The following is a 71,777-nucleotide window of genomic DNA, read 5'->3' as shown; positions in this document are numbered from 1 at the left end:
TCATCCTTTGTTTTCTTCATGGACCAAATTTGAGGTACCACACAGGAAGTGTCCAGAGCCCTGGGATTGGAGATCCTGGTAGTGCCTTGTGAGAGGGTCTCACACTCCAAAAATCAAGGCTCTGGGGCTGTTGGTCTCAGAGCTAGGGGGCACCAAAAGTGCAAAAAATGGACTTTTGAAGGGCCATATCTCGGGATCAGGAGTTTTTGGATGGTTCCAATGGACCCCTGCAAGTTTGCAAGTCCCCTCCAAGACCCGACCACCAGCCGGGGCCCGGGGCCTCTAGGGCCCAGATCCTAACCCTAATGTCAGGTTCAGAATCAGGTTTACAGGGGTGTCTGGGAACCCGGGCTTTGGGCCTCTGGTGGGGCCCTTAGTCTCAGAGCTAGGGGGCGCCAAAAGTGCAAAAAACAGACTTTTGAAGGGCCGCATCTCTGGATTGGAAAGGAGTTTTTCCAATGGGTCCTGTGGGCCCCACCAAGGCTCGGAGGCCTTTCTGAGAACCACCTGTGAGCAGTGGCCCCAGGGCCTCTGGGGCCCAGATCCTAACCATTAGATCAGGGTCAGCATTGGCTTCTCAGCATTGCTGCTCACTGGAATTTTTTAAAGAGTCCAGAGCCAGGCAATGTAAATAGATGGAAATGTGTCCTGCTTCCAGATTTCAATCTAGGAATGAAGGCCTTCCATCGATGAAAATCTGGAACACTTCCGGCCTCCCTGCCTGCTGGGGGCACTGATGAGTTTTGCCCTCCTTCCATATTTCAATATATAAATGAAGGCGCTTAATAGATGAGAATCTGGAAGCTAGCCCAAACCTTAGCTAGCTGGCTAACCAAACTGGTCATGGCCAATAAGCCCCTTGCCGTGGCTTGCTCTTGGCTCCTGAACATTAGGGGGTGTTGGTTATTTCCTGTACCCAGATCCGCACCTCCAACACCCCACCAGCAGGGGGCGCCTTGGGTTTCTTGTACTGAGGTCTGCAGCACCAGCCTCCCACCAGCAGGTGTGCACCTTTACTTCAATTCCAGCAAGGCAGACCAAGCAGTTCCTTTTCCTCTTTGCCACACGAGCACATGGTCAGAAGGCAGCAGGTGACCACAAGCAAGGTGAGAGCTACTTTCATCAAAGTTAGACGGGTCAACCAGGAAAGCGGTCAGACAGTCAAGGCCAGCGAACAGTGAGGCAAGTTTTTTTTAAGAATTTTGATGTGATGGTTTGATGCTTTTTGTAAGAATTGCTGGCGGGTTAGCCTGTGAGCTAATGAGCTAAGTAATGATGTAGATTAGAATATGTCCTGCTTCCAGATTTCAATCTATAAATGAAGGTGCTTGATAGATGAGAATCTGGAAGTGCAGTGCACCTCACACCCTGCAGGGGGCAGCGTCGAGTTTAGCCTTTGGGCCTCCGCACCTGCAGGGGGCATAAGTGAGTTTGTCTGCTTCCAGATTTCAATCTATTAGAATGGAGCAATATAAATAGATGGAAATCTGTCCTGCTTCCAGATTTCAATCTATAAATGAAGGCTGTTGTGTTAAAGATGCCCTTCTGCTCCCCCAGCACTATGAGTACTGAGACCTCACCCACCTCTTCCTACCACCCCTCCTCAAACTCCTCCTCCTGCTCATCCCTGTCAACCACCACAACCAGCCTGGACAGCTTAACAGAAGAGGATAAACGCAGAGAAGAGGACACACTCCTGCTGGAGACCGGCAGCGTCACCACAGAGCCTCCGCCGTCCTACTCGTCTCAACAATCTGACATCTCAGAGGGTGACTTTCAAGACTGTGAGGAAAAGCCCAGCCCGCCCCCCCTTCGGCGGGAGACAAGCTCTCCCAACTTTAAAGCGATGGGGGACCATACAGCTGCCTTGCAAGGTAACCGAGACGAGTTCATCCTCAACCCCAGTGATCCCGCCTGATGAGGAATGCTCATCCCCAGCGGACATGGAAGGAGGCAGCGAAGGCCTTGCTTGCCCCCAACGAGAGATGACCCCCTTGCCCTGGAAGAAAAAATTGGTGAAGGAGCCTGGCCTGCATGACAATGACCCGGAAGAGGATGATGAGCGCACTTTCAGCATCGATGGGAGCCACCTTGTTAAATTGTCAGCTCCGTGCTAAAAAGTGCTCATTTGTGTTGTCCTTATTCTTTTATATATGTAAGAAAGTTTTGGATATTTAGCTGTGCCTGTGTGACCAGCAACACATGTGTGAAAAAAGTTTTAAATAAAAAAACATTTGCTAGCAGCGATGTTTGACTTTGGCGACACTGAGCAAGTGCAAGCGTCCCAGCCTGCAGGGAGCACAGGTGAGTTTGTCTGTTTCCAGATTTCAATCTATAAGAATGGCCCATATTAATAGACGACAATCTGTCCTCATTCCACATTTCAATCTATAAATGAAGGCCTTCCGTAGATGAGAATCTGGAACACTTCCGGCATCCCTGCCTGCAGGGGGAGCTAGTGAGTTTTCCCCTCATTCCATATCTCATTCTATAAGAATGGCCCATATTAATAGATGAGAATCTGTCCTGCTTCCAGATTCCAATCTACAATTGAAAGATGGGAAAATGGAAGCTAGCCCTAACCTTAGCTAAATAGCTAACCGGTCGGGGTCGGGCCAATAAGCCCCTCCCTGTGACTCTTGGCTCCTGGACATCAAGGGGTGCCGGTTATTTCCTGTACCCAGATCTGCACCTCCAACTTCCCACCAGCAGGGGGTGCCATGGGTTTCCTGTACAGAGGTGCGCACCACCAGCCTCCCACCAGCAGGGGGGGTGGACCTTTACCTTAAATTCCAGTGAGGAAGACGAAGCACTTCATTTCCTGTTCGCCATGTGAGCACATGTTTAGATGGAGGCAGGTGGCCAGGAGAGAGGAGAGTGCCATAGAGCTGAAAAAGTTACAGACAACGTTGAGAAAGGGAAGCAGCTGTATTTGATTCGATAGAGGTAAGTTTTTAAAATATTTCGAGGTGATAGTTTGATCCTTTTTGCAAGAGTTGATGGTGGGCTAAAATGTAAGCTAAAATGCTAAAGCTATCAGGCTGATCAATATGATAGATGAGAATCTGTCCTACTTTCAGATATCCATCTATAAATGAAAGCAGTTTGTAGATGAGAATCTGGAAGCATTGCATCCTCCGGCTCTGCAGGGGGCAGCAGCGTCGAGTTTTGTTTGCAGGCCTGCCAGCCTGCAGGGGACAGCAGTGAGTTTGTCTGCTTCCAGATTTCAATCTATAAATGAAGGCTGTTGTGTTAAAGATGCCCTTCTGCTCCCCCAGCACTATGAGTACTGAGACCTCACCCACCTCTTCCTACCACCCCTCCTCAAACTCCTCCTCCAGCTCATCCCTGTCAACCACCACAACCAGCCTGGACAGCTTAACAGAAGAGGATAAACGCAGAGAAGAGGACACACTCCTGCTGGAGACCGGCAGCGTCACCACAGAGCCTCCGCCGTCCTACTCGTCTCAACAATCTGACATCTCAGAGGGTGACTTTCAAGACTGTGAGGAAAAGCCCAGCCCGCCCCCCCTTCGGCGGGAGACAAGCTCTCCCAACTTTAAAGCGATGGGGGACCATACAGCTGCCTTGCAAGGTAACCGAGACGAGTTCATCCTCAACCCCAGTGATCCCGCCTGATGAGGAATGCTCATCCCCAGCGGACATGGAAGGAGGCAGCGAAGGCCTTGCTTGCCCCCAACGAGAGATGACCCCCTTGCCCTGGAAGAAAAAATTGGTGAAGGAGCCTGGCCTGCATGACAATGACCCGGAAGAGGATGATGAGCGCACTTTCAGCATCGATGGGAGCCACCTTGTTAAATTGTCAGCTCCGTGCTAAAAAGTGCTCATTTGTGTTGTCCTTATTCTTTTATATATGTAAGAAAGTTTTCCATATATTTCATTACATTCTTTGTTTGCCAGCAGCTAGCTGGCTGGCTAGTGAGCTAGCTTAATGTTGAAATGGATGGAAATCTGCCCTGCTTCCAGATTTCGCTATTTTTGAATGGCCACGTTAATAGATGAGAATCTGTCCTGCTTCCATATTTAGCTATTTTTGAATGGCAATGCAAATAGATGTAAATCTGTCCTCCTTCCAGAATTCGCTATATTTGAATGGCCATGTTCATAGATGAAACTCTGTCCTGCTTCAAGATTTCCATATATTTCATTACATACTTTTTTTTGCTAGTAGCTAGCTGGCTGGCTAGTGAGCTAGCTTAGTATTGAAATAGATGGAAATCTGTCCTACTTCCAGGGTTAGAATTGGGGGAGGGGGTCAGGGGTGAGGAATGGTTAGGGTTAGGTAAGGATGCCTTACAACCTGACTTAATTCCAGGTCGGATCTTTGAGTCAGTCACACAACAGAATCACATATGATGCAGTTTTGCTGAAATCCACCATCTGTTAACATCTGAAGAGTTATTTGTGTTAAACTGCAGTTTATATAATTAGTCATGAGCAGCAGAGATGATCATTACATCTGCTTAAGATTTTACAATCTAAAAGCTTTAAATGGTATTTTTCTCATCCTCATACTAAGCTTGTTTTTTTAACTTGGATGTACCTGGGTTTCACCTCCCCCGTCACAGACAAAGGCCTCCTAATGGGCCTATGATGGGGGAGGCGTAACCAAGGTGCATCACAATGCCAGAATTCTGTATAAAATGACCTGCTTCTTCATGCCTTGATCATTGTTTGCTGAGACACAGAGAGGACGCTGCTGGAAGTCACTGCTGGACCCCGAACTTCTCTCAACTTTTTCATTGGAAAAGCTTTCAAGACTTCTTGCAATGGCTGAGGAAAACAAGTAAGTCAGACCTCTGCTGCTATTTGCCATATTTTATTGTTAAAGATGTTTTCAGTCCTACCTCTGGAAAACAGTAGTTTTCTGTACCTGAACAATGCACTTTATCTTTGTGTTACAGGCAAGATCGTACATATGATCGCCGTGTGGTCTACTGCCTCAGGTGCTCAAAACCCACTGAGATCATTGCAACCCACCTCTCCAGGGTTTGCATGAAAAACAGCACCCCAGAGGAACGCCAACAGGAGCTAGTCAAGGCAAAAGAGTCCACCAAAATCTGGACGCGTGATGGTAGGCTGTGGGACTACGCAGACATCTGCCGCCTGTTTCCCCACGGTCTCTGTAGGCGGTCATTGGTCAAGGAGCTGAAAAGAAGAGGCTTTTTCGTGCTCAACTGCCCCCTGGACTTTGACCTGGAAGAGGAGGACACAAGAGAAGCTGTTGCTGCCCGTCCTCCTGCCTCTGCTGAGGAGCCTCCTGCCTCTGCAGAGGAGCCTACTACCTCTGCTGCTCCACTTCCCACAGTTAAAGAGAGGGATTCTGGAAGCAGCCAGGCAGATGAAGAGGAGGACAGCCCCTCCAGTGACCCCACATGGCAACAGTGAGTCTTTTAACTTCCACACAGAAATGACTGAATCAGTGGTCTCCTTTTGTGAACTTGTATGAACTAAAGTTCTCTCTGCTTTCTCAGGTCAACTCCTCATTTCTCCACAACCGTAAGGATGAGGATGCAGGAGGAAAACCTGTACTCCAAGTTTCCACCTGAGACCACGGAGCTGGAGAAATTTAAAGCCCATTTGGAATCTGTGCTACAGATTCCAGACTGCAAACAGGAAGTAGGTGTTTGTTTTGGTTTTTCCTTTCTTGCAGCCCAGACTGGTTTCTGCTGCTCTCTCTGCATGTTCATTTCAATATGAATGGAGGCCTCACTGAGTCACTGAATGCAGCCTGATGATGTTTTTATCTGACTGTGGTTCACAGGTTGACAATGTGTCCAGGATGCTGCGCTTCATGCAGCCCACAGGGAACCAGGTGAAGCTGGATTTTCTAAAGAGCACAGCACTTCTGGCCGAGTATTTTAATGCTCTGAAGAGGGTGGGTCAGTCTGCAGCCACCCAGATAAATTACGTTAAGAGCATGATCAAGTTCGTCAAATACCTGCGGCTGGAATATGGAGCATCCGACCCTGCGATGGTGCACATGTGCACCCATTACCTCGATTTCTTGGCTGTCCTTAGAAAACCATTTTCTAAGACACACAGCAAGGACCTTTGCAGTAAAAGGTGAGCATTTATCATTCCTAGTCCTTCCTTCTCCGTCTGCTGTTTTTAAAAGTTGGATAACAACTCAGCTTCTCCTTCTCACTGCTGTTCTGGTGCATCTTGTCTTTCAGGCACGACTACTTTGTTGGGCCAAAGACGTCAGCCTACGACTGCCAAAAAGTCCTCCGAGAAGCCAAGAAGGATGCACTGGGAGTTTATGGATGCCTCCTGAACGGTGACCCAGTCACAGATGAGGAGAAGACCCGTTACCGCTACTACTGTGAGGCCATCCTTCTCCTCGGTCATTTCCAGATGCCAGGAGCGGTGGAGGGACTGACAGTAAGTACTTTTCCAGGCCAGATTTTTCTCAGCATGCAGTGGACACCTTAAAACATTCCGACCATTAATGTGTTCATGGTTGTTTCTCAGGTCACAGAATGGCTCCAGAAGCTGGAGTGCAATGGGCGGGTCGTTGTGGCTGTGAAGTCCCACAAGACAGCCAACAGGCAGGTGGCTCCATTTACCTTGACCCAGGAGGAAGCTGCTGTAAGTGACATCACTGTCCACAAATATGGACCAGAATTCATGTCCATTTCCTCCCTTTTCATTCATTTCTTCTACTCTTTGTCTCTGCAGATCATCGAGCAGTACTACCTCTCGGTCCGTTCGGATGCTCTCAGGAACTTGACCGACGACGATGGTGAGGGGCACAACCGACTTTTTTTCTGGCTAGCAATGGCAGACCAGTTAAAAGTGCCACCAATGACCTCCGGCGCCTGCACGAACAGTGAGTTGACACATCTAAATGCACTTCTTCCTGGCATGAGATGCATAAAGTTGGAGCAATTTGAGTAGATGAACTGAAGATATTTCAATTTCTCTTTCATTACAGCTACAAGCTGCCAAACGTCACCAGCCAGGAGATCCGCCATGCCATCGAAACAGAGGCAAACACTGTGCTGACGGACGAGCAGAAGACGGGCTTGGCGTATTATCTGGCTCACACAGATAAGGTGGCTAAAGACCACTATAGGATGCGGGAGCCAGAGAGTATCTCTAACATCGCCAACTTGGTCAATCTCTTTACACACAGGTAAATAAGGTGAAACATCTAGTATCTCCCAGCTGCTTAATGTTCAGTTTTTCACTCAAGTCTCTTCGTTCTACAGTTCTGATGACTCGGGAGATGACCAGCTTCGTCTTGCCACCAAAAGAGGAAGAGAAAGGGAGGAACTGTCATTTGACAAGTTCCAGGAACAGTTCCCGGTGACGATGGATGGGAACCCACCAAACAAAGTGAGGAGGACTGCAGCTGGCTTCGCTCCTGACAGATTTCTATATGACAAGTGGAGAGCTGTTCAGTTCAAGATGAGGGAGAAACATCTTCTCAGTAAGTGTCGAGACACCTCTTGTCAGATATCGGTGATGAGTAACTACACTTTTTGAACAAGAATTAATCCCAATCAATCTGGTCTATGTTACAGCTAAATGGTCCCGGCGCCCTCTGACCATCCAGAGCATCACAGCCACAATAGACAAAGAGAAGTGGCATTCAAATTGCGCTTCTGCCCAGGCCATCTTCGACAAATGGAGCCCCCCAAAGCAAGAAGATGTGGAGAACAGCTGCTGCTCTCTGCCTCGGCCACTACCTGGTCAGTCATGTTGGAGTACACTCCTGACCGGTGGCCGTAGAGGCAGGTCCAGTATGAACACAGGTACCCATAGAACAGGTACCTGTCTTCATTGGTTAGCCCTGTCTCCATCTGTTCTGAGGAGGAGACAGGAGGGGGAGGGGTGGGAGAAGAAAAGTCAGCGTGGAGGTGCAGTGAGAGACGCGCCCCATCAACTGTGTGCGTTTGGACGAGAAACTCATTAAGGATGGGGATCCTGGCCCGAGCGACCTCAATGCAGGTCCGCAGGTCGTCCCGGCTCGGCAGCTTGGCAACTTTTTTTCTTTTAACCAACAGCTGGTGCACCACCACCTGCACCTTAAAGTTTTTAAGGCACGACTTCAGCTCCCACTGCAGGTCTGAAAGCTGAGTCTTGGTCAGCTGGCTGGTTCGGGGAGGGCTCTCCATCAAGTACCCAGCAAAACTGTGCACATTTTTCATATAAAATGCAGCAGTGGTGACTTCCATCTTGCTGCGGAGCAGTGATTTGGCCCAACTAGTAGACGAAAGGAAGGGAAAAAAAAAAAAAAATCAGAAAACTCAGTTGTCATGGAAAAATACATTAAAAAAAAAAAAAAAAAAAAAAAAAAAAAAATGACTGGCAGCCACAGAATGTGGCCATACAAGTGAAAACTCACCCTCTGACGCGACCAATGTCATCCAGGAACAGCCAGTCCCTGGCGTGCCCATGGATCATGTAGAGCAGGAACGTCCGGATCATGCTCACCTTGGACATGGCGTTCCCGATCATTTTGGTGGTGGGGTTTATGCCCGTGAGGAAATCTTGATAGTGATGGAGGTACTCCTCTGCAAGACAAGAACAAAGTGAAATCATGTCTTTCCTGGTACTCTTCTGCAATCCAAGTATTGATGGAAAAGCATCCTTACCCATGCAGGGCGTGAAAGAAATTCTCCTCATCCGGTTCCCCCTCCCGGTGCCCTCGCTCCAGGGGGAAAATTTGGAGGGGGAGATGGGACTTCTCCCCGCCTTCGACCTCCTCTTAGCCAGCTGCGTCTTCGGACGCGCCGACTCAGGCCCTGGTGTGGCTGAGGTGCTGGTGGAGGGCCCCGGGGTCTCATCCTCACTGATCTGGAAGGAACACAAGTCAGTAGATACGCATTGTCCCATCCAGAATATGCCCTCCCATCTGTACGCCTTCACAATCTGCAAAACAGCATCACAGCCACAATAGACAAAGAGAAGTGGCATTCAAATTGCCCTTCTGCCCAGGCCATCTTGGGCAAATGGACTCCCCCAGAGCAAGAAGATGTGGAGAACAGTGCGCCGCTGATGAAGCTAGTAGCAAATCAGAAGTGGAAGCATCTGGCCATTGTGGAACCATCTCCAAAGGCTGGCGAGGGAAAAGGTAACATTTCATTCCGGCCATATTAAAATTTTCCCTGCAGTTTTTATGCTTCAGTCAATCTTGGAATCCAACCATATGTGGTCATGATATTTAATTTTAAAAAAAAAAAAGAAAAATAACAGATTTTCTCAATTCTGACCTACAGGAGTGGTGACCACCAAGTCATTTCCCAAAAATGCAGTCATCTGTGATTACCATGGTGAGCTCATTTCTGGTGCGGAGGGGAGGAAGAGGATGAGTGACAGGAACAATGTCATGGGCTACTCGTTTTTCTTTAAGGCTGGCGGTATTGATATGTGTATTGATGCCCACAATGCCCCTTGCTCATGTCACCCTAATGCAGAGACTTTTGGCAGGCTCATAAACCATTCCCGAAAAAAAATGCAAATGTTAGGCCTGTTCACTGCCTTATGCAGTTCTCAGAAGGACCACAAAATGTCATTTTGTTTAAGGCTACGAGAGACCTATGTGTAAACGAAGAGCTGCTGTTTGATTATGGAGTGAGAAAAAAATCATTTTCTGGAGAAGGAGCTGACCTCACATGGTTGGACAGCTAGATATTCTTTTGAAGAAAAAGCTGTGAATGTACATACTGTATATACAGTAAATACACAATAAAAGTAACATTTGATCGCAAATCTTTTTTGGTCATTGTATATTTCTACTTGAATTAGATGCTATAGGACACCTTTAAAACTTTAAAAGGATAAGGAATGATGAATAAATGGCCTGGTGTTGCAAAGTTAGAGCTTTGGTTGAATTTGAAAGTGGTCTTGTTACCATGTGGATTTGGGGGAAACTGGGGTGCAGTTAAAAAATAAATAACTCTGCAAAACATGGTCACATTTTCTTCACTCTTTCTTTGTTTTAAAGCTCTGGTCATGCCCTTTCAGAAAATGTCTCATTTATTAAAATCAGACTTACCTGGCCAGAGCGACCCCTGGGAATGTCATGTAAACCTACCTGTGTGCAGTTTCCAAAATTGTCCACATTAAAAAATGAATAACTCTGCAATACAAGGTCATGTTTTGTTTATACTTTTTTCTTTTAACGCTCTGGTGATGTCCTTTCAGAAAGTGTCCACTTCTAATCCCTTTTAATGGTGGAAATCCATTAGACTATGAATAGAAAGAGATTGCCATTGGACAAAGTGTCCATTGGAAATCCCTTATAATGGAAAGGGATTGAAAGTGGACAAAGTGTCCACTTATAATCCCTTTTAATGGTGGAAATCCATCCCAGAATGAATAGAAAGGGATTGCCATTGTACAAAGTATACACTTGCGATCCCTTCTGATGGTGGAAATCCATCCGAAAATGAATAGAAAGGGATTGGAATTGTACAGTGTCCACTTGCAATCCCTCATTATTGGAGCCCAGGGATGCCAAATGGACAGAGGCTTTTTCTCAGTCACGGTAGGTCCCATGGTGCTGGGTTTCACAAGGCAACCTGATGGAGCTCTACTGAGTCCACCCTGTGAGTTTCAGCACCCTAGGACACCGTATGACTGAGAAACAGCCACTGTCCACAAGGCTGCCCTGGCCTCTAATGTATAGGGATTGGAAGAGGACCCATCTGGTCCCTGGTTGTCTTCGAAGGCCCAAAATCGACACTGGGACTCTCTTGTGTGCCTGTGTCCTGCTGTATGAGTTTCATAGAGTTTGGACAACTTTAGAAATTTGACCCTTGTGAGGACCTCAGCACTTGGTGAAAATTGGGTCAATTTTTCAGAGTTTTCTGATTTCAATGTAACCACACTATCTGCACTCTAAATGGAGTGAATTGTCCAAATTTCAGCTCTCCAGAACCAAAGGAGACAGAATGGGACATCGGTAAGGGTAACTGTCCAAATCTGTCCACTTCCAATCCCTTAGTATTGGGGCCCAGTGTTGCAGAATGGACAGAGGCTTTTTCTTAGCCACACAGTGCCCTAGGAAGCTGGGATTCACAGGGCAAGCTCAGTCAGCTTAAATGAGCCTATCCTGTGAGTTTCAGCCTCCTAGGACAATATACGACAGAGAAACAGCCACTGTCCACATGGCCACCCTGGCCCCCAATGATGAGGGATTGGATATGGACACTTTGTCCACCTGTAATCCCTTCTGATAGTGGAAATCATGCTTAAACTTAATGGAGAGGGATTGCCATTGTACAAAGTGTCCACTTCCAATCCCTTTTAATTGGCAGAATTGTAGTCCTACACACTTTTCTGCAGCTTCCCACCTGCCGCCGCCGACCCCAAACCCCATTCCGACCTTATACAACTTCCCAGCAGTAAGAATTAAACAACACAAAAACACTTCTGGGGTTAATCGTGAAAACCTCATAAAAATAAAAACAATGGATCTAATAAAATCTGAAAATAAGACAATAAAGTGTGGCCTACTGAATATTAGATCCCTCCCAAATAAGTCTTTATTAGTCAATGACTTGATAGGTGATCACCACATTGATTTATTCTGTCTTACGGAAACCTGGTTACAGCAAGAGGATTATGTTAGTATTAATGAAGCTACGCCAGCTAACTATTTAAACTTTCACATTCCTAGAACTACAGGCAGAGGAGGAGGTGTTGCAGCTATTTTTCAGTCAGAATTTTTAATTAATCCTAAGCACAAAACTAACTATAAATCCTTTGAATTCCTGACATTAAATTTATCTCATCCAAAATGGAATTGAGAGAAACCGCTCCTTTTAGCATTAGTGTATCGCCCACCTGGACCTTACTCTGAGTTTCTGACCCAATTCTCTGATCTCTTGTCTGAGTTAGTGCTGACTACTGATAAGGTCATTGTACTAGGTGATTTTAATATTCATGTTGACGTTGAAAATGATAGTTTAAACATTTCCTTTAGCTCTATTCTAAACTCAATTGGGTTTTCACAAAATGTCAATGGAGCCACTCACTCTCATGGTCATACTCTTGATCTGGTTCTAACATCTGGTATTGAGACTGATAAGCTCAAAGTTTTGCCTCAAAACCCTGTCTTGTCCGATCACTTCTTATTAACCTTTGAATTCACTTTATTTGATTACTCACTGACCAAAAATAAATTCTACTATAGTAGATGTTTATCAGACAATAATATTACAAAATTTAAACAATCAATTGAATCAATTTTTCCCCTCTACCATGTGTTAGCATGACTGAGAGTCCCCCTTTAAGCTTTACTCCTGCTCAGATTGATCAACATGCTGATACTATAACAGCTTCAATGCGTACAACCTTGGATAATGTTGCTCCCCTAAAGAAGAAGAAATTAGGTAAGATTATGAAGGCTCCCTGGTTTAATTCCCAGCTTCGAGCTCTAAAACAGGCATCAAGGCGTTTGGAAAACAGATGGCGTTCATCAGGACTAGAGGAGTCTCACTTAACCTGGAAAGAAAGTTTAATCGTATACAAAAAAGCCTTACGTACGGCAAGAACAGCTTATTATTCATCATTGATAGAGGAAAACAAAAACAACCCTCGGTTTCTTTTCAGCACTGTAGCTAGGCTTACTAGGAGTCAGAGCGCTGTTGAGCCATGTATTCCTTTCTCACTTAGCTGTGATGATTTCATGTATTTTTTCAGGAATAAAATTGACACTATTAGAGATCAAATTCACAATACTCTTCCTTCTACCTATAATGTTGAGCCTGTTGTGGTCTCCGAAGCATCCTTAGAACCAGGATCTGACTTGTGTCTAAATAGTTTCTGTCCTGTCCAACCCTCTGAATTAACTAAAATAATAGCTTCATCTAAACCATCCACCTGTATCTTAGACCCTCTCCCAACGAGCCTCTTTAAGGACATTTTCCCTTTAATTAATACATCACTACTAAATCTTATCAATATGTCTTTAGTGACAGGATATGTACCACAATCATTTAAAACTGCTGGAATCAAGCCTTTACTTAAAAAGCAATCTCTGGATCCAGAGGTGATAGCAAATTATAGACCTATATCTAACCTCCCGTTTATGTCCAAAATTCTGGAGAAAATAGTTTCAGCTCAGCTACATGCCCACCTGAGCAGAAATAATTTATGCGAGGAGTTTCAGTCAGGATTTAGAGCTCATCATAGCACTGCGACAGCATTGGTGAAAGTTACTAATGACCTTCTTATGGCCTCAGACAAAGGACTTCTGTCCGTACTTATCTTGCTTGATCTTAGTGCTGCATTTGATACAGTCGATCATAACATTCTGTTACAAAGACTAGAACAGGTGATTGGAATTACAGGTACAGCGTTAAGCTGGTTTAAATCATATTTATCTGATAGACTTCAGTTTGTTCATGTAAATGACAAGTCCTCCTCCCAAACTACAGTAAGTCATGGAGTTCCTCAAGGTTCTGTACTTGGACCAATACTCTTCACGCTATATATGCTCCCTTTAGGCAAAATTATTAGACAGCATGGAATAAACTTTCATTGTTATGCAGATGATACTCAAATATACTTATCCTTTAAACCAGATGAAACAAATCAGCCCAATAGGCTACAAAATTGTCTCATAGACATAAAGACTTGGATGTCTAGAAATTTTCTCCTCTTAAACTCAGATAAGACTGAAGTAATTCTCGTTGGATCTGAAAAACTCAGAGCTAAATTTTCCGGTTTTGTAATGAACCTGGATGGCATTACTTTAGCTTCCAGTGCTACAGTGAGAAACCTTGGAGTAATATTTGACCCTGACCTGTCCTTTGGCCCACATATTAAGCAGGTTACTAAAACAGCCTTCTTTCATTTACGTAATATAGCCAAAATTAGGGACATTCTGTCTCGGAGTGATGCAGAAAAACTGCTTCACGCTTTTGTTACTTCGAGACTAGATTACTGTAACTCTCTATTACTGGGCTGTCCTAAATATGCCCTGAAAAGCCTTCAGCTGATCCAGAATTCTGCAGCCAGAGTCCTGACCAGAACCAGCATGAGAGATCATATTTCTCCAGTTTTAGCCTCTCTTCATTGGCTGCCTGTTGAATCTAGAATAGAATTTAAAATCCTTCTCCTTACATATAAAGCCCTCCACAACCAGGCACCACTATATATCAAAGACCTCATTGTTCCTTATATACCAAGTAGAGTACTTCGTTCGCAGACTGCAGGCTTACTTGTGGTTCCTAGAGTCTCAAAGAGCCGAGCAGGAGGCAGAGCCTTTGGTTGTCAGGCCCCTCTCTTATGGAATAAGCTCCCAGTTAGTGTTAGGGAAGCAGACACCCTCCCCACCTTTAAGACTAGGCTGAAGACTTATCTTTTTGATAAGTCCTATAGCTAGGGATGGTTAGCATCCCTTAGTTATGCTGCTATAGGTTTAGACTGCTGAGGTACATTTCCTGATACACTGAGCTTCTTTCTTTTTCTCTTTATCTCTTTCTTTTACCCCCCCCCCCCCCCATAACAGTGTAGCATCATTAACATGTATGTCTCCTGTCTCAGCAGGTCTCCCTGGCCGGGAGTAGCAGTTCCTGTTGTCTGTTGTCTTTCTGTCCTCTTCCCCCCACACAGCAGAGGCAGATGGCTGCCTGTCCTTGAGCCGGGTTCTGCCGGAGGTTTCCTTCCTGTTAAAAGGGAGTTTTTTCCTTCCCACTGTTGCCAGTGTGCTTGCTCAGGATGGGAGATTGAGTTGGACTCAACTCAATCTGTTGGTTTCCTTATATAGGCTGTTATGAATTGGCCTTCATTATGTTTTCCCCTCTGTCTGTAAAGCGTCTTGAGATGGCATTGCCGTGATTTGACGCTATATAAATAAAGTTGAATTGAATTGAATTGTAATGGAAAGCGATTGGATATGGACACTTTGTCCACCTGTAATCCCTTCTGATAGTGGAAATCATGCTTAAACTTAATGGAGAGGGATTGCCATTGTACAAAGTGTCCGTTGGCAATTTCCTTCAGTCTTTGACCTGTGCTGATTAGTTCAGCTGGGTTCATTAAGTCAATATGTGTCACCTGTGTGTCGTTGGATGCTGTGCATTTATACCCCTCACTTTTAATTCTGCATTACCTCTTCATAGTCTTGTGCAGGAGCCGTCTAGGGCTTATACTAAAAGAAAAATAAACAAACAAACAATTAATTAATTAATAAAATAAAATAAACCAAATAAGTAAATAGCTAAATACAATTTAACAATAAAAACAACAGGATTCCTGGTACCTCATGTTTGGATGGTGTACTGAGACCACTTTCCAGCGTCATGGCTGGGTTAAGAGGAGAAAGTGGAGGAGGATCTATAGAAATGACGGACGCCACTGGTCAGTGTTTTCCCTTCCAGAACTTTAATTGCTTCCAGATGACATGCTGAAATGATGTCATATTTCTGCTGTGTTCATGCTGTGCTCATGCAGTGTTCACATGAACCCCTCGAATATGATTGGCTGACTGTCTTATCTGTTGCTGTATCAATTAGGCGGGCAGACTCTGGAAGCGCGCGAAGAGGAGACGAGCATTCTGCAGGAGACCACGGAGCGAGCAGTCATGGTAAGTGTTGTCTCTTTGATTTTCAGACCTTTTTTTTTTTTTTTTTTTTAAAGTTTATCATGTGTAAAAGTTTTTTTTTTTTTCTTTTGTAATGGGAGAGAACGCACAGGGGCTTTAAAGATTAAATGTCTCTAAATGCGCTTTGTACACGCAACTTCATTTCACCTTAACTCTGCGATTCCTTGGCCTAAAAGAATAATTCCAACAGTTTCTGAAAGTGCAAGGCTTCTTTTTTTCCAAAAGAATGGGGAGCATTAAGGTTTGACCAGGACAGACCGTGGAAATTCAGTAAATTGGGCTAGTTTTTTTTCCCGCCGCTCGAGCGCACGAGGCGCTCAGCACTGGACAGCTCCTCACGTGCAACTCCGCGATTCCTTCACCTAAAAGAATAATTCCAGCAGTTTCTGAAAGAGCAAGGCTTACGTTTTCCAACAAAATGGGGAATGTAAAGGTTGCTCAATGTGTGCTTTTTCCCATTCAGTCAAGCACGTGTCCTTTGTGCCACCGGGCGTACAGCAACCTGCCAAAGCACCTAAAACAAACGCATTTGGTGACCAATGTTACCAAAAGGAAGATCTTTTGCAGCCTGGCAACAGGACGAATAAATATTCGCCAGTCGAGATGCCCGGTTCCTGGGTGTGGCTACAAACAGGCTCGCCTGGACCGGCACCTGTCTGCAAATCACCCAGAGCTCAACGTGTCCAAGCGGACTGAGATGTTGAACAAGGCCCGCTACTCCAAAGCTGTCTGGCAGCCCTGAGGGCCAGCAACCCCACCCCGTCGGTCACATGCACCCTCGACCTGGATGAGGAGGAGCAGGCCGAGGACATGTCCTTCCTCCCTCCTCCACCATCGCCGCCTCTGTCCTGCGCCAATGTTGAGTGCCTCAACCACCGCAGGCAGAGCAGGCAGGAGATAGAGCGGCTGAGGAGGGAGAGGGATAATCTGATTGACCAGATCAAGGCGCTGCGAGCCTCCCTTAACCAAGCCTGCAGGAAGCCGCCGGCCGCAGCAGCTGTGGTGCAGGCCCAGGTAAGCTGGTGTTTTGCAGATTGTGAAGGCGTACAGATGGGAGGGCATATTCTGGATGGGACAATGCGTATCTACTGACTTGTGTTCCTTCCAGATCAGTGAGGATGAGACCCCGGGGCCCTCCACCAGCACCTCAGCCACACCAGGGCCTGAGTCAGCGCGTCCGAAGACGCAGCTGGCTAAGAGGAGGTCGAAGGCGGGGAGAAGTCCCATCTCCCCCTCCAAATTTTCCCCCTGGAGCGAGGGCACCGGGAGGGGGAACCGGATGAGGAGAATTTCTTTCACGCCCTGCATGGGTAAGGATGCTTTTCCATCAATACTTGGATTGCAGAAGAGTACCAGGAAAGACATGATTTCACTTTGTTCTTGTCTTGCAGAGGAGTACCTCCATCACTATCAAGATTTCCTCACGGGCATAAACCCCACCACCAAAATGATCGGGAACGCCATGTCCAAGGTGAGCATGATCCGGACGTTCCTGCTCTACATGATCCATGGGCACGCCAGGGACTGGCTGTTCTTGGATGACATTGGTCGCGTCAGAGGGTGAGTTTTCACTTGTATGGCCACATTCTGTGGCTGCCAGTCATTTTTTTTTTTTTTTTTTCCCCCTTCCTTTCATCTACTAGTTGGGCCAAATCGCTGCTCCGCAGCAAGATGGAAGTCACCACTGCTGCATTTTATATGAAAAATGTGCACAGTTTTGCTGGGTACTTGATGGAGAGCCCTCCCCGAACCAGCCAGCTGACCAAGACTCAGCTTTCAGACCTGCAGTGGGAGCTGAAGTCGTGCCTTAAAAACTTTAAGGTGCAGGTGGTGGTGCACCAGCTGTTGGTTAAAAGAAAAAAAGTTGCCAAGCTGCCGAGCCGGGACGACCTGCGGACCTGCATTGAGGTCGCTCGGGCCAGGATCCCCATCCTTAATGAGTTTCTCGTCCAAACGCGCACACAGTTGATGGGGCGCGTCTCTCACTGCACCTCCACGCTGACTTTTCTTCTCCCACCCCTCCCCCTCCTGTCTCCTCCTCAGAACAGATGGAGACAGGGCTAACCAATGAAGACAGGTACCTGTTCTATGGGTACCTGTGTTCATACTGGACCTGCCTCTACGGCCACCGGTCAGGAGTGTACTCCAACATGACTGACCAGGTAGTGGCCGAGGCAGAGAGCAGCAGCTGTTCTCCACATCTTCTTGCTTTGGGGGGCTCCATTTGTCGAAGATGGCCTGGGCAGAAGCGCAATTTGAATGCCACTTCTCTTTGTCTATTGTGGCTGTGATGCTCTGGATGGTCAGAGGGCGCCGGGACCATTTAGCTGTAACATAGACCAGATTGATTGGGATTAATTCTTGTTCAAAAAGTGTAGTTACTCATCACCGATATCTGACAAGAGGTGTCTCGACACTTACTGAGAAGATGTTTCTCCCTCATCTTGAACTGAACAGCTCTCCACTTGTCATATAGAAATCTGTCAGGAGCGAAGCCAGCTGCAGTCCTCCTCACTTTGTTTGGTGGGTTCCCATCCATCGTCACCGGGAACTGTTCCTGGAACTTGTCAAATGACAGTTCCTCCCTTTCTCTTCCTCTTTTGGTGGCAAGACGAAGCTGGTCATCTCCCGAGTCATCAGAACTGTAGAACGAAGAGACTTGAGTGAAAAACTGAACATTAAGCAGCTGGGAGATACTAGATGTTTCACCTTATTTACCTGTGTGTAAAGAGATTGACCAAGTTGGCGATGTTAGAGATACTCTCTGGCTCCCGCATCCTATAGTGGTCTTTAGCCACCTTATCTGTGTGAGCCAGATAATATGCCAAGCCCGTCTTCTGCTCGTCCGTCAGCACAGCGTTTGCCTCTGTTTCAATGGCACGGCGGATCTCCTGGCTGGTGACGTTTGGCAGCTTGTAGCTGTAATGAAAGAGAAATTGAAATATCTTCAGTTCATCTACTCAAATTGCTCCAACTTTATGCATCTCATGCCAGGAAGAAGTGCATTTAGATGTGTCAACTCACTGTTCGTGCAGGCGCCGGAGGTCATTGGTGGCACTTTTAACTGGTCTGCCATTGCTAGCCAGAAAAAAAGTCGGTTGTGCCCCTCACCATCGTCGTCGGTCAAGTTCCTGAGAGCATCCGAACGGACCGAGAGGTAGTACTGCTCGATGATCTGCAGAGACAAAGAGTAGAAGAAATGAATGAAAAGGGAGGAAATGGACATGAATTCTGGTCCATATTTGTGGACAGTGATGTCACTTACAGCAGCTTCCTCCTGGGTCAAGGTAAATGGAGCCACCTGCCTGTTGGCTGTCTTGTGGGACTTCACAGCCACAACGACCCGCCCATTGCACTCCAGCTTCTGGAGCCATTCTGTGACCTGAGAAACAACCATGAACACATTAATGGTCGGAATGTTTTAAGGTGTCCACTGCATGCTGAGAAAAACCTGGCCTGGAAAAGTACTTACTGTCAGTCCCTCCACCGCTCCTGGCCTCTGGAAATGACCGAGGAGAAGGATGGCCTCACAGTAGTAGCGGTAACGGGTCTTCTCCTCATCTGTGACTGGGTCACCGTTCAGGAGGCATCCATAAACTCCCAGTGCGTCCTTCTTGGCCTCTCGGAGGACTTTTTGGCAGTCGTAGGCTGACGTCTTTGGCCCAACAAAGTAGTCGTGCCTGAAAGACAAGATGCACCAGAACAGCAGTGAGAAGGAGAAGCTGAGTTGTTATCCAACTTTTAAAAACAGCAGACGGAGAAGGAAGGACTAGGAATGATAAATGCTCACCTTTTACTGCAAAGGTCCTTGCTGTGTGTCTTAGAAAATGGTTTTCTAAGGACAGCCAAGAAATCGAGGTAATGGGTGCACATGTGCACCATCGCAGGGTCGGATGCTCCATATTCCAGCCGCAGGTATTTGACGAACTTGATCATGCTCTTAACGTAATTTATCTGGGTGGCTGCAGACTGACCCACCCTCTTCAGAGCATTAAAATACTCGGCCAGAAGTGCTGTGCTCTTTAGAAAATCCAGCTTCACCTGGTTCCCTGTGGGCTGCATGAAGCGCAGCATCCTGGACACATTGTCAACCTGTGAACCACAGTCAGATAAAAACATCATCAGGCTGCATTCAGTGACTCAGTGAGGCCTCCATTCATATTGAAATGAACATGCAGAGAGAGCAGCAGAAACCAGTCTGGGCTGCAAGAAAGGAAAAACCAAAACAAACACCTACTTCCTGTTTGCAGTCTGGAATCTGTAGCACAGATTCCAAATGGGCTTTAAATTTCTCCAGCTCCGTGGTCTCAGGTGGAAACTTGGAGTACAGGTTTTCCTCCTGCATCCTCATCCTTACGGTTGTGGAGAAATGAGGAGTTGACCTGAGAAAGCAGAGAGAACTTTAGTTCATACAAGTTCACAAAAGGAGACCACTGATTCAGTCATTTCTGTGTGGAAGTTAAAAGACTCACTGTTGCCATGTGGGGTCACTGGAGGGGCTGTCCTCCTCTTCATCTGCCTGGCTGCTTCCAGAATCCCTCTCTTTAACTGTGGGAAGTGGAGCAGCAGAGGTAGTAGGCTCCTCTGCAGAGGCAGGAGGCTCCTCTGCAGAGGCAGGAGGACGGGCAGCAACAGCTTCTCTTGTGTCCTCCTCTTCCAGGTCAAAGTCCAGGGGGCAGTTGAGCACGAAAAAGCCTCTTCTTTTCAGCTCCTTGACCAATGACCGCCTACAGAGACCGTGGGGAAACAGGCGGCAGATGTCTGCGTAGTCCCACAGCCTACCATCACGCGTCCAGATTTTGGTGGACTCTTTTGCCTTGACTAGCTCCTGTTGGCGTTCCTCTGGGGTGCTGTTTTTCATGCAAACCCTGGAGAGGTGGGTTGCAATGATCTCAGTGGGTTTTGAGCACCTGAGGCAGTAGACCACACGGCGGTCATATGTACGATCTTGCCTGTAACACAAAGATAAAGCGCATTGTTCAGGTACAGAAAACTACTGTTTTCCAGAGGTAGGACTGAAAACATCTTTAACAATAAAATATGGCAAATAGCAGCAGAGGTCTGACTTACTTGTTTTCCTCAGCCATTGCAAGAAGTTGATAGAAGTTCAGGGTCCAGCAGTGTCTTCCAGCAGCGTCCTCTCTGTGTCTCAGCAAACAATGATCAAGGCATGAAGAAGCAGGTCATTTTATACAGAATTCTGGCATTGTGATGCACCTTGGTTACGCCTCCCCCATCATAGGCCCATTAGGAGGCCTTTGTCTGTGACGGGGGAGGTGAAACCCAGGTACATCCAAGTTAAAAAACAAGTTTATCAGGATTAGAAAAATACCTTTCTGACCAGAACTAACCATGCCTAAAATATTTCAGCATTAAATTCTGATCAGGTTGGATCTTTGCGTCAATCAGACAAAAGTATCACATGTGATGCACTTTCCCCCAAATCCACATAATAAGACCACTTTGAAATTGACCCAAACCTCTGACTTTGCAACACAAGGTCACATTTTCGTCACTCTTTCTTTGTTTTAAAGCTCTGGTCATGCCCTTTCAGAAAAGACTTATGTTTAAATTAGCTGGAAAGTTATTGCAATAATGTTTATTTGCATGCATCACATACCAGCCCATTGTCTGACTTTTAGGAAAATGGAGTAGAAGATGCACTAATGATTTCTGATATAAATTACTTATATATCTGCCTGTGTGTATTTAATGCTTGTAGTTATTTCCTCCATTTGTAGTTTTGAATTCTTTTCTTATCTCAGGCAACATATTTGTATCACATACATTTAAGTTCTGTTTTGGTCTCCCACTCAATTTAACTTCTATATAGATTATACTGAGTAAAGCAAACAGTGCAATATGTGCAACATAACAAAGTACTTTATGTTGATGTGTAACTAACATGACAGGCATGATATTTTTTTAATTAGTGTTTGGAATATGCATTTTAATACATATTGATTAGAACAGTTGTCACAACCCACCTCTCTTAAAAAGACTGAAATATTGATCTGATTCAGTGTGATTGGTTTGCAATCTTCCAACTGGTTTACATGAAGGTTTTTATTCTTTTTTGTCTTGTCCAGCATTTAAGCAGGCAAAATGGATTTTCTGGATGCTGTATTCTGCTGGGCAAATTTACTTTGCCAAGGGAAGCATCATAGATACAATGCTCCCCTTGATATTCTGGATTTTAAGTTTATTTTTCTATTTATTTTGCATATTTGTTTGTATTACAAAGTTTGTACTGCTGGACCGGACTGGAGAGGACAGAAGAGGGACAGAAAGAGAATAAAAAAGAAGAGAAAACAGAAAACACCTCGTACAGAGAAAAAGAGAAAGGAGAAAAAAAAAAAAAAGATTGAGAAAGAGAACAACCTACATACATTTGCGTGTATATAAGCACACATACACACCCACTTATATATACACACATCCATACACCTATACACACTGGAGTCATGTTCCCCCTGCGGGAGGACGAAGCCATCAACTATCAGGAAAACCCAGAACTCACAAGCTAGATCAGACACACAGGAAGAAAACCAGCCGTTGTTAGTAAATAAACCTGCAGGCGACTCAGTGACTGTGTCACATGCAGAACATACAGAGTGGAACGTGTTCAGAGAAGAGAGATCATGCCAATGTGGCCCCTAACCCACACAATGTGGCCCCGCCCACACAATGTGACCCCAAGAGGAAGGCCCGGAGAACCCCGAGGCTCGAGCAGCTGGCGGCCGTTCCCAAGCACAGATCCCAACCACCCCGCTCCGGAGCCAGCCATGCATCCACCCAGGAGGTGGCAGAGGGGGGGCCCCAGCAGAGCCCCCCATGGTCATGAGGAACAGGCCCCAGCAGGCCTGGACTGGCAAAGCCCGGCTCCGCTGGGAACCGGCCACCAAGGGCAGACCGAGTGCGGGCCCCAGGGCCCCAGGGCCCCAGGAGCCCGAAGGCAACCCCCCCCCCGCAGGCAGAAGGTACAGCCCACGCCAATAGAGAGCCAGGACACCCAGACCGCCACTGAATGGCAGCCAGGCCGTGCCCCCCAGGCACCAAGGCCCTTTCACCCCTCCCACACACACACACACACACTCACAAACGTGCACACACACTCCCTTCCCACACACACACTATCTATCCTGTCGCTAACAGACACTCCATCTCACACTCCCCTGCTCTTCTGCCCCCCCTCTATACACCCACACACACCCCATCACATACTCCACTCTACACACATACACATTCCCTAACCCCCCTTCCATTCGGCCTCATATTCCTTATACACACTACATCACACATGCATCCATCTCATTGTGTGCCCCCTAACACGCCCCTTCCCATACCCCATCCATCCTCATCTGCATCCCATTGCCCACCCACTTACCTGAATTATTTCTCCATTATTTCTCCCCTTACCCTACCACCCCACCCCCAAACACACACACACACACACATACCTCTCACCTTCCATTTACAACTTCACCCGTTCACTCACAGTCACTCTCCTCTCTCCCTCCCAACATGCCCCGAGTGCGACGCCCCATGGGGACAGAGGGCAGGCAGACCTCCACAAAGGCCCCCATGACCACAGCCCACCACCCCCAGTGCCCCCCAAATCCCTTACAGATGCAACCGACCAGCACCCCCTCAGGGCCAGCAGCGCCCTCTCCCAGCCAAGCCAGCCGGGAGCCCAGGTCTATCAGACAGCACCCCCTTCCCCCACCTGAACCCCTCCGGCAAGGCCCTGGAAATGGGGGCATGATACACTGCATGATACACCGCCGTACACTGCATGTCCGCCCCCCAAAACTTGACCATGAGTTGTCAGTGTTTTGTGTTGTGGTGACTAAATGTGATTAAAACTGAGAGGTGAGCAGATACTGGGTGCAGTGATCAAGACCACCTTGATGGCCTTTCTCACCACCCAGCACAACGTGCCCTCCTCCCAGCGACCTCACCCCGCCGCCGCGAGGCAACTCCAACCGCTGACCCACCCAAGCCCCCCCAGGACAGGAGACATAGCCACCCCGGCAGCAAGGCAGCCAAGATCCCCACCCAGGAGGCTACCACAGACCCACAGACATCAGAGATCCCCCCCCCCCCCCCCCCCCCCCCATCTCCCAACCTCGGAGTGCAACGAGGTCACACCCCCCCGCCCCCCCACACACTAAGTGATGAAGCTGATTACAGGGGACCAGAGAAAACAAAATTCATCCAACTGATGTTTAGAGGAGGCAGACATCGTCTCATTACTGATGTGGTCTGAAAGGAGGTTTCTAAACTGAATAATGCTTAAATCCTTTTTTTCTTCCAATTCATGAGAATAGTTTTCTTTGCGATACACAAGGCAGTCAGGACGATACCTGCAGTGATAATTTCCATGTTAATATCACCAAAGTGAGCAAGCATGCAGAGAGAGGCAGAAGCTGGGGTCATACATCTGAGCCATGTTGATAAATCTCTGCACACCTCAAGCCAGAAGTTCTGCACTGGTGAACAGGACCATACAGCATGTAGTCATCTGGTCTGTTATCTGCAGAAGTCCTGGTGAACAGGACCATACAGCATGTAGTCATCTGGTCTGTTATCTGCAGAAGTCCTGGTGAACAGGACCATACAGCATGTGGTCATCTGGTCTGTTATCTGCAGAAGTCCTGGTGAACAGGACCATACAGCATGTGGTCATCTGGTCTGTTATCTGGAGAAGTCCTGGTGAACAGGATCATACAGCATGTAGTCATCTGGTCTGTTATCTGCAGAAGTCCTGGTGAACAGGACCATACAGCATGTGGTCATCTGGTCTGTTATCTGCAGAAGTCCTGGTGAACAGGACCATACAGCATGTGGTCATCTGGTCTGTTATCTGGAGAAGTCCTGGTGAACAGGATCATACAGCATGTAGTCATCTGGTCTGTTATCTGCAGAAGTCCTGGTGAACAGGACCATACAGCATGTAGTCATCTGGTCTGTTATCTGCAGAAGTCCTGGTGAACAGGACCATACAGCATGTAGTCATCTGGTCTGTTATCTGCAGAAGTCCTGGTGAACAGGATCATACAGCATGTGGTCATCTGGTCTGTTATCTGCAGAAGTCCTGGTGAACAGGACCATACAGCATGTGGTCATCTGGTCTGTTATCTGCAGAAGTCCTGGTGAACAGGACCATACAGCATGTGGTCATCTGGTCTGTTATCTGCAGAAGTCCTGGTGAACAGGACCATACAGCATGTAGTCATCTGGTCTGTTATCTGCAGAAGTCCTGGTGAACAGGACCATACAGCATGTAGTCATCTGGTCTGTTATCTGCAGAAGTCCTGGTGAACAGGACCATACAGCATGTAGTCATCTGGTCTGTTATCTGCAGAAGTCCTGGTGAACAGGACCATACAGCATGTAGTCATCTGGTCTGTTATCTGCAGAAGTCCTGGTGAACAGGACCATACAGCATGTAGTCATCTGGTCTGTTATCTGCAGAAGTCCTGGTGAACAGGACCATACAGCATGTAGTCATCTGGTCTGTTATCTGCAGAAGTCCTGGTGAACAGGACCATACAGCATGTAGTCATCTGGTCTGTTATCTGCAGAAGTCCTGGTGAACAGGACCATACAGCATGTAGTCATCTGGTCTGTTATCTGTGCACTGTGAACACAGGTTAGATGATGCAAGACCCATCTGGAACATTCTCTCTCCTCTGTAATGTGTTCTGTGAAGAATTTTATATTGTATAAGTTGTAAGTTTGGATGTTTAATCATTGTAAAGGTGTTTAAACATATCTGTGACCAGAAGGTCTGACTAAGGTTAATGGATAAATTCCCATTTTAAGGTTGGCAGAGAGAGTGTCTCATCCACTTCGCACACCAATGTGTACATTTTTTATATTAGTTTGATTTGTAGATTTCCACAGAATGCTTCTTCAAGATCTAACCATGGCTCATCTAATGGGAGAGACTTGTACCACTGTGAGATGTACTGTAACCTGTTGACTAAGTAGTAGTAATGGAAACTGGGCCGGTCCAAACCCCCAGATCTTCTCATTTTGTTTAGCGTTTTTAAGCTAATACGTGGTGGTTTGTTCTTCCAGAGAAATTTAGAAATGTGAGAGTCCAGTGACTTAAACCACTTAGGGGATAGTTTAAAGGTTATCATAGAGAAGAGGTAATTGATTTTTGGTAATACCGTCATTTTAATCGTGGCAACTCTGCCCATGAGAGAAACGGGTAGAGAGCTCCAGCGTGTGAGATCATCCTCTATGGTTTTTAAAAGCTGAACATAGTTCAGTTTTGTTAACTGAAGGTTTTTATTCTGATAAGGTTTTTAGTTGAACACTTGTGTCCATGTCTGCATGGCTTGTGTTAAGTGGATGGACTTATGCTATAGCTATATGATATGCTTGTGTTACCTGCTAAAGGTTTTAAATTGGTCTCATACAAAGCTTTTTGTTGACAATAATTGACTCTATATGCTTCACATATTTGTGCTCCATTAGCATAAATACTTCCAGCAACACACACTTTGTACCTAAGTCTAATAGTGGTAGTGCATTCTTTTAATGTTTTCTCCGGGTAGTTTGTGAACAGCTTGTCAAATTCTCAACATGGAGTAAAATAAGATGGTGGTATTTGTAGAGGATGGTCCCAAAAACTCTTTATTTCTTACAATTGATTTAATTTTGTGATAGAGGTTATTATTATTATTATTATTATTTTTATTTTATTTTATTTTTTTGAGTGTGTAAAACACCTTGAGATACAAAAGTGTTTTAAAATCAGACAAACCTTCCTTTCCATATTTCTTTAACTAACATTTTTAAATACTTTTTTTTTTATCTCTCCCATTCAGGTACAATTGAAATACTAGTGCTGCGTCATGGCAGCGACCTGTCCTCTCTGACATCAGTTTGGTGTGCCACCAGACCTTCAGATCCTCCCTCAGCCAGCCCAGGAATTGATTATATCCCCAGCTCTAAGAAAGTGGAGTTCAAACCTGGAAAAACTGAGGAGGTACTTTTTCCACTTTAGTTTATTTATTTAAACTAAACAAAGTCATAATTATTTAAAAAGCAGATTTGAAAGTGCTTGTTCACCAAAGAATTGCACCTTTAGAAGCAATGACAGCATCATAATGAAAAAAAAAACTATTATGTTTCATTGGTAGATAAAGTGATGATGGTGAGTGTTTTCTGCACAACTGTGGATTAAAGCCTGTCACATCCTCCACGAGAAGCCAGAACTTTCTTCTTGTTCTCGAGGCTCTGAGAAGAAAATGACGTCATTTTGTTCTCGCGGACGTGTTTGAGGACAGTTCTTGACACACCAGGCTGGCAGAACTTTTTTCTTGCGGGGCTGCGAGAAGTATCGTGTGATTGGTCGGACATGTGAGGTGGGCGTGGTTAACACAGAGAAAGCAGGAAGCGGAATTGCTGCTTCTGTGTGTTTGCTGTTGCCGGCAAAACGGATTGTTTTGATAAAACAGCTGATCGAGGTGGTGAGAAAGTACGAACATTTTTACATGTGGCAATAAAACACTCGGACCCAGCCGCGTGCACGACCCGCCCAGCCGCGGACGAAGCTGCTCGTTAAATATGAAACTAGAAACTCGGAGAGCGGAAACCTCCACCAAGCACAATGTTAAAGAATCCTTTTAAACATTCCTGGATCCAAACGGTGATCCGGATCACCACCAGAATTTAATCACTTCTTCATTTTTACATTTGCAACAACTCTTGAAATATTTATAAAAGCCCTCCGTAACCTTTTAAGTTATCTTAAGCAAAAAGACGCCTCGGCGGAGGTAACAACCGGGTTCATTGCACATAAAGCAGACATCTGCCCCCCGCAGTGATCCCTCCCCGCTGCAGACCTGCTTCTCCTGGAGGATGGATGGACCTGATGAACAAGACGTTTTTTCTTGTTCTTGCAGCCTCAAGAACAAGAACTCAGTTCTTGCGTCTCGTGGAGGATGGAACAGGCTTTAGGCGCTATATTTCCTAAGAAAGTAAAGACAATTGAGTATATTGGGAGGGAAATAACAGTGGCTCAAGTTTAAAGCCTGGGGCACTCCACAAGAAAGAGCAGCTGAATTAGAAATGATATTACCCTAGCTGATAGGAAAGCTCTTGATAGAAAGAAGACCTAAACCACTTCATTGTCATAATTTATGCTAACATAGTTCTTCAAGCAATCTGAATCTTGTTGTCCTGCTGTGAGATTTAAAAATACAAAAAAAACCCCAAACAAACAAAGAAAAAAAAAACCAAAACGCATAACATTGCTGAAAATTGTAAACTTGAACAATTCTTCACGATTAAAATCTTGACAAACCTTGTTAATGCTCAAACCTCCATATTTCAGACTTGTAGTTTGACCATTTTGGACGACATCCAGAATCCATCCATCGAGGGATCAGAGTCTTTTGTGGTGTTCCTTAGTTCTCCTCAGGGTGCCGTCCTTCAGGAACCTCATGAAGCCAATGTAGTCATAACTGACACCTTCCAGGACAGTGCGTACACAAAAAAAATATTAGGACATATTATTTTACTTTAAATAAACAGAAGTAAACATTCTAAAACCAGCCTCTGATGTCATTTTCCCTCTTTTAGTTCCCAGCATGCAGTTTGAGAAGAGTACTTATGCTGTGAAGGAGAAAGACAGTGTACTCCACATCCCCGTTATCCGGACTGGTGACTTGTCCTTCAAGTCATCTGTGCGGTGTTTCACGCGAACCATGTCCGCTATGGTCATGGATGACTTTGAGGAGAGAAGAAACACAGATGAGTCACGCATCACTTTCCTGAAAGGAGAGAAGGTAAAATGTTCATCTAAAGTGTGCTTAAAATTTTGAATCCACACCTCTGAGTGTTTTTGTGTATGTGTTGACTGATTGTGTAAGTTCAATCAAAGTATGGAGGGAGTTTATGTAGCACATTGCACGTTTATGTACATCGATTACTTATAGTTTGTTTACCCTTTTTCCATGCTCTTCCTCCTAAATTACTATTTTCTCCATACTTAAAATATTTATGGCATTCACTATGGACGGCAAAGCAAGAATTTCATTGTACAGGACAGCCTGTTTCCTTACTGTGCATATGACAATGAATGCTTTGACTCTTGAACTGTTATGAGTTGAAAGTTTCTGGTTGACGATGACCTGGAGTAACACGTGACTCAACGCTGGGAGCAGGAGACTCAGTCTGTGGATTCAGTGTAGATGTGTCATTCATCCAAACTGACTGAAGGCTCTTTAAATGGTTCCGGGGGGAAAAAAAAGAAAAAAAAAGAAGGATGAGTCAAGATGGCATAAAGGATGAGAGATTAAGAAAATGATGGAAGGATGGAGGAGAAAATGAGGACAATGAATGATGACAGAGAAGGAGGGAAAAGGGTTAAGACGGGATGATGGACTGGCTTAAGGAAGGAAGGGAGGAGGAGTAAGGACAGATGGATAAAGTAGGAAAGTTTTAATGAAGGGGCGCTAAGGGATTAGGGAGATGAACCAAGGGATGAGGTAGGGTGGTGAGGGATAAATGGACAAACAATGGATGAGGAAGAATAAAAGAATAAGTGAGAGTGAATAAGGAGGAAGAGCAAACAGGCAAATGCAATCATCAGATCAGAGGTGTAAAGGGCTGTGGGTGTGGATTTGTGATGGAAGTCTTGCTTTGAACCAGCTTACCAGGTTAACTGACATTGTTTTCCAGGTGAAGAACTGCACTGTCCACATCATCGACGATTCTGTTTTTGAACCTGAGGAGGAATTTCAGGTGCATCTTGGGGTGCCCCTCGGGGACCACTGGAGTGGTGCCATGGTGGGCACAAGAGACATTGTTACCATCACCATCACCAATGATGAAGATGGTGTGTTGGCGCTCATTACCCTTATGATTCAGGACAGGGATAGTTGTTTATGGGCCATGGAGTTTCAGAGTCACTGCTTGTTTTAAATCGCATGTCTTCATTGGCATTTATTTGAGATGTTTGGTAAATCTGGTTTTAACCCCAGATGACATTAACTAGGCTGACTTGCTTTATATCCTCTTTCTCCAGCTCCCACCATCGAGTTTGAGCAGGTTTCCTACCAGGTCAGAGAACCTCCTGGTCCAGACAGCGTGGAGGTGCTCAACATCAAGGTCATCCGCCAGGGTGATCTGGATCGAACATCCAAGATCCGTTGCAGCACCCGGGATGGATCAGCCCAGTCCGGAGTTGATTACAACCCCAAGAGTCGAGTGCTCAAGTTCACACCAGGTCGGTACACTGCAAAAACTCAGCCTTAAAAAAAATTAGAAAAAAAATATACAAAAATGAGGTAAATGTTGCTTAAAATAAGATAAATGATGATGAAATGAAGATAAATGATCTGCCAACAGAACAAGACAATTTTGCTTGTCAAGACTTCCCAAAACAAGTAAAAATACTCTTAAAATAAGAGGAATTCTCTGGCATAAAAACTAAGAATTATCTTACCTTTAAAAAAAATAAGCATATCTGTCCTCAATTTAGGATTTTTAATCTGACTGAGATTTCAGTTTTTGCAGTGTAGTTAAACTTCTCCATGGAGCATTGTAGATCTGGGGCAACTTCACCGAGAGTAAATATTTCTTCTTTTTTTCTTTATTTCAAAGGAATGGATCACATCTTGTTCAAAGTGGAGATTTTGTCCAATGAGGACAGGGAGTGGCATGAATCCTTTTCATTGGTTCTTGGCCCCGATGACCCTGTGGAGGCGGTGCTAGGCGACATTACCATGGCAACAGTAACTATTCTGGACCAAGAGGCTGCAGGCAGTCTCATCCTCCCTGCTCCACCTATTGTAAGAAAATTTAACCTAAATTAATCTTAGAAACAAGATTCTTTTCTCCTGCATTTTTCACTGCAGACTCCCTTATCCTATAAAACTCCAGTAGATCTCTGGCACCCCCTAACACTTTTGTTAAGATGGTCAATTTCTCAGGAATAGTACTGTGTAGGGTAAATTGTGATACAGATCTTATCCTTTTTGTGATCTATGGAAGTTTTCCAGATTTTATATCTCATCCAGGAGGGTTGCAATTCAGCCACATGTAGTGTTTATTCAGAGACTATGAGGTAGATCCACAATGATCCATGATAACACCATTATTTAGCACATCTTCATCACCATCACTACGGGTGGCTGTAGCTCAGGAAGAAGAGCAGTTGGCTTGCAAGTGGAATGTTGGGAGTTCAATTCCAGGCTTCTCCTGGCTATGTGCCGAAGTGTCCTTGGGCAAGACACTGAAACCTAATTTGCCATCCGATGTGCCTGTCGAGTATGTATGTAAGTTGCTTTGGATAAAAGCATCTGCTAAATGACTATAGAATAGAATATGGACTACAGAGACCTCTATGTCCGCTTGAAATTCTAGAGAAGCCATAAGTCAGATATTCATATAGCTGAAATGGATGGTAATGTCCGTTCAGGAGCAGCCAAATATACACTGCTCAAAAAATAAAGGGAACACTTAAACAACACAATGTAACTGCAAGTCAACCAGACTTCTGTGAAATCAAATTGTCCACCTAGAAAGCAACACTGGTTGACAATCAATTTGTTGATTTGGTGGAAATTATAGGCAACTGGCAAGACAATAAAGGAGTGGTTCTGCAGGTGGAGACCACAGACCACTTCTCAGTTCCGATGCTTTCTGGCTGATGTTTTGGTCTGAATGCTGGTGGTGCTTTCACTCTAGTGGTAGCATGAGACGGAGTCTACAACCCACACAAGTGGCTCAGGTAGTGCAGCTCATCCAGGATGGCACATCAATGCCAGCTGTGGCAAGAAGGTTTGCTGTGTCTGTCAGCGTCGTGTCCAGAGCATGGAGGCGCTACCAGGAGACAGGCCAGTACATCAGGAGACGTGGAGGAGGCCGTGGGAGGACAACAACCCAGCAGCAGGACCGCTACCTCCTTCTTTGTGCAAGGAGGAACAGGAGGAGCACTGCCAGAGCCCTGCAGAATGAGCTCCAGCAGGACACAAATGTGCATGTGTCTGCTCCAACAAATCAAATCAAACTTTAGGTTCATAGCACTTTTTGTGCTTAAAAACAATACAAAGTACTTTACATTATAAAACAATTTACATCAAAATAGATAAAACACCAACACACATACACATCCCCTTTCACCCACCCACAACCACCCCCACCTATGCCCTATCAGCCCTATAACAGTTAAAAGAAGATGAATGTCCAGGTGCATTTGTACCAGATGTGCACCAGATAAGGAAACGATATTCTCAGGGATTCTATACACAAAGGGCTGCCCCCAACCAAGAGCACCCAGGCCATCACCATGGGGGCCACCCGGGTCCGGGCAGACAGGACCCACGCCACAACTGTAAGGGACAGCCCCCACTGCAACACCCATGCAGTCAGAGCAGGGGCAGCCCTTGATGAAGAGGACCCTAATGAGGAGAGAGCTAGAGTGATAACGAAACAAAAAATAATAAAATAATAAAATCTATACTAATATGTAAATCAATATATAAAATAAATAAATCAAATTAACTAAAAAGATGTAAATCAATGGCTGCATGGTGGCACAGTGGTTAGCACAGTGGCCTTTCTGTGTGGAGTTTGCATGTTCTCCTCGTGTATGCGTGGGTTCTCTCCGGGTACTCTGGCTTCCTCCAACCATCCAAAGACATGCATGATAGGTTAATTGGTTACTCTAAATTGCCCCTGGGAGTGAGTGTGAGCATGAGTGGTTGTTCGTCTCTCTGTGTGGCCCTGCAATGGACTGGCGAGCTGTCCAGGGTGTACCCTGCCTGTCACCCAAAGCCAGCTGGGATAGACTCCGGCTTCCCCGCGACCCTGAATTGGATTAAGCGGTTTAGAAAATGAATGAATGGGGGGGATAAAAGAGAGCGATAAAGAGAAAAGGAAAGAAGCTCAGTGTATCAGGAAATGTCCCTCAGCAGTCTAAACCTATAGCAGCATAACTAAGGGATGCTAACCATCCCTAGCTATAGGACTTATCAAAAAGATAAGTCTTCTGCCTAGTCTTAAAGGTGGGGAGGGTATCTGCTTCCCTAACACTAACTGGGAGCTTATTCCATAAGAGAGGGGCCTGATAACCAAAGGCTCTGCCTCCTGCTCGGCTCTTTGAGGACATATTTAGGACAGCCCAGTAGTAGAGAGTTACAGTAATCTAGTCTCGAAGTAACAAAAGTGTGAAGCAGTTTTTCTGTCTCACTCTGAGACAGAATGTCCCTAATTTTGGCTATATTACGTAAATGAAAGAAGGCTGTTTTAGTAACCTGCTTAATATGTGGGCCAAAGGACAGGTCAGGGTCAAATATTACTCCAAGGCTTCTCACTGTAGCACTGGAAGCTAAAGTAATGCCATCCAGGTTCATTACAAAACCGGAAAATTTAGCTCTGAGTTTTTCAGATCCAAAGAGAATTACTTCAGTCTTATCTGAGTTTAAGAGGAGAAAATTTCTAGACATCCAAGTCTTTATGTCTATGAGACAATTTTGTAGCCTATCAGGCTGATTTGTTTCATCTGGTTTAAAGGATAAGTATATTTGAGTATCATCTGCATAACAATGAAAGTTTATTCCATGCTGTCTAATAATTTTGCCTAAAGGGAGCATATATAGCGTGAAGAGTATTGGTCCAAGTACAGAACCTTGAGGAACTCCATGACTTACTGTAGTTTGGGAGGAGGACTTGTCATTTGCATGAACAAACTGAAGTCGATCAGATAAATATGATTTAAACCAGCTTAACGCTGTACCTGTAATTCCAACCACCTGTTCTAGTCTCTGTAACAGAATGTTATGAGACTAGAACCTTTATTTTTATGAGCAGTGTATATTGATCCACTTATATTACTTTTTTTTTTGCCTCATAATTTGACAACTGAAGTTGTCCAGTAAAAAAAAAAAAAAAAAAAAAAAAAAATCAGGCAGATCTAAATTAACAAAAAATGGCTTAGAGTTAAATTTGTATATTCTTACTATTACTTCCCATCTTTTCAGGTGGTCTCTCTGGTGGATTATGATCATGTCCAGGAGGTGACCAAAGAGGGCAGTAAGAAAACCCCATCTCCGGGTTACCCTTTGGTATGCGTCACTCCCTGTGACCCTCATTACCCCAAGTACTCTGTGATGAAGGAGCGATGTGAGGAGGCGGGAATCAACCAGACCCAAATCCACTTCTCATGGGAGGTGGCAGCCCCGACGGACCCCAGCGGTGCCAGGTCTCCATTTGAGACAGTGACTGACACCACCCCATATACCAGTGTCACTCGTATGGTGAGTTCTCCAAAGGAAATTTAAGTCTAATTGTCATACATAGCAGTCAAATGTCAGTAAGATTAAATATGGTGGCTGATTTTCTGTCAAATTTCTTCATTCTTTAAGTTGTGGATTTTGCTGCTTATCGTCTTAAAAATGACAAATTATCAGTTTACAAACACAGACCCCACCATCCTTTTATCAATGTAAAAGCCGTTGACCAGGAGCAACAAAAATCAACACATAAGTTATTGAAGAAAGGAATTTGTCATTTTTTTTCTTCCTCAGGTTCTGGATAGTATTTATTTCAGCCGACGCTTCCATGTCCGCTGCGTTGCTCAAGCCCGTGATAAAGCAGGCCATCTTGGAACTCCACTTAGGAGTAACATTATCACCATTGGCACCGATGGCTCCATCTGCCATACACCTGTTACTACGGGAACCGCCAGAGGCTTTCAGGCCCAGTCTTTCATCGCCACTCTAAAATACCTGGACGTCAAGCACAAAGAGCACCCCAACCGGTCAGTGGTTCCAGATGAATGGTAGCAAGATATCAACAAAACTTTTGAGGATTTTTTAAACCAAATATCCTCTCTTGCTTTGCCTGCCCCACTAGGATCCACATATCAGTGCAGATCCCCCATCAGGATGGTATGCTCCCCCTGGTGTCCACCATGCCGCTGCACAACCTGCACTTCTTGCTGTCAGAGTCCATCTACAGGCAACAGCATGTTTGCTCCAACTTGGTCACCCTCAAAGAACTGAAAGGAGTCTCTGGTGGGACATCACCACATATCAACTAGGGCTGTAACAAAATACTAATACAACAATTCACTAAGTAGCCATCAATACATTATTGATTGGTAAGATACCTTATCATCACAACCAAATAAAACTGAATTTCTCAGCTTGCAGCTCCATGGCAACCACCTGGAAATGAGTTAGATCATATCTACTTTCCTCTAAGAGATAGATCATAATTCCCCTTCCTCAGGTAGTATCACACATCTCAGCAAAACAAGGCAAATTAGCATGTAGAATCATCTAATATCAATCAGTGGCCACGGAACCTAATCATATTATGACAGAATCTGGAATAAAAGCATACACTGAATCTTTGTCCATTGAATTAACTTATGATTAAAAAAATGTTTTACACACTTAACATCAACAGTTATGGGAAAATTAGGGTGCATTCCCATCAGGAAAGTTTGCGAGACTCGGTCCGATTGGGGACTGGATCCAGTTGTAGGGGGGTGTATGCATGCGGGCCAAGATCGTGTTCACGTTGCCCTTTGGTCAAACCAGCCAAACCATTAGAATAATATATCGCCATTACCACCAGAGATGGTGCTGCACTAGTACTTAGCAAAAGAGAGGACAAGACTCACTTGAAAAAGAAAACTCCACCTCCACCTGCAAGTTAAACATGGAGACAAAACTATGGCTGTTTTGGGTTTTAATTGTGTCTTATCCAAGAACACTGCAGAAATACACTGCAACTAGGAAAACACTCAAAGAGCACAAACCTCCACCAAGGACTTTAAAAAGTTCCTGGATCCAAACGGTGATCCGGATCACCACCAAAATAAAATCACTTCTTTCTTTCTTTTCACATTCCCAAAAACTGAAAATTTCATAAAAATCCATCCATAACTTTTTGAGTTATCTTAAACACTAACACACAAACAGATAAACGCCGAGTAAAACATAACCTCCTTGGCAGAGGTAAAAATAGACACAGTGTGAACAACAGAAGAGGCAGAGGACCCTTAACGCCGTCACTATGAATTTACCCACAATGCAATGCTACACCAAATGCAGTGACTGTTTTATAGTCCACTTCCATTATTTGGTCCACTTGAAATGGACTGAGGCCTGCATTTGTAGGCAGACAGAGTTCGCTTTTTTAGTCTGAATCAGAATTTGTTTGGTGCATTCACATTTCCCCAACAAAAGCGGACTTTCCAAGCAAATGGACTCAGATTGGGATCAGAAAAGCTGATGCGAATGTGCTCTTAGTCTAGTAGCCACTGCACAAACAGTGGTTCTTGACTTTTTCTCCTATTATAGTCCAATTTTTCCTATGTGAAATGACAAAATGTCATTAATTTGGAAAAAACTTTTAGGACTATTTTTGCCAGGCCCAATTATTTGTACATTTATACATCCCAGATCATAAAAAAATGTTATGTTCAACTTTATTTGTTCAATTCAACTTTTTTTCTATCATGCCATTTCACAACAATGTTGTCAAGGCGTTTGGAAAACAGATGGCGTTCATCAGGACTAGAGGAGTCTCACTTAACCTGGAAAGAAAGTTTAATCGTATACAAAAAAGCCTTACGTACGGCAAGAACAGCTTATAATTCATCATTGATAGAGGAAAACAAAAACAACCCTCGGTTTCTTTTCAGCACTGTAGCCAGGCTTACTAGGAGCCGGAGCGCTGTGGAGCCATGTATTCCTTTCTCACTTAGCTGTGATGATTTCATGTATTTTTTCAGGAATAAAATTGATACTATTAGAGATCAAAATCACAATACTCTTCCTTCTACCTATAATGTTGAGCCTGTTGTGGTCTCCGAAGCATCCTTAGAACCAGGATCTGACTTGTGTCTAAATAGTTTCTGTCCTGTCCAACCCTCTGAATTAACTAAAATAATAGCTTCATCTAAACCATCCACCTGTATCTTAGACCCTCTCCCAACGAGCCTCTTTAAGGACATTTTCCCTTTAATTAATACATCACTACTAAATCTTATCAATATGTCTTTAGTGACAGGATATGTACCACAATCATTTAAAACTGCTGGAATCAAGCCTTTACTCTGGATCCAGAGGTGATAGCAAATTATAGACCTATATCTAACCTCCCGTTTATGTCCAAAATTCTGGAGAAAATAGTTTCAGCTCAGCTACATGCCCACCTGAGCAGAAATAATTTATGCGAGGAGTTTCAGTCAGGATTTAGAGCTCATCATAGCACTGAGACGGCATTGGTGAAAGTTACTAATGACCTTCTTATGGCCTCAGACAAAGGACTTGTGTCCGTACTTATCTTGCTTGATCTTAGTGCTGCATTTGATACAGTCGATCATAACATTCTGTTACAGAGACTAGAACAGGTGATTGGAATTACAGGTACAGCGTTAAGCTGGTTTAAATCATACTTATCTGATAGACTTCAGTTTGTTCATGCAAATGACAGGTCCTCCTCCCAAACTACAGTAAGTCATGGAGTTCCTCAAGGTTCTGTACTTGGACCAATACTCTTCACGCTATATATGCTCCCTTTAGGCAAAATTATTAGACAGCATGGAATAAACTTTCATTGTTATGCAGATGATACTCAGATATACTTATCCTTTAAACCAGATGAAACAAATCAGCCCAATAGGCTACAAAATTGTCTCATAGACATAAAGACTTGGATGTCTAGAAATTTTCTCCTCTTAAACTCAGATAAGACTGAAGTAATTCTCTTTGGATCTGAAAAACTCAGAGCTAAATTTTCCGGTTTTGTAATGAACCTGGATGGCATTACTTTAGCTTCCAGTGCTACAGTGAGAAACCTTGGAGTAATATTTGACCCTGACCTGTCCTTTGGTCCACATATTAAGCAGGTTACTAAAACAGCCTTCTTTCATTTACGTAATATAGCCAAAATTAGGGACATTCTGTCTCGGAGTGATGCAGAAAAACTGCTTCACGCTTTTGTTACTTCGAGACTAGATTACTGTAACTCTCTATTACTGGACTGTCCTAAATATGCCCTGAAAAGCCTTCAGCTGATCCAGAATTCTGCAGCCAGAGTCCTGACCAGAACCAGCATGAGAGATCATATTTCTCCAGTTTTAGCCTCTCTTCATTGGCTGCCTGTTGAATCTAGAATAGAATTTAAAATCCTTCTCCTTACATATAAAGCCCTCCACAACCAGGCACCACTATATATCAAAGACCTCATTGTTCCTTATATACCAAGCAGAGTACCCCCCCCTCCCCCCATAACAGTGTTGCATCATTAACATGTATGTCTCCTGTCTCAGCAGGTCTCCCTGGCCGGGAGTAGCAGTTCCTGTTGTCTGTTGTCTTTCTGTCCTCTTCCCCCCACACAGCAGAGGCAGATGGCTGCCTGTCCTGAGCCGGGTTCTGCCGGAGGTTTCCTTCCTGTTAAAAGGGAGTTTTTTCCTTCCCACTGTCGCCAGTGTGCTTGCTCAGGATGGGAGATTGAGTTGGACTCAACTCAATCTGTTGGTTTCCTTATATAGGCTGTTATGAATTGGCCTTCATTATGTTTTCCCCTCTGTCTGTAAAGCGTCTTGAGATGGCATTGCCGTGATTTGACACAATTTAAATAAAGTTGAATTAAATTTCATTGAATTGTCACAGGGCACTTTACATACACGAATCAACATACACATAATTTCAAGCCAATTCATACATTTCCTATAATAGAAACCAGCTGATTGCATCGAGTCATGACTTGGATCCAATCCCCCATCCTGAGCTGCACGAGGCAACAGTGGGAAGGAAAAAACTCCCCTTTAACAGGAAGAAAACCTCCGGCAGAACCCGGCTCAGGGAGGGCAGCCATCTGCCTCGACTGGTTGGGGGGGAGAGGACAGGAAAGACAGATCAACATGTACAACTGCACTTATTCAGGAAGACCTGCAGAAAAAAGGAGAAATAAGTTAGAGACGGCCATATTGGCATATATTTATACATTAATATATTAGAGAAATAGAGCGAGGTACTTCTCAGTGCATCAGGTAACATCCCCATTGCTACATAAGTAATGGATGGCTAGACTACCCATAACTATAAGAGCAATGAGCAGAGCCTGGACAGTTGGGTCCCGTACATGCAGACTCCAACTCAGGAGATGCTCATATCCTAACTATAAGAATCATGGAAAAGGAAGGTTTTCAGCTCCATCTTAAAAGTGTGGAGGGAGTCTGCCTCCCGAACCCATGGTGGGAGCTGGTTCCATATGAGAGGAGCCTGATAGCTAAAGGCCCTTCCTCCCATAGTACTCTTTGAGACTCTGGGAACCACCAGTAAACCTGCAGTCTGAGAGTGAAGATACCATAAATTGTGAAGGCAGAGCTATAGCACCACAGAGAGGAAAAGGGTGGGTCATTCAGGTTGTATTTGTGCGCAATTTCCAGGCTCCTCCTTCTGAAGTTTTGCTGTAATAATTCAAGTGAGTTTATCTTTTTCTAGTAAATACAATATTGTTCCACAGAGTCCGGATTCCTCGATGATGTATCTTATGACAGCATCTCTCTGGGACCGGGTTATGACCGCCCATACCAGTTTAACCCCAATGTTCGTGAAGCCAAAACCATACAGTTCTACAAGCATCTGAATCTCAAAAGCTGCATCTGGACCTTTGACGCCTACTACGACATGACGGAGCTAATTGACGTCTGCGGAGGCACTGTCACAGCCGACTTTCAGGTGTTTATTACCATTGAAAGCCCCTTCTTTCACATATTTAATAAAACTTTACATTATTTCAAGACATTCCTATTGGTTTAGCAGATAAAAAGAGCTTAAAGCTACAGTTATTGAATAAGCTGACTGACATGGTTTCATCAGCAGCTTTACATTGGGTTTAGAATCACATGTCAAGTTTGATCTGTTATTTAAAGTCCCAACTTTCAGCAGTTTCCTAGGTAGTGCTGACAGAAGAATAACAAAATCTGGATGTAATGTGACTGATAGAGGCATCAGTAGCTGAAAATGTTGAATGTATTTTTTATCCATGTCCAATGATCACGATGGCTACAGGTCTCAGTGTTTGCTAATATTCCCAAGAAAACCTCTAATTGGTCAAAACATTGAATCTTGCTCTGGTGTTTCTAGGTTCGAGACTCGGCTCAGTCCTTCCTGACTGTACAGGTTCCTCTGTACGTGTCCTACATCTACGTGACGGCCCCGAGAGGCTGGGCCTCTCTGGAGCATCACACTGAGATGGAATTTTCCTTCTTCTATGACACAGTGCTGTGGAGGACAGGTCAGATGCTCATTAACATAAATGACAGGATTATCTTACATTGGCTTACAGGAATACATGTATGATTCTTTCTTCATGGAATGACTCAATCATGTGGGGTACTCTGTTTAGTCACCCTGTCACCCTGTATGAACTAGGATTTTCTACCAAAATAAGTGAATGCAGAAGAGGTTTGTCCCTCTTTCAAAACTTCATTAAGTCTTAGCATGTTAGATTCAATTTAAGAATATTTCCAAGTGTTGGAAACATTCTTAGAAGATCTTCTTCTGTACTGACATAAAGTGTCACAGTTACAGCAGATCCATTATTTCAATCTCCCGTTCCATCTCATCATGATGAGAATCTCCCGTTTCACCTCATCATCATGAGAATCTCCCGTTTCACCTCATCATGATGAGAATCTCCCGTTCCACCTCATCACCATGAGAATCTCCTGTTCCACCTCATCACCATGAGAATCTCCTGTTCCACCTCATCACCATGAGAATCTCTTGTTCCACCTCATCACCATGAGAATCTCTTGTTCCACCTCATCACCATGAGAATCTCTTGTTCCACCTCATCATCATGTGAATCTCCCGTTCCACCTCATCACCATGAGAATCTCCCGTTCCACCTCATCACCATGAGAATCTCTTGTTCCACCTCATCACCATGAGAATCTCCTGTTCCACCTCATCACCATGAGAATCTCTTGTTCCACCTCATCACCATGAGAATCTCTTGTTCCACCTCATCACCATGAGAATCTCTTGTTCCACCTCATCATCATGTGAATCTCCCGTTCCACCTCATCACCATGAGAATCTCCCGTTCCACCTCATCACCATGAGAATCTCTTGTTCCACCTCATCACCATGAGAATCTCCCGTTCCACCTCATCACCATGAGAATCTCCCGTTTCACCTCATCACCATGAGAATCTCCCGTTCCACCTCATCATGATGAGAATCTCCCGTTCCACCTCATCACCATGAGAATCTCCCGTTCCACCTCATAAAGATGAGAATCTCCCATTCCACCTCATCACCATGAGAATCTCCTGTTCCACATCATCACCATGAGAATCTCCCGTTCCACCTCATCATGATGAGAATCTCCCGTTCCACCTCATCACCATGGGAATCTCCAGTTCCACCTCATCATGATGAGAATCTCCCGTTCCACCTCATCATGATGAGAATCTCCTGTTCCACCTCATCATGATGAGAATCTCCCGTTCCACCTCATCACCATGAGAATCTCCCGTTCCACCTCATCATGATGAGAATCTCCCGTTCCACCTCATCAAGATGAGAATCTCTCGTTCCACCTCATCACCATGAGAATCTCCCGTTCCACCTCATCACCATGAGAATCTGCTGTTCCACCTCATCATGATGAGAATCTCCCGTTCCACCTGATCACCATGAGAATCTCCCGTTAAACCTCATCATGATGAGAATCTCCCGTTCCACCTCATCATCATGAGAATCTCCTGTTCCACCACATCACCATGAGAATCTCCCGTTCCACCTCATCATGATGAGAATCTCCCGTTCCACCTCATCACCATGAGAATCTCCCGTTCCACCTCATCATGATGAGAATCTCCCGTTCCACCTCATCAAGATGAGAATCTCTCGTTCCACCTCATCACCATGAGAATCTCCCGTTCCACCTCATCACCATGAGAATCTCCCGTTCCACCTCATCATGATGAGAATCTCCCGTTCCACCACTTCACCATGAGAATCTCCCGTTCCACCACATCATTATGAGAATCTCCTGTTCCACCACATCATGATGAGAATCTCCCGTTCCACCTCATCACCATGAGAATCTCCTGTTCCACCACATCATGATGAGAATCTCCCGTTCCACCGCATCACCATGAGAATCTCCCGTTCCACCACATCATGATGAGAATCTCCCGTTCCACCTCATCACCATGAGAATCTCCCGTTCCACCTCATCATTATGAGAATCTCCTGTTCCACCACATCATGATGAGAATCTCCCGTTCCACCTCATCATGATAAGAATCTCCCGTTACACCTCATCACCATGAGAATCTCCTGTTTCACCTCATCATGATGAGAATCTCCCGTTCCACCTCATCACCATGAGAATCTCCTGTTCCACCTCATCACCATGAGAATCTCCCGTTCCACCTCATCACCATGAGAATCTCCCATTCCACCTCATCACCATGAGAATCTCCCGTTTCACCTCATCACCATGAGAATCTCCCGTTCCACCTCATCATGATGAGAATCTCCCGTTCCACCTCATCACCATGAGAATCTCCCGTTCCACCACTTCACCATGAGAATCTCCCGTTCCACCACATCATTATGAGAATCTCCCATTCCACCACATCATGATGAGAATCTCCCGTTCCACCTCATCACCATGAGAATCTCCTGTTCCACCTCATCATGATGAGAATCTCCCGTTCCACCGCATCACCATGAGAATCTCCCTTTCCACCACATCATGATGAGAATCTCCCGTTCCACCTCATCACCATGAGAATCTCCCGTTCCACCTCATCATGATGAGAATCTCCCGTTCCACCTCATCACCATGAGAATCTCCCGTTCCACCTCATCATGATGAGAATCTCCCGTTCCACCTCATCACCATGAGAATCTCCCGTTCCACCTCATCACCATGAGAATCTCCCGTTCCACCTCATCACCATGAGAATCTCCCGTTCCACCTCATAACCATGAGAATGTCCCCTTCCACCTCATCACCATGAGAATCTCCCGTTCCACTTCATCACCATGAGAATCTCCCGTTCCACTTCATCACCATGAGAATTTCCCGTTCCACCACTTCACCATGAGAATCTCCCCTTCCACCACTTCACCATGAGAATCTCCCTTTCCACCTCATCACCATGAGAATCTCCCGTTCCACCACTTCACCATGAGAATCTCCCGTTCCACCTCATCACCATGAGAATCTCCCGTTCCACCTCATCATCATGAGAATCTTCTATCAGAAGATGATTCACTGTGCTCTTAAAGGGATGACCATGGTCAGCAGATATACTCAGATAGGCTCTGGTGGTTAAACAAATCCATGTTGGCGCCAAGGGGTCCGATATGAGATCAGAACCCCCACCCTCCCACCACCCACACACACACACACACACACACACACACCTCTCCTCCTCATCCTCTCATGATGTTTCCAGCAGATTGTAAACTTACCATGTAAAAAATGAAAAGCTGAAATGGAGACTCATCAGAACAGTTTTTTCATCTTTACTTGACCAGTTTTGGTCATAACTGCATGGAAGGAGGACCTAATTGTAGATTGAATAGAATACTGAAGAGTTCTTTTACCAAAGGGAAAGTCTGAACAAGGAAGTTCTCAGAACGCACAAGTTCAAGTCAGGCAACATGATTTGAAGAAATTTCTTTTTATTTATGTGATATTTGTTTTTTAATTTTTGTTTAATTTTATATTTAACCTTGACTGTATTTTTCACTTTTATTCTATTTAATGATTTAATGTCAGTTATAAAACAGGCACTTGGAGAGCTTGAACCCGGTAGGGATTCAGAGTACGGCATTAGACTGGTTCAGGTCATACTTGGTGGATAGAATCATGTGTGTGAGCATCGGTGGCTTTGAATTTGTAACTGCTCCGGTGTCTTACGGGGTTCCACAAGGATCAGTTTTAGGGCCTCTCCTGTTTTCACTGTATTTGCTGCCATTAGGGTCCATCTAATGGTAGGTAAAGAGATACCATGCAATGACATGGCATCTCTTTCCACCTATATGCTGATGACAGCCAGATATATCTACCCCCAAAAAAGAAAGATGCCTACTTTCTCACACTGCTATTTACATGCCTCCATGACATCAAGGAGTAGATGGCCTTAAATTTTAATGAGAAAAAGACATAGGTTGTAGTGTTTGGGCCAAATGGCTTCTGTGGCCCCTCCCCAGTTGATATGGTTCCCTTGTCCAGCTTCTTAAAACGTGCTGTAACAAACCTTGGTTTTAAATTGGACAGTAATTTTAAACTGCATGGGCAATTTAAATTAGTGTTAAAGTCAAGCTTTTTTAACCTTCATCAACTCACAAAAAAAAGTCATTCATAACCACCCCACAATTTGAGACAGTAGTTCATGCCTTTATCACTTCAAAGCTGGAAGTTTATCTGAGGGTTCACCAGTCGTCTCTCTTGTCTCCAACTGGTCCAAAATGCCGCCGCTCGTCTCTTGGTTGGAGCACGTAAAAGGGAACTGATTACACCAACTTTAGCATCACTTCACTGGCTCCCTGTATATTTTAGAGTTCATTTTAAAGTTCTTTTACTTGTTTTTAAGTCCATACATGGCCTGGCCCTTCTGTACCTCTGTGAGCTGCTTACCCCATACTTACCAGCCCGGTGCCTCAGATCTGCTGATCAGCTCCTTCTAGAAGTCCCGAGGTCCGAGTGGACAGAGCATTTGCAGTTTCTGCTCCAAAACTGTGGAATTCTCTGCTGCTACAAATTAGAGAAGTCACATTGCTGCCAACTTTTAAAACACGTCTAAAGACCTATTTTTTGATCTTGCATTTTATCCAGTTTGAGATTCTGCTTTTTATTCTCTCTGTACTGCTTCATTGTTTTTTGTTTTAATGTTATAATGTCTTTTACTTTTGATTGTGTTTATTGTTTTATCTTTTATTCCTTTAAAGGGGTGCTATTATGGTATTTTGAGTGTTCTGAGCTTTCTACAGTGTTACAGTGTTGAATCCTCATCAGACATGTGAACAACACTGTTTTTTTATCACCTAAACGCATGTTTGAGTTTGAGTTCCAGCATGCTCACCATTCGGTTTCCATGGCGATGAAAAACGCGTCGTTTTAGAGAGTTTTTTCTACTTGGAAATCCTTGTGATGTCCTGGGGCACAAGGTTCGGTGATTGGTTACCTTCTACTCGTTAACAAGAAATAAAAATAGATTAGCCTGAAATGCACATAATAGTTCCACTTTAACTTCTATTGTTATAGTCTCACTGCATGTCTTTAATGTTCAGCACTTTGTTGCACCTGGTGTTTTGTGAAAGTGCATTATAAATAAAGTTGAGTTGATATGTAGGATGTGGTATGTAACATAAACATTTAAGAACCCCTGGTCTTCTCGAATATCTACAGAGTCGTAATTCTAAACAGAATTGCACTTTTCCTCAATTTATGTCTTGAGGTGTTTGGTGTCTGCAGGCATTCAGACTGACAGCGTCCTCTCTGCCAGGCTCCAGATCATCAGGATCTTCATTAGAGAGGATGGACGGTTGGTGATTGAGTTTAAAACTCATGCAAAGTTCAGAGGTTAGTTTTACTCCGATACAATCAGTGTTGTGTGAGAAGAACTCTTTATAAATCCCAGCTGATGGACTTTTAGATAAAGAGTAGTAAATATAAGAAGCACCACTCTCCAACATTTGTCTTTTCCATCAAACAAAATACATTTCTCTGCATGTTTATCCTTCCAGGACAGTTTGTCCTGGAGCATCACACTCTACCTGGCCACATGTCACGCCTGATGGCTCCTGACCACCTGGGTGGCATTGAGTTTGATATGCTGCTTCTGTGGAGTGCTCAGACCTTTGACTCCCCATACCAGCTGTGGAGGGCTACAAGCTCCTACAGCAGGTAAGAGAATCAAAAACAAGAAACCTAAAACATTTGTGGTTGTAGCTTTCAGCCCTGTAATTCCACACAGCTCAAAAAATAAAGCGAACACCTAAACAACACGATGTAACTCCAAGTCAACCAGACTTCTGTGAAATGGAACTGTCCACTTAGGAAGCAACACTGATTGACAATCAGTTCCACCTGCTGTTGTGCAGATGGAACAGACAACAGGTGGAAATTACAGGCAACTGGCAAGACACACCCAATAAAGGAGTGGTTCTGCAGGTGGAGACCACAGACCACTTCTCAGTTCCGATGCTTTCTGCCTGATGTTTTGGTCTGAATGCTGGCGGTGCTTTCACTCTAGTGGTAGCATGAGACGGAGTCTACAACCCACACAAGTGGCTCAGATAGTGCAGCTCATCCAGGATGGCACATCAATGCCAGCTGTGGCAAGAAGGTTTGCTGTGTCTGTCAGCGTGGTGTCCAGAGCATGGAGGCGCTACCAGGAGACAGGCCAGTACATCAGGAGACGTGGAGGAGGCCGTGGGAGGGCAACAACCCAGCAGCAGGACCGCTACCTCCTTCTTTGTGCAAGGAGGAACAGGAGGAGCACTGCCAGAGCCCTGCAGAATGAGCTCCAGCAGGACACATATGTGGATGTGTCTGCTCCAACAGTCAGAAACAGACTCCATGAGGGTGGTATGAGGGCCCGACGTCCACAGGTGGGGGTTGTGCTTCCAGCCCAACACCGTGCAGGACGTTTGGCGTTTGCCAGAGAACACCAAGATTGGCAAATTCTCCACTGGCGCCCTGAGCTCTTCACAGATGGAAGCAGGTTCACACTGAGCACATGTGACAGACGTGACAGAGTCTGGAGACGCCGTGGAGAACGTTCTGCTGCCTGCAACATCCTCCAGCAGGACCGGTTTGGCAGTGGGTCAGTAATGGTGTGGGGGGGCATTTCTTTGGAGGGCAGAACAGCCCTCCATGTGCTCGCCAGAGGTAGCCTGACTGCCATTAGGTACCGAGATGAGATCCTCAGACCCCTTGTGGGACAATATGAAAGGAAAATGAAAATGAAAAATACTTTATTAATCCCCAAAGGGAAATATTGTAGTATATAATAATAATAACTAGAGGAGGTCTTGTTCCGGAGGCTGATGGCTGCTGGCAGGAATGATCTTCTGTATCTTTCAGTCTTACATCGGACCTGAAGAAGCCTCTCACTGAACACACTTTGTTGTTTCATCACTGTGTTGTGGAGAGGGTGTGAAGAATCCTCCATCATCTTCATCAGCTTGTGCAGCATTCTTCTTTGGACAATCAGCTCCAGCGGCTCCAGAGTTACTCCAAGCACAGAAGCAGCTTTCTGGATCAGTTTGTTGATTCTCTTCAAGTCTCTGGTTCTGATGCTACTACCCCAGCAGATGCTGCAAAGCTGACTGCACTCTCCACAACAGACTTATAGAAGATAGGTATATAGATATATGATGGCATCTTCAACCCCAAGTCCATTGCGATATGCAAACTGGAATGGGTCCTGAAAGGTGTTTACTTGCTTGTTGAGGTGAGCCAGTAAGAGTCTCTCCAGGACTTTCATGATGTGAGATGTCAGGGCAACTGGTCTGTAGTCACTTGGTTCAGCTGGTTGTGTTTTTTTAGGCACTGGAACAAGGCAGGAGGTTTTCCACAGCACTGGGACTCTATTTTGTCTCAGACTGGTGTTGAAAAGGTGCTGCAGAATCGGACATAGTTGTTTTGAGCAGGTCTTGAGAACTCTGGGACTGACACCATCTGGACCTGCAGCCTTGTTCTGGTGCAGTTTCTCAAGTTGCTTCATAACCTGATTGCAGGAGACAAACAAGGTGGAGATCTCAGGATGTCCTGATGTGGAGGGAGATGAAGCTGTGTTCTGGTCCATGACTGAGCTGCAGGGTGACAGATTGGAGGCGTGACAGGAAAGCAGTGGGCTTATGGAGGGTGTGTGGTCTGTTGGGCTGGAGGTAGGGGGTGAACTGAACCTGTTGAAGAATATGTTCAGCTCATTAGCTCTGTCCAGACCTCCATCAGGCTGGTCCCCCTTTAACTTGAAGCCGGTGATCTTCTTCATTCCAGACCACACATCCCTCAGGTTATTCTGCTGGAGCTGACTTTCTAACTTCTTCCTGTAGTCCTCCTTGCACTTCTTAGTTTGTGTTTTAAGTTGTTTTTGTGTTGCCCTCAATAACTCCCTGTCTCCATCCCTGAAGGCTTTCTTTTTGATGTTCAGCAGCTTTTTCAGGTCACTGGTGATCCAGGGTTTGTTATTGGGGAAGCACCTCACTGTTCTTGTTGGGACGATGCTGTCCACACAGAAGTTGATGTAATCTGTCACACACTCAGTCATGGCGTTGATGTCGTCTCCATGAGGTTCACAGAGGACGTTCCAGTCTGTAGCCTCAAAGCCTCCTCTAAGAGCATCTTCAGCTTCAGCAGACCAGATTTTGATAGTCTTTGTGATGACTGGTTGCTGCAGAACGATGGGCTTGTAGGTGGAGGTGAGAAGAACCAGATTATGGTCAGATCTTCCTAAAGGAGGCAGGGCAGAACAACTGGATCCATTATTCATATTTGCATAAAATAAGTCCAAGATCTTATTTTCTCTGGTGGAGCAGCTGACAAACTGCTGGAATGTTGGGAGAGTTGCAGAGAGGGAGACGTTGTTGAAGTCTCCGGAGAACGCCATGAATGAGTTTGGATGCTGTGTTTGTAGCCGAGCAACGACGGAGCTGATGACATCACAGGCTGTGTCTGGTGCGGTACCAGGTATTATATAAACCACTACCAGAATAACACAGGTAAACTCTCTGGGTAAATAATATGGACGGAAGCTCACAGCTAACAGTTCCATGTCCCTTGTGCATATCTTCTCCTTGACAGTAACATGTCCAGGATGACACCAACGCTGGTTAACCAGCACTGCAATTCCACCACCCTTTAGCTTTCCGCTGTGTTGTCTACTGCGGTCTGCACGGACCGTTTTAAAGCCCGGTACAGACACATTACAGTCAGGGATGTGTTCATGCAGCCATGTCTCGGTGAAGTACATAATACTGCACTCTCTGTATTCTTTCTGACACCTTGTTAGCATCTCGAGTTCATCCGTTTTGTTAGCTAGCAATCTCACATTACCCATGACGACAGTCGGGAGAAATGATTTAAATCTCCATCGCTTTTTCCTCTGTCTGACTCCCGCTCTGCATCCTCTTCTCTTTCTTTTCAACTCCATCGGGATTTGATGTGTTGTTTCGCTGATAATCCTGATTTATGAGAGTTTAATCAGTTGATCCTGATTGTAAACAAGTCTTTCGTTGCCATGGAGACTCATAACAAGTCTTGAAAGAGACAAAAGTATGCAGAAAAATCTTCCTTGAAGCACACCCTCCAAACCAGCATGAAATCCTCAGAAAAAAATACCTAATTTGAGGTTCTATGTGAGAGTTTCTACTTTTAAAAAAATCCAAATAGCAAGTCAGAGCTACTCCAATTTGCTGCCAACAGACAGTGGAATCTATATGCTGGTGTATGCTGGTGCGGTTGGCCCTGGGTTCCTCCTAATGCAAGACAATGCCAGACCTCATGTGTCTGGAGTGTGTCAGCAGTTCCTGCAACACCAAGGCATTGATGTTATGGACTGGCCTGCCCGTTCCCCAGACCTGAATCCAGCTGAGCACATCTGGGACATCATGTCTCGCTCCATCCACCAACGCCAAGTTGCACCACAGACTGTCCAGGAGTTGGCGGATGCTTTAGTCCAGGTCTGGGAGGAGATCCCTCAGGAGAACATCCACCGCCTCATCAGGAGCATGCCCAGGCATTGTAGGGAGGTCATACAGGCACGCGGAGGCCACACACACTACTGAGCCTCATTCTGACTTGTTTAAAGGACATTACATCAAAGTTGGATCAGCCTGTAGTCTGTTTTTCCACTTTCATTTGGAGTAGAACTCCAAATCCAGACCTCCATGGGTTGATATGTTTGATTTTCATTGATAATTTTTTGATTTTGTTGTCAGAACATTCAGCTATGGAAAGAACAAAGTATTTAATAAAATATTTCATTCATTCAGATCTACAACGTGGTACTTTAATGTTCCCTTTATTTCTTTTAGCAGTGTACATTGTGTCATTGTGTGTACATTTGGGTTTTGTATTTTCTTGAAAAGAAAGGACTATTCTGGAGAATACACCGTCTTCTTGATCCCCTGTACCGTGCAGCCCACTCAACCCTGGGTCGACCCCAGTGACAAACCTCTGTCCTGTACGGCTCACGCTCCAGAGAAGTATGACTTGCATTCATAGTTTAGACATAACTTGAGTGGATTGTAGTAGCAGACATTTCAGTTCAGAACCATGTTGTCGCCTTTCAACAGGTTTCTGGTGCCAATCGCCTTTCAGCAGACCAACAGGCCTGTTCCGGTGGTTTACTCTCTCAACACAGAGTTCCAGCTGTGCAACAATGAGATGGTGTTTCTGATGGACCCATCTGCCGCTGACATCTCCATGGCTGAGATGGACTACAAAGGAGCATTCTCCATGGGTAGGAAAATGCATTGAAAAAATGAGGACAATGGTGTAGAACTAGAAAATATTTGTCAGTCCGTCCCTTTGACACCCCTGCAGGTCAGACTTTATATGGCAAAGTGTTGTGGAACCCGGAGCAAAACCTGAACGCAGCCTACAGACTGCAACTGGAGAAGGTTTACCTGTGCACTGGAAGAGATGGCTACGTGCCCTTCTTTGATCCCACAGGGACTTTGTACAATGAGGGGCCACAGTATGGCTGCATTCAACCCAACAAACACCTCCAACATCGCTTCCTGCTGCTGGTATGTTTATAGATATATGTAATGTATCTAACTTGGATCTGCTTTAATGTTTGCAAAACCCAAACACATAGCACACCCAGGGCTGAAACAGTTATTCACATAGCTCAATGAGAAAATGAGGCAGATTATCCTTTTTTTCCTCAGTGTTTTCACACTAATAGTTGTCAGTCGCACAAAATGGTTAGATGCTATGTTGTTTGGGCAAGTGTTATTTCATGATAGAAATCAGAGAACAATCAGGAAAAAGGTGAAAAATATTTTACAAAACTTAATACTACACTATATTCCAGTTGTAAAAGTTATTTAGTTTTCTGCATTAAGACAACAGTGCTGCAGCCAGTTAGATATCCAGTCCTCACAGCAGGAAAACACAAGCTAATGTTTAAAGTTATTATTTTAATGTAATTAGGCGTACTTGAGACATTTTTTTTTTTATAACTCTTGTGTATGTACTGTCCATACCAGCTCAGCTAGTCAGGTCTTTTACACAGAATCACTGATTTCAAAATGGTTTACTTGTCATTGCATCTGTCTTGCAGCTACAGTTGAGTGATAAAGTAGATGATGCTGTTAAACTCATTTTCGTAGCCTCTGTCTTCAATGCAGCTGGGAGAAATCCTCATTTTTCTGATTTCCATTTGCTATGGTTCTGATTATTGTCTACCTGTGTTTCATCTGCAGGATCGTAAACAGCCAGATATTTGTGACAGGTTTTTCCATGATGTTCCCTTTGAAGCTGATTTTGCCTCAGACATCCCAGAGCTGCAGTCCATGACGACCATGCCAGGTGTGGATGGCTTCACAATGAAGGTCGATGCGCTCTACAAGGTCTGTGGAATCACAAAATACCTCAGTTACTGTTTTGGACTTTAACATTTAAGACGCCAATAAATCTCCAGCGCCCAGAACACTATCGCTGATGTCATCACTTTTTCGGGAAACAGTCGTGTATAACTCTAGACATATGACCTTTTAGATGTTCAATAGACCTTTTCTGGACATTTATATCTCATTCAGGAGGTTTACAATTCAGACACAACATGTAGTGTTTATTCAGACTCTAGATGGTAAATCCACAATGATCCATGATAATGCCATTATCTATCACATCTTCATTACCATCACTACGATATACGGTATATATATATATATATATATATATATATATATAGGTTTGGAATTTTAAGGGTTAATCACATAAAATGTTTAATTGGGCCATAATAATTAGTTTTTAGTAGCTCATTTAGCTACAACTAATATTTTCTTTCTAATTTTTCTTTCTGGTATTGACAGGTGGAGGCAGGGCATCAGTGGTACCTGCAGGTAATCTATGTGATCAGCCCAGAATCGCGCTCCAACCCCAGGGTCCAGCGCTCAGTGGTCTATCAGCTGAGCCGCTCCAAACGCGACCTTGTGGATCACAGTGGTCAGCTGACACTTGATGAGTCGCTCATCTACGACAATGAGGATGATCAGGTGAAGAATGGCACCAACATGAAACCGCTTCGCCTTGAAGTCAGCCCCTCTGCCACATTTAATGCCCACGTGGGCAGTTCTGTCGGCGGCGGAGTGGGTGCCATCATGCTGTTGGTCTTGGTCCTGCTGGTCTCTTGTTTCCTGTTCCGTCGCTGCCAGCGTGCCTTCACGACAAAGAGCAAGAGCTCTGTGAAAAGCTATGAGTATCCGCTCAACACCAAGGTGGAGGTGTGCATGGACAAGTGTGTGGAGAAGAATTTCGGCACTGGGCACTGCACAGTAAGAAACATCAACATCAACCGCAACCATGAGCCCACCAACAAGACCAAAGTAAAGCAAGTCAACCTGGAGGTGAAACTCCAGAACAACCTCAACGATGGCACCGAGGTCTGAAACCCTGAAAATGAGGAAGTTTAATAAGATAAACAGGTATTTTTCTAAAACAAAGTTTGTTCTTAATGTTAGAAAATGTATTCTTATAACACATTAACAAGATAAAAAGGGAAGTGGACAACCTCAGGAACAACTGGGTTTAACAACCAAATCATCTGCATTTAACCGTCCCAACACCAATTTCAGTTTTACTTGACATTCTTGGAACTTTTAGCACCAAAAATGATTAAAGTTAGCTCAGACAGTGGTGATTGTTGGAACAAAACATACTTTTCTCTGCTGTATCAGGTCATTTCACTGCTTTAAATGTTAATACTGTGTGGAGTGGTAGCTCATGTTGAGGTGTTTTCTGCAATACCACTTCAGAATTAAAGCAGGAAGAACTTCTAGCCACTTCTGCATCAGCTACTGCTGCTTCTAACTCTTGTTGAAAGTATTAAGCACTAACAGTGTGCTGAGTGTAAATAACAAAAATGAACGATACATCAAGTGCAATTATGCCACAAATCAGTAGTCCCTCCACTATGATCTGGAGCTCCATTGGTTTTTTTTTTATGTATTTAAGACATTTTTACTCATGTTGAACAGAGGTCAGTTTTTTTTTGCTCTATTCTGAAAGTTGCCAATATTGAGTGCCATGCAGTGTTTTTATTTTTCATGCAATTCAAAGCAATTCATCCAAAGTAACTGTTATAGTGTGGAAGGGTTCATAGTGTAAATCTCCATGCAGTTGAAAAACATGAGACACAAAAGGTCCCATCCCCTTGGCTCATTTTTGACCTTATTATATTTCTAATGAAAACAGAAATTATGTATTTTACGTCTGCCTGCCTTTGTTCTGTCCAAACAAATGCAGTCTCCTCATTTCACATCTTACATTGTTTTGGGTTCATCTATGCATAATGTTGCCTTCTTATAACGTATTATATTACAAGACAGCTACTGATGATAACACAGTCACTGTATTTTTATGTCCAACACTGGCTGGAGAGTAGTGCAAAAGTAAAAACTTTGTACTCATATGAGATGTTGATGTGTATCTTTTCTAATCCCACCTTCTATTCTTCTCCACTGTGTGCCTATTAAACAAGACAATGATGTATTGTGGGATATATAATTATATTTTTGGTGCTATAACGAGGCAAAAAAAAAAAAACTTAACTAGAAACAATGCTATTAGTGTAATGCCTGTATTTGGTGCCTCTGTTTTAAGTAATAAAAACAAATGTGAAAAAGGAAATACATCATCTTTGTTGCGTTTTTATTCTTCCATTTAGGCTTCACTTTTTACCACTGGAGATTGCTGCTTGGTGCCAGCTAGCTTGTTCAGCTAGTTTTGTAAGTTTTTCATGGTGTCTAATGATATTGTGTCAGATTAAGCAGAAAATAGGGTAATCAAGTCATTAGTGTGTCTGGCACAATTTGTGACTGTCTTTCTTCCTAACCCTAGAGCTCACAATATGTGCCTATCTAGTAACCAGTATCACAGCTGCAATGGCTTCAAAGTTATTTTTGTTTGTGATATCTAAAATGTTTAAGTTGTTCCTGAATGCATCACCTGACCGTAAAATGGGAGTGACCAGCTGTCTTCAGGTAAAATATTCTCATAGTTTCTAAGGAAGCTGAAGGTGTTGGTGAACACATTCTGGTTGATACGAGTATTGGTCAAGCCTTTTTCTCAGGATCTTAACAATTTATTTAAAGGCAAAATTGTTACAAATGAGTTTGTACAAAAAAGTCGCTCAAACTTCGTTCACATTGTGGGTTAACTTTTTTGTATGTGAGTAGGTAGAATGGACTTACTAAATAATATAACTTTTGAATATTAAAAAATGCAGTAAAATTGACATGAGCTCTTCTCTGTGCCCCTCCCGTCCCTGCTCTCTGATTAGCCCCACCTGTGTTTCGTTACCTGCCAGCTGCACAGCATTTCATGATTACCTGCCTCTGTATTTAAGCCCTGCCTTTCAGACCCCACTTTGTCAGCTTGTCTGCAAGCCAGCTCCTGTATCCTGACTGTCTACCTACACCTACAACTCCTGCCTGTGAACCCGGACCTGTTCTGATCGCCTGCCCTGGTAATGAGACCCCCCGACCTGCCTTCTGTTGAACTACACTGTCTACTGCCTTACCCTTGCCTGTACTGCTGCTCTGTACTTTTCCGTTCCAGTCCTACTGTCCTCGGTTCCTGGACCAGGGAACTCCTGTACAACTTAGCTTCATCCGCTACACTGCTCAGTCCTCTGGACCCTCACCCTTTTCCACCTAACATTCAATAAACTGTTTAAACGTGTCGCCTGTGTGGTCCTCGTTCTGTCTGGTCTCTGACAATAATGGTCTGATGTTGTCCATATTTATTTCTGTATGTGCTCAAATCTTGGAGAACCAATTGATCATTTGTTTTTAAGATGTCAAAGAATACGGCACTGATTGTGACATCACGTCCGCTTGGTAACCCAGACAGTAGACATGGGGTGTTTCTTAATTCAGGTTCTGCACGCTTCCAAATGTGGATTCATCGGCCTCATGCGTCATAGTGGCGCCAAGTGCTGTCTCAATTCGGGGGGTTAGGGTTAGGAGCTGCCCGTGTATATAAGAATCTGACTTGGGGCCCACATTTTCATCTATTAGACGGGGTTATGAATTCCAGAATTGGAATTTTCACGTACCAGCAGGGGGCGACAGAGACCGTGTTTTTGACGGCTTAGATGAGAATCTGGAGTCAAGGGCAGCTTTGGCAAGGGAGTTGTGATTTTCGCGCAGTTTTTTTCTTCGAATTTGACTTTGGCCTGTAGATCCCGGTAGAGGCCTGTGAGTTGATTGGGCCTCTGCAAAATTGCAGTCCCCTGACCCACGGCCTCTGTGCTAGGGGGCGCCAAAGGTGCGAACGATGGACCATTTGAAGGGCTGTATCACAGGACCGGAAAGGAGTTTTGGGATGGGTCCAATGGATTTTGGCAATGCTCTAAGGCCCCTCCAAGACACAATCACCGGCTGGGGCCCAGAGGCCCCAAGGGCCAAGAAAGCGACCCTAATTTTGGAGTTGGGGTTGGGGGGGTCTGGAGACTCAGGGTTTGGGCCATGGGTAGTGCTCCTTGAGGGGGTCTCGCTCCCCAAAAATGAAGGCTGTGGGGCCCTCGGTCTAGGAGCTAGGGGGCGCCAAATAGTTGGCAAAATCGGACCTTTGAAGGGGCACATCTCGGGACCTGGAAGGAGTTTGGACTTGGGGTCAATGACTCTGGTTTGAGGCCCCCAACAACATATTAGAAGTTGGACAAATTTGTTTTTCTGCCCTGTCCCTCAACATGGTCTCAGGGCCTTGGGACCTTCATCCTTTGTTTTCTTCATGGACCAAATTTGAGGTACCACACAGGAAGTGTCCAGAGCCCTGGGATTGGAGATCCTGGTAGTGCCTTGTGAGAGGGTCTCACACTCCAAAAATCAAGGCTCTGGGGCTGTTGGTCTCAGAGCTAGGGGGCACCAAAAGTGCAAAAAATGGACTTTTGAAGGGCCATATCTCGGGATCAGGAGTTTTTGGATGGTTCCAATGGACCCCTGCAAGTTTGCAAGTCCCCTCCAAGACCCGACCACCAGCCGGGGCCTCTAGGGCCCAGATCCTAACCCTAATGTCAGGTTCAGAATCAGGTTTACAGGGGTGTCTGGGAACCCGGGCTTTGGGCCTCTGGTGGGGCCCTTAGTCTCAGAGCTAGGGGGCGCCAAAAGTGCAAAAAACAGACTTTTGAAGGGCCGCATCTCTGGATTGGAAAGGAGTTTTTCCAATGGGTCCTGTGGGCCCCACCAAGGCTCGGAGGCCTTTCTGAGAACCACCTGTGAGCAGTGGCCCCAGGGCCTCTGGGGCCCAGATCCTAACCATTAGATCAGGGTCAGCATTGGCTTCTCAGCATTGCCGCTCACTGGAATTTTTTAAAGAGTCCAGAGCCAGGCAATGTAAATAGATGGAAATGTGTCCTGCTTCCAGATTTCAATCTAGGAATGAAGGCCTTCCATCGATGAAAATCTGGAACACTTCCGGCCCCCCTGCCTGCTGGGGGCACTGATGAGTTTTGCCCTCCTTCCATATTTCAATATATAAATGAAGGCGCTTAATAGATGAGAATCTGGAAGCTAGCCCAAACCTTAGCTAGCTGGCTAACCAAACTGGTCATGGCCAATAAGCCCCTTGCCGTGGCTTGCTCTTGGCTCCTGAACATTAGGGGGTGTTGGTTATTTCCTGTACCCAGATCCGCACCTCCAACACCCCACCAGCAGGGGGCGCCTTGGGTTTCTTGTACTGAGGTCTGCAGCACCAGCCTCCCACCAGCAGGTGTGCACCTTTACTTCAATTCCAGCAAGGCAGACCAAGCAGTTCCTTTTCCTCTTTGCCACACGAGCACATGGTCAGAAGGCAGCAGGTGACCACAAGCAAGGTGAGAGCTACTTTCATCAAAGTTAGACGGGTCAACCAGGAAAGCGGTCAGACAGTCAAGGCCAGCGAACAGTGAGGCAAGTTTTTTTTAAGAATTTTGATGTGATGGTTTGATGCTTTTTGTAAGAATTGCTGGCGGGTTAGCCTGTGAGCTAATGAGCTAAGTAATGATGTAGATTAGAATATGTCCTGCTTCCAGATTTCAATCTATAAATGAAGGTGCTTGATAGATGAGAATCTGGAAGTGCAGTGCACCTCACCCCCTGCAGGGGGCAGCGTCGAGTTTAGCCTTTGGGCCTCCGCACCTGCAGGGGGCATAAGTGAGTTTGTCTGCTTCCAGATTTCAATCTATTAGAATGGAGCAATATAAATAGATGGAAATCTGTCCTGCTTCCAGATTTCAATCTATAAATGAAGGCTGTTGTGTTAAAGATGCCCTTCTGCTCCCCCAGCACTATGAGTACTGAGACCTCACCCACCTCTTCCTACCACCCCTCCTCAAACTCCTCCTCCTGCTCATCCCTGTCAACCACCACAACCAGCCTGGACAGCTTAACAGAAGAGGATAAACGCAGAGAAGAGGACACACTCCTGCTGGAGACCGGCAGCGTCACCACAGAGCCTCCGCCGTCCTACTCGTCTCAACAATCTGACATCTCAGAGGGTGACTTTCAAGACTGTGAGGAAAAGCCCAGCCCGCCCCCCCTTCGGCGGGAGACAAGCTCTCCCAACTTTAAAGCGATGGGGAACCATACAGCTGCCTTGCAAGGTAACCGAGACGAGTTCATCCTCAACCCCAGTGATCCCGCCTGATGAGGAATGCTCATCCCCAGCGGACATGGAAGGAGGCAGCGAAGGCCTTGCTTGCCCCCAACGAGAGATGACCCCCTTGCCCTGGAAGAAAAAATTGGTGAAGGAGCCTGGCCTGCATGACAATGACCCGGAAGAGGATGATGAGCGCACTTTCAGCATCGATGGGAGCCACCTTGTTAAATTGTCAGCTCCGTGCTAAAAAGTGCTCATTAGTGAGCTAGCTTAATGTTGAAATGGATGGAAATCTGCCCTGCTTCCAGATTTCGCTATTTTTGAATGGCCACGTTAATAGATGAGAATCTGTCCTGCTTCCATATTTAGCTATTTTTGAATGGCAATGCAAATAGATGTAAATCTGTCCTCCTTCCAGAATTCGCTATATTTGAATGGCCATGTTCATAGATGAAACTCTGTCCTGCTTCAAGATTTCCATATATTTCATTACATACTTTTTTTTGCTAGTAGCTAGCTGGCAGGCTAGTGAGCTAGCTTAGTATTGAAATAGATGGAAATCTGTCCTCCTTCCAGGGTTAGAATTGGGGGAGGGGGTCAGGGGTGAGGAATGGTTAGGGTTAGGTAAGGATGCCTTACAACCTGACTTAATTCCAGGTCGGATCTTTGAGTCAGTCACACAACAGAATCACATATGATGCAGTTTTGCTGAAATCCACCATCTGTTAACATCTGAAGAGTTATTTGTGTTAAACTGCAGTTTATATAATTAGTCATGAGCAGCAGAGATGATCATTACATCTGCTTAAGATTTTACAATCTAAAAGCTTTAAATGGTATTTTTCTCATCCTCATACTAAGCTTGTTTTTTTTTAACTTGGATGTACATGGGTTTCACCTCCCCCGTCACAGACAAAGGCCTCCTAATGGGCCTATGATGGGGGAGGCGTAACCAAGGTGCATCACAATGCCAGAATTCTGTATAAAATGACCTGCTTCTTCATGCCTTGATCATTGTTTGCTGAGACACAGAGAGGACGCTGCTGGAAGACACTGCTGGACCCTGAACTTCTATCAACTTCTTGCAATGGCTGAGGAAAACAAGTAAGTCAGACCTCTGCTGCTATTTGCCATATTTTATTGTTAAAGATGTTTTCAGTCCTACCTCTGGAAAACAGTAGTTTTCTGTACCTGAACAATGCGCTTTATCTTTGTGTTACAGGCAAGATCGTACATATGATCGCCGTGTGGTCTACTGCCTCAGGTGCTCAAAACCCACTGAGATCATTGCAACCCACCTCTCCAGGGTTTGCATGAAAAACAGCACCCCAGAGGAACGCCAACAGGAGCTAGTCAAGGCAAAAGAGTCCACCAAAATCTGGACGCGTGATGGTAGGCTGTGGGACTACGCAGACATCTGCCGCCTGTTTCCCCACGGTCTCTGTAGGCGGTCATTGGTCAAGGAGCTGAAAAGAAGAGGCTTTTTCGTGCTCAACTGCCCCCTGGACTTTGACCTGGAAGAGGAGGACACAAGAGAAGCTGTTGCTGCCCGTCCTCCTGCCTCTGCTGAGGAGCCTCCTGCCTCTGCAGAGGAGCCTACTACCTCTGCTGCTCCACTTCCCACAGTTAAAGAGAGGGATTCTGGAAGCAGCCAGGCAGATGAAGAGGAGGACAGCCCCTCCAGTGACCCCACATGGCAACAGTGAGTCTTTTAACTTCCACACAGAAATGACTGAATCAGTGGTCTCCTTTTGTGAACTTGTATGAACTAAAGTTCTCTCTGCTTTCTCAGGTCAACTCCTCATTTCTCCACAACCGTAAGGATGAGGATGCAGGAGGAAAACCTGTACTCCAAGTTTCCACCTGAGACCACGGAGCTGGAGAAATTTAAAGCCCATTTGGAATCTGTGCTACAGATTCCAGACTGCAAACAGGAAGTAGGTGTTTGTTTTGGTTTTTCCTTTCTTGCAGCCCAGACTGGTTTCTGCTGCTCTCTCTGCATGTTCATTTCAATATGAATGGAGGCCTCACTGAGTCACTGAATGCAGCCTGATGATGTTTTTATCTGACTGTGGTTCACAGGTTGACCATGTGTCCAGGATGCTGCGCTTCATGCAGCCCACAGGGAACCAGGTGAAGCTGGATTTTCTAAAGAGCACAGCACTTCTGGCCGAGTATTTTAATGCTCTGAAGAGGGTGGGTCAGTCTGCAGCCACCCGGATAAATTATGTTAAGAGCATGATCAAGTTCGTCAAATACCTGCGGCTGGAATATGGAGCATCCGACCCTGCGATGGTGCACATGTGCACCCATTACCTTGATTTCTTGGCTGTTCTTAGGAAACCAATTTCTAAGACACACAGCAAGGACCTTTGCAGTAAAAGGTGAGCATTTATCATTCCTAGTCCTTCCTTCTCCGTCTGCTGTTTTTAAAAGTTGGATAACAACTCAGCTTCTCCTTCTCACTGCTGTTCTGGTGCATCTTGTCTTTCAGGCACGACTACTTTGTTGGGCCAAAGACGTCAGTCTACAACTGCCAAAAAGTCCTCCGAGAGGCCAAGAAGGATGCACTGGGAGTTTATGGATGCCTCCTGAACGGTGACCCAGTCACAGATGAGGAGAAGACCCGCTACCGCTACTACTGTGAGGCCATCCTTCTCCTCGGTCATTTCCAGAGGCCAGGAGCGGTGGAGGGACTGACAGTAAGTACTTTTCCAGGCCAGGTTTTTCTCAGCATGCAGTGGACACCTTAAAACATTCCGACCATTAATGTGTTCATGGTTGTTTCTCAGGTCACAGAATGGCTCCAGAAGCTGGAGTGCAATGGGCGGGTCGTTGTGGCTGTGAAGTCCCACAAGACAGCCAACAGGCAGGTGGCTCCATTTACCTTGACCCAGGAGGAAGCTGCTGTAAGTGACATCACTGTCCACAAATATGGACCAGAATTCATGTCCATTTCCTCCCTTTTCATTCATTTCTTCTACTCTTTGTCTCTGCAGATCATCGAGCAGTACTACCTCTCGGTCCGTTCGGATGCTCTCAGGAACTTGACCGACGACGATGGTGAGGGGCACAACAGACTTTTTCTGGCTAACAATGGCAGACCAGTTAAAAGTGCCACCAATGACCTCCGGCGCCTGCACGAACAGTGAGTTGACACATCTAAATGCACTTCTTCCTGGCATGAGATGCATAAAGTTGGAGCAATTTGAGTAGATGAACTGAAGATATTTCAATTTCTCTTTCATTACAGCTACAAGCTGCCAAACGTCACCAGCCAGGAGATCCGCCGTGCCATCGAAACAGAGGCAAACACTGTGCTGACGGACGAGCAGAAGACAGGCTTGGCGTATTATCTGGCTCACACAGATAAGGTGGCTAAAGACCACTATAGGATGCGGGAGCCAGAGAGTATCTCTAACATCGCCAACTTGGTCAATCTCTTCACACACAGGTAAATAAGGTGAAACATCTAGTATCTCCCAGCTGCTTAATGTTCAGTTTTTCACTCAAGTCTCTTCGTTCTACAGTTCTGATGACTCGGGAGATGACCAGCTTCGTCTTGCCACCAAAAGAGGAAGAGAAAGGGAGGAACTGTCATTTGACAAGTTCCAGGAACAGTTCCCGGTGACGATGGATGGGAACCCACCAAACAAAGTTAGGAGAACTGCAGCTGGCTTCGCTCCTGACAGATTTCTGTATGACAAGTGGAGAGCTGTCCAGTTCAAGATGAGGGAGAAACATCTTCTCAGTAAGTGTCGAGACACCTCTTGTCAGATATCGGTGATGAGTAACTACACTTTTTGAACAAGAATTAATCCCAATCAATCTGGTCTATGTTACAGCTAAATGGTCCCGGCGCCCTCTGACCATCCAGAGCATCACAGCCACAATAGACAAAGAGAAGTGGCATTCAAATTGCGCTTCTGCCCAGGCCATCTTCGACAAATGGAGCCCCCCAAAGCAAGAAGATGTGGAGAACAGCTGCTGCTCTCTGCCTCGGCCACTACCTGGTCAGTCATGTTGGAGTACACTCCTGACCGGTGGCCGTAGAGGCAGGTCCAGTATGAACACAGGTACCCATAGAACAGGTACCTGTCTTCATTGGTTAGCCCTGTCTCCATCTGTTCTGAGGAGGAGACAGGAGGGGGAGGGGGGGGGGGAGAAGAAAAGTCAGCGTGGAGGTGCAGTGAGAGACGCGCCCCATCAACTGTGTGCGTTTGGACGAGAAACTCATTAAGGATGGGGATCCTGGCCCGAGCGACCTCAATGCAGGTCCGCAGGTCGTCCCGGCTCGGCAGCTTGGCAACTTTTTTTCTTTTAACCAACAGCTGGTGCACCACCACCTGCACCTTAAAGTTTTTAAGGCACGACTTCAGCTCCCACTGCAGGTCTGAAAGCTGAGTCTTGGTCAGCTGGCTGGTTCGGGGAGGGCTCTCCATCAAGTACCCAGCAAAACTGTGCACATTTTTCATATAAAATGCAGCAGTGGTGACTTCCATCTTGCTGCGGAGCAGCGATTTGGCCCAACTAGTAGATGAAAGGAAGGGGGAAAAAAAAAAAAAAAATCAGAAAACTCAGTTGTCATGGAAAAATACATTAAAAAAAAAAAAAAAAAAAAAAAAAAAAAAAATGACTGGCAGCCACAGAATGTGGCCATACAAGTGAAAACTCACCCTCTGACGCGACCAATGTCATCCAGGAACAGCCAGTCCCTGGCGTGCCCATGGATCATGTAGAGCAGGAACGTCCGGATCATGCTCACCTTGGACATGGCGTTCCCGATCATTTTGGTGGTGGGGTTTATGCCCGTGAGGAAATCTTGATAGTGATGGAGGTACTCCTCTGCAAGACAAGAACAAAGTGAAATCATGTCTTTCCTGGTACTCTTCTGCAATCCAAGTATTGATGGAAAAGCATCCTTACCCATGCAGGGCGTGAAAGAAATTCTCCTCATCCGGTTCCCCCTCCCGGTGCCCTCGCTCCAGGGGGAAAATTTGGAGGGGGAGATGGGACTTCTCCCCGCCTTCGACCTCCTCTTAGCCAGCTGCGTCTTCGGACGCGCCGACTCAGGCCCTGGTGTGGCTGAGGTGCTGGTGGAGGGCCCCGGGGTCTCATCCTCACTGATCTGGAAGGAACACAAGTCAGTAGATACGCATTGTCCCATCCAGAATATGCCCTCCCATCTGTACGCCTTCACAATCTGCAAAACACCAGCTTACCTGGGCCTGCACCGCAGCTGCTGCGGCCGGCGGCTTCCTGCAGGCTTGGTTAAGGGAGGCTCGCAGCGCCTTGATCTGGTCAATCAGATCATCCCTCTCCCTCCTCAGCCGCTCTATCTCCTGCCTGCTCTGCCTGCGGTGGTTGAGGCACTCAACATTGGCGCAGGACAGAGGCGGCGATGGTGGAGGAGGGAGGAAGGACATGTCCTCGGCCGGCTCCTCCTCATCCAGGTCGAGGGTGCATGTGACCGACGGGGTGGGGTTGCTGGCCCTCAGGGCTGCCAGACAGCTTTGGAGTAGCGGGCCTTGTTCAACATCTCCGTCCGCTTGGACACGTTGAGCTCTGGGTGATTTGCAGACAGGTGCCGGTCCAGGCGAGCCTGTTTGTAGCCACACCCAGGAACCGGGCATCTCGACTGGCGAATATTTATTCGTCCTGTTGCCAGGCTGCAAAAGATCTTCCTTTTGGTAACATTGGTCACCAAATGCGTTTGTTTTAGGTGCTTTGGCAGGTTGCTGTACGCCCGGTGGCACAAAGGACACGTGCTTGACTGAATGGGAAAAAGCACACATTGAGCAACCTTTACATTCCCCATTTTGTTGGAAAACGTAAGCCTTGCTCTTTCAGAAACTGCTGGAATTATTCTTTTAGGTGAAGGAATCGCGGAGTTGCACGTGAGGAGCTGTCCAGTGCTGAGCGCCTCGTGCGCTCGAGCGGCGGGAAAAAAAACTAGCCCAATTTACTGAATTTCCACGGTCTGTCCTGGTCAAACCTTAATGCTCCCCATTCTTTTGGAAAAAAAGAAGCCTTGCACTTTCAGAAACTGTTGGAATTATTCTTTTAGGCCAAGGAATCGCAGAGTTAAGGTGAAATGAAGTTGCGTGTACAAAGCGCATTTAGAGACATTTAATCTTTAAAGCCCCTGTGCGTTCTCTCCCATTACAAAAGAATTAAAAAAAACTTTTACACATGATAAACTTTAAAAAAAAAAAAAAAAAGGTCTGAAAATCAAAGAGACAACACTTACCATGACTGCTCGCTCCGTGGTCTCCTGCAGAATGCTCGTCTCCTCTTCGCGCGCTTCCAGAGTCTGCCCGCCTAATTGATACAGCAACAGATAAGACAGTCAGCCAATCATATTCGAGGGGTTCATGTGAACACTGCATGAGCACAGCATGAACACAGCAGAAATATGACATCATTTCAGCATGTCATCTGGAAGCAATTAAAGTTCTGGAAGGGAAAACACTGACCAGTGGCGTCCGTCATTTCTATAGATCCTCCTCCACTTTCTCCTCTTAACCCAGCCATGACGCTGGAAAGTGGTCTCAGTACACCATCCAAACATGAGGTACCAGGAATCCTGTTGTTTTTATTGTTAAATTGTATTTAGCTATTTACTTATTTGGTTTATTTTATTTTAATTAATTAATTAATTAATTAATTAATTAATTAATTAATTGTTTGTTTGTTTGTTTGTTTGTTTGTTTGTTTGTTTGTTTGTTTGTTTTTCTTTTAGTATAAGCCCTAGACGGCTCCTGCACAAGACTATGAAGAGGTAATGCAGAATTAAAAGTGAGGGGTATAAATGCACAGCATCCAACGACACACAGGTGACACATATTGACTTAATGAACCCAGCTGAACTAATCAGCACAGGTCAAAGACTGAAGGAAATTGCCAACGGACACTTTGTACAATGGCAATCCCTCTCCATTAAGTTTAAGCATGATTTCCACTATCAGAAGGGATTACAGGTGGACAAAGTGTCCATATCCAATCCCTCATCATTGGGGGCCAGGGTGGCCATGTGGACAGTGGCTGTTTCTCTGTCGTATATTGTCCTAGGAGGCTGAAACTCACAGGATAGGCTCATTTAAGCTGACTGAGCTTGCCCTGTGAATCCCAGCTTCCTAGGGCACTGTGTGGCTAAGAAAAAGCCTCTGTCCATTCGGCAACACTGGGCCCCAATACTAAGGGATTGGAAGTGGACAGATTTGGACAGTTACCCTTACCGATGTCCCATTCTGTCTCCTTTGGTTCTGGAGAGCTGAAATTTGGACAATTCACTCCATTTAGAGTGCAGATAGTGTGGTTACATTGAAATCAGAAAACTTTGAAAAATTGACCCAATTTTCACCAAGTGCTGAGGTCCTCACAAGGGTCAAATTTCTAAAGTTGTCCAAACTCTATGAAACTCATACAGCAGGACACAGGCACACAAGAGAGTCCCAGTGTCGATTTTGGGCCTTCGAAGACAACCAGGGACCAGATGGGTCCTCTTCCAATCCCTATACATTAGAGGCCAGGGCAGCCTTGTGGACAGTGGCTGTTTCTCAGTCATACGGTGTCCTAGGGTGCTGAAACTCACAGGGTGGACTCAGTAGAGCTCCATCAGGTTGCCTTGTGAAACCCAGCACCATGGGACCTACCGTGACTGAGAAAAAGCCTCTGTCCATTTGGCATCCCTGGGCTCCAATAATGAGGGATTGCAAGTGGACACTGTACAATTCCAATCCCTTTCTATTCATTTTCGGATGGATTTCCACCATCAGAAGGGATCGCAAGTGTATACTTTGTACAATGGCAATCCCTTTCTATTCATTCTGGGATGGATTTCCACCATTAAAAGGGATTATAAGTGGACACTTTGTCCACTTTCAATCCCTTTCCATTATAAGGGATTTCCAATGGACACTTTGTCCAATGGCAATCTCTTTCTATTCATAGTCTAATGGATTTCCACCATTAAAAGGGATTAGAAGTGGACACTTTCTGAAAGGACATCACCAGAGCGTTAAAAGAAAAAAGTATAAACAAAACATGACCTTGTATTGCAGAGTTATTCATTTTTTAATGTGGACAATTTTGGAAACTGCACACAGGTAGGTTTACATGACATTCCCAGGGGTCGCTCTGGCCAGGTAAGTCTGATTTTAATAAATGAGACATTTTCTGAAAGGGCATGACCAGAGCTTTAAAACAAAGAAAGAGTGAAGAAAATGTGACCATGTTTTGCAGAGTTATTTATTTTTTAACTGCACCCCAGTTTCCCCCAAATCCACATGGTAACAAGACCACTTTCAAATTCAACCAAAGCTCTAACTTTGCAACACCAGGCCATTTATTCATCATTCCTTATCCTTTTAAAGTTTTAAAGGTGTCCTATAGCATCTAATTCAAGTAGAAATATACAATGACCAAAAAAGATTTGCGATCAAATGTTACTTTTATTGTGTATTTACTGTATATACAGTATGTACATTCACAGCTTTTTCTTCAAAAGAATATCTAGCTGTCCAACCATGTGAGGTCAGCTCCTTCTCCAGAAAATGATTTTTTTCTCACTCCATAATCAAACAGCAGCTCTTCGTTTACACATAGGTCTCTCGTAGCCTTAAACAAAATGACATTTTGTGGTCCTTCTGAGAACTGCATAAGGCAGTGAACAGGCCTAACATTTGCATTTTTTTTCGGGAATGGTTTATGAGCCTGCCAAAAGTCTCTGCATTAGGGTGACATGAGCAAGGGGCATTGTGGGCATCAATACACATATCAATACCGCCAGCCTTAAAGAAAAACGAGTAGCCCATGACATTGTTCCTGTCACTCATCCTCTTCCTCCCCTCCGCACCAGAAATGAGCTCACCATGGTAATCACAGATGACTGCATTTTTGGGAAATGACTTGGTGGTCACCACTCCTGTAGGTCAGAATTGAGAAAATCTGTTATTTTTCTTTTTTTTTTTTAAAATTAAATATCATGACCACATATGGTTGGATTCCAAGATTGACTGAAGCATAAAAACTGCAGGGAAAATTTTAATATGGCCGGAATGAAATGTTACCTTTTCCCTCGCCAGCCTTTGGAGATGGTTCCACAATGGCCAGATGCTTCCACTTCTGATTTGCTACTAGCTTCATCAGCGGCGCACTGTTCTCCACATCTTCTTGCTCTGGGGGAGTCCATTTGCCCAAGATGGCCTGGGCAGAAGGGCAATTTGAATGCCACTTCTCTTTGTCTATTGTGGCTGTGATGCTGTTTTGCAGATTGTGAAGGCGTACAGATGGGAGGGCATATTCTGGATGGGACAATGCGTATCTACTGACTTGTGTTCCTTCCAGATCAGTGAGGATGAGACCCCGGGGCCCTCCACCAGCACCTCAGCCACACCAGGGCCTGAGTCGGCGCGTCCGAAGACGCAGCTGGCTAAGAGGAGGTCGAAGGCGGGGAGAAGTCCCATCTCCCCCTCCAAATTTTCCCCCTGGAGCGAGGGCACCGGGAGGGGGAACCGGATGAGGAGAATTTCTTTCACGCCCTGCATGGGTAAGGATGCTTTTCCATCAATACTTGGATTGCAGAAGAGTACCAGGAAAGACATGATTTCACTTTGTTCTTGTCTTGCAGAGGAGTACCTCCATCACTATCAAGATTTCCTCACGGGCATAAACCCCACCACCAAAATGATCGGGAACGCCATGTCCAAGGTGAGCATGATCCGGACGTTCCTGCTCTACATGATCCATGGGCACGCCAGGGACTGGCTGTTCCTGGATGACATTGGTCGCGTCAGAGGGTGAGTTTTCACTTGTATGGCCACATTCTGTGGCTGCCAGTCATTTTTTTTTTTTTTTTTTTTTTTTTTTTTTTAATGTATTTTTCCATGACAACTGAGTTTTCTGATTTTTTTTTTTTTTTCCCTTCCTTTCGTCTACTAGTTGGGCCAAATCACTGCTCCGCAGCAAGATGGAAGTCACCACTGCTGCATTTTATATGAAAAATGTGCACAGTTTTGCTGGGTACTTGATGGAGAGCCCTCCCCGAACCAGCCAGCTGACCAAGACTCAGCTTTCAGACCTGCAGTGGGAGCTGAAGTCGTGCCTTAAAAACTTTAAGGTGCAGGTGGTGGTGCACCAGCTGTTGGTTAAAAGAAAAAAAGTTGCCAAGCTGCCGAGCCGGGACGACCTGCGGACCTGCATTGAGGTCGCTCGGGCCAGGATCCCCATCCTTAATGAGTTTCTCGTCCAAACGCACACAGTTGATGGGGCGCGTCTCTCACTGCACCTCCACGCTGACTTTTCTTCTCCCACCCCTCCCCCTCCTGTCTCCTCCTCAGAACAGATGGAGACAGGGCTAACCAATGAAGACAGGTACCTGTTCTATGGGTACCTGTGTTCATACTGGACCTGCCTCTACGGCCACCGGTCAGGAGTGTACTCCAACATGACTGACCAGGTAGTGGCCGAGGCAGAGAGCAGCAGCTGTTCTCCACATCTTCTTGCTTTGGGGGGCTCCATTTGTCGAAGATGGCCTGGGCAGAAGCGCAATTTGAATGCCACTTCTCTTTGTCTATTGTGGCTGTGATGCTCTGGATGGTCAGAGGGCGCCGGGACCATTTAGCTGTAACATAGACCAGATTGATTGGGATTAATTCTTGTTCAAAAAGTGTAGTTACTCATCACCGATATCTGACAAGAGGTGTCTCGACACTTACTGAGAAGATGTTTCTCCCTCATCTTGAACTGGACAGCTCTCCACTTGTCATACAGAAATCTGTCAGGAGCGAAGCCAGCTGCAGTCCTCCTCACTTTGTTTGGTGGGTTCCCATCCATCGTCACCGGGAACTGTTCCTGGAACTTGTCAAATGACAGTTCCTCCCTTTCTCTTCCTCTTTTGGTGGCAAGACGAAGCTGGTCATCTCCCGAGTCATCAGAACTGTAGAACGAAGAGACTTGAGTGAAAAACTGAACATTAAGCAGCTGGGAGATACTAGATGTTTCACCTTATTTACCTGTGTGTGAAGAGATTGACCAAGTTGGCGATGTTAGAGATACTCTCTTGCTCCCGCATCCTATAGTGGTCTTTAGCCACCTTATCTGTGTGAGCCAGATAATACGCCAAGCCTGTCTTCTGCTCGTCCGTCAGCACAGTGTTTGCCTCTGTTTCGATGGCACGGCGGATCTCCTGGCTGGTGACGTTTGGCAGCTTGTAGCTGTAATGAAAGAGAAATTGAAATATCTTCAGTTCATCTACTCAAATTGCTCCAACTTTATGCATCTCATGCCAGGAAGAAGTGCATTTAGATGTGTCAACTCACTGTTCGTGCAGGCGCCGGAGGTCATTGGTGGCACTTTTAACTGGTCTGCCATTGCTAGCCAGAAAAAAAGTCGGTTGTGCCCCTCACCATCGTCGTCGGTCAAGTTCCTGAGAGCATAAGAACGGACCGAGAGGTAGTACTGCTCGATGATCTGCAGAGACAAAGAGTAGAAGAAATGAATGAAAAGGGAGGAAATGGACATGAATTCTGGTCCATATTTGTGGACAGTGATGTCACTTACAGCAGCTTCCTCCTGGGTCAAGGTAAATGGAGCCACCTGCCTGTTGGCTGTCTTGTGGGACTTCACAGCCACAACGACCCGCCCATTGCACTCCAGCTTCTGGAGCCATTCTGTGACCTGAGAAACAACCATGAACACATTAATGGTCGGAATGTTTTAAGGTGTCCACTGCATGCTGAGAAAAACCTGGCCTGGAAAAGTACTTACTGTCAGTCCCTCCACCGCTCCTGGCCTCTGGAAATGACCGAGGAGAAGGATGGCCTCACAGTAGTAGCGGTAGCGGGTCTTCTCCTCATCTGTGACTGGGTCACCGTTCAGGAGGCATCCATAAACTCCCAGTGCATCCTTCTTGGCCTCTCGGAGGACTTTTTGGCAGTTGTAGACTGACGTCTTTGGCCCAACAAAGTAGTCGTGCCTGAAAGACAAGATGCACCAGAACAGCAGTGAGAAGGAGAAGCTGAGTTGTTATCCAACTTTTAAAAACAGCAGACGGAGAAGGAAGGACTAGGAATGATAAATGCTCACCTTTTACTGCAAAGGTCCTTGCTGTGTGTCTTAGAAATTGGTTTCCTAAGAACAGCCAAGAAATCAAGGTAATGGGTGCACATGTGCACCATCGCAGGGTCGGATGCTCCATATTCCAGCCGCAGGTATTTGACGAACTTGATCATGCTCTTAACATAATTTATCCGGGTGGCTGCAGACTGACCCACCCTCTTCAGAGCATTAAAATACTCGGCCAGAAGTGCTGTGCTCTTTAGAAAATCCAGCTTCACCTGGTTCCCTGTGGGCTGCATGAAGCGCAGCATCCTGGACACATGGTCAACCTGTGAACCACAGTCAGATAAAAACATCATCAGGCTGCATTCAGTGACTCAGTGAGGCCTCCATTCATATTGAAATGAACATGCAGAGAGAGCAGCAGAAACCAGTCTGGGCTGCAAGAAAGGAAAAACCAAAACAAACACCTACTTCCTGTTTGCAGTCTGGAATCTGTAGCACAGATTCCAAATGGGCTTTAAATTTCTCCAGCTCCGTGGTCTCAGGTGGAAACTTGGAGTACAGGTTTTCCTCCTGCATCCTCATCCTTACGGTTGTGGAGAAATGAGGAGTTGACCTGAGAAAGCAGAGAGAACTTTAGTTCATACAAGTTCACAAAAGGAGACCACTGATTCAGTCATTTCTGTGTGGAAGTTAAAAGACTCACTGTTGCCATGTGGGGTCACTGGAGGGGCTGTCCTCCTCTTCATCTGCCTGGCTGCTTCCAGAATCCCTCTCTTTAACTGTGGGAAGTGGAGCAGCAGAGGTAGTAGGCTCCTCTGCAGAGGCAGGAGGCTCCTCAGCAGAGGCAGGAGGACGGGCAGCAACAGCTTCTCTTGTGTCCTCCTCTTCCAGGTCAAAGTCCAGGGGGCAGTTGAGCACGAAAAAGCCTCTTCTTTTCAGCTCCTTGACCAATGACCGCCTACAGAGACCGTGGGGAAACAGGCGGCAGATGTCTGCGTAGTCCCACAGCCTACCATCACGCGTCCAGATTTTGGTGGACTCTTTTGCCTTGACTAGCTCCTGTTGGCGTTCCTCTGGGGTGCTGTTTTTCATGCAAACCCTGGAGAGGTGGGTTGCAATGATCTCAGTGGGTTTTGAGCACCTGAGGCAGTAGACCACACGGCGATCATATGTACGATCTTGCCTGTAACACAAAGATAAAGCGCATTGTTCAGGTACAGAAAACTACTGTTTTCCAGAGGTAGGACTGAAAACATCTTTAACAATAAAATATGGCAAATAGCAGCAGAGGTCTGACTTACTTGTTTTCCTCAGCCATTGCAAGAAGTTGATAGAAGTTCAGGGTCCAGCAGTGTCTTCCAGCAGCGTCCTCTCTGTGTCTCAGCAAACAATGATCAAGGCATGAAGAAGCAGGTCATTTTATACAGAATTCTGGCATTGTGATGCACCTTGGTTACGCCTCCCCCATCATAGGCCCATTAGGAGGCCTTTGTCTGTGACGGGGGAGGTGGGTTAGGGTTAGGGTTAGGGGTTAGGGTTAGGGGTTGGGGTTTAGGGTACCACGTTTATGGTTTAAGGCTCTGGCCTACTGACCTGGTAGTTATTGCAAAGTATGTAGTGCTTGTGTAGTGGTTAGACAACTGGCAGTCGGCAAAGTCGTTAGCAGAATGGGGTAGACATCCACCAGCCGGACCAGAGGGAACGGTTCGATTCCCCGACACGGCAGAGGATGCCCACCCCAATGAGCTGAAGGGGAATGCTGTTGTGTGGAAGAAAACCCATTTTTTTAATTGAAAGACGCAAGAAGAAGAGATGAAGTGTGTTGTGAAAATAAACACTCGCTCCGCACCTACTCGCCTAGATCAGTGTGATTTTCATTTTTTTCGCCTGAAGAAGGTGTATTCGCACCGAAACGTTTCGCACTTTGTTATATTTATTTTAATAATTTATTTTTTTTATAATTTTTATAATAAAAAGCCGTCTTTTGGGCACAAGTGAAGCTCCTGAGAGTTTGCCTCCTTTTTTCGTGTTTTGGAATAATAAAATTACGAAAAAACGAACATGCCAACTCGAACCGGAACCAGAAGCCACCCGGAGGAAGACTACCACCGACCACGGACCAGGACGGGCAGCTACGACAGAGGCAGGCCGAGTGAAAACCGCTGGGACCCGGCATCGCGTTGCCATGACGACTACCCACGCAGGGACCACCAGAGATATCGGGTGGACCGCTGGAGATCACCAGCCCGACGGGACCAGCCCTCCACACGCACCACCAGGT

The 71,777-nt window shown here is 45.4% G+C and overlaps 3 protein-coding genes across 4 annotated transcripts; all 3 read left to right on the top strand.

Annotated features, from left to right (window-relative positions):
- The first annotated feature begins 2,832 nt into the window (after positions 1 to 2,832).
- On the top strand, positions 2,833 to 3,714 carry LOC306764594 (uncharacterized protein). Of its 2 annotated transcripts, XM_079251769.1 has the most exons (3): positions 2,833 to 2,946; positions 3,081 to 3,203; positions 3,279 to 3,714. In XM_079251769.1, the coding sequence occupies exons 2-3, from the start codon at positions 3,112 to 3,114 to the stop codon at positions 3,637 to 3,639; spliced, it is 453 nt and encodes a 150-aa protein (XP_079107895.1). In that variant the 5' UTR covers positions 2,833 to 2,946; positions 3,081 to 3,111; the 3' UTR covers positions 3,640 to 3,714. The 2 variants fall into 2 exon arrangements, with proteins under 2 accessions (XP_079107895.1, XP_079107896.1); XM_079251770.1 differs by lacking the exon at positions 3,081 to 3,203.
- Positions 3,715 to 23,170: 19,456 nt separating this feature from the next.
- On the top strand, positions 23,171 to 34,398 carry LOC306764125 (extracellular matrix organizing protein FRAS1-like; the record flags this gene model as incomplete). Its single annotated transcript, XM_079251166.1, has 9 exons — positions 23,171 to 23,372; positions 26,431 to 26,591; positions 27,942 to 28,089; positions 28,190 to 28,395; positions 29,291 to 29,447; positions 29,637 to 29,837; positions 30,215 to 30,402; positions 33,595 to 33,870; positions 34,141 to 34,398. The coding sequence occupies 9 exons, from the start codon at positions 23,171 to 23,173 to the stop codon at positions 34,396 to 34,398; spliced, it is 1,797 nt and encodes a 598-aa protein (XP_079107292.1).
- Positions 34,399 to 34,502: 104 nt separating this feature from the next.
- LOC306763942 (extracellular matrix organizing protein FRAS1-like) lies at positions 34,503 to 53,420 on the top strand. The gene is made up of 10 exons (XM_079250908.1): positions 34,503 to 34,629; positions 39,101 to 39,315; positions 39,724 to 39,874; positions 45,086 to 45,193; positions 45,358 to 45,517; positions 49,708 to 49,824; positions 49,915 to 50,081; positions 50,165 to 50,370; positions 51,052 to 51,198; positions 51,664 to 53,420. Exons 1-10 carry the CDS (start codon positions 34,506 to 34,508, stop codon positions 52,237 to 52,239), a joined length of 1,971 nt encoding a protein of 656 aa, XP_079107034.1. The 5' UTR covers positions 34,503 to 34,505; the 3' UTR covers positions 52,240 to 53,420.
- The last annotated feature ends 18,357 nt before the right edge of the window (positions 53,421 to 71,777 follow it).

This window comes from Telmatherina bonti (genome assembly GCF_933228915.1).
Source record: "Telmatherina bonti genome assembly, chromosome: 13".
Lineage (NCBI taxonomy): Eukaryota > Metazoa > Chordata > Actinopteri > Atheriniformes > Telmatherinidae > Telmatherina > Telmatherina bonti.
Note: the sequence above shows the minus strand (reverse complement) of the source record. Positions and strands in the feature narration are given on the sequence as shown.

Coding starts and splice junctions, on each gene's coding strand:
- LOC306764594 (XM_079251769.1), top strand. CDS start 3,112: ATGAGAATCTGGAAGCATTGCATCCTCCGGCTCTGCAGGGGGCAGCAG. Junction 3,204..3,278: donor CCAGCCTGCAGGGGACAGCA/GTGAGTTTGTCT, acceptor CTGCTCCCCCAG/CACTATGAGTACTGAGACCT.
- LOC306763942 (XM_079250908.1), top strand. CDS start 34,506: ATGCTCCCCCTGGTGTCCACCATGCCGCTGCACAACCTGCACTTCTTG. Junction 50,371..51,051: donor AACATCGCTTCCTGCTGCTG/GTATGTTTATAG, acceptor TTTCATCTGCAG/GATCGTAAACAGCCAGATAT. Junction 51,199..51,663: donor AGGTCGATGCGCTCTACAAG/GTCTGTGGAATC, acceptor TGGTATTGACAG/GTGGAGGCAGGGCATCAGTG.